Source organism: Neomonachus schauinslandi, chromosome 15, assembly GCF_002201575.2.
Source record: "Neomonachus schauinslandi chromosome 15, ASM220157v2, whole genome shotgun sequence".
Lineage (NCBI taxonomy): Eukaryota > Metazoa > Chordata > Mammalia > Carnivora > Phocidae > Neomonachus > Neomonachus schauinslandi.
In genome coordinates this window covers 37,873,887-37,940,504 of record NC_058417.1, presented here as the reverse complement: position 1 = coordinate 37,940,504, position 66,618 = coordinate 37,873,887, and the positions used below count along the sequence as shown (strand labels likewise).

The window sequence follows — 66,618 nt, the reverse complement described above, 5'->3', positions numbered from 1 at the left end:
CTCTCTCTCTCTCTCTCTCTCTCTCTCTCTCTCTCTCTCTCTCTCTCCCCCCCCACCCCTCCCCACTGCTCATTCTCTCTCTCTCTCTCTCAAATAAATAAATAAAATCTTTAAAAAAAGAATAAAATACTTGGGAATAAATATAACAAAAGACTTATACCCTGGAAATTATGAAACATTGCCAAGAAAAATCAAAGAAGACCTAAAAAATAAACGGACATTGCAAGTTCATGGTTTGGAAGACTCAATATTGTTAAGATGGCAGTTTTCTCTAAATTGATCTATGGAATCAACGCAATCTCTGTCAAAATCCCAGCAGGCTTTTATAATTGTAGAAATTGGCAAGCTGGTTCTAAAATTTGTGTGGAAATGCTCCAAAATGACGAACACAGTAAGAGGAGTTAAACTTCCTGATTTCAAAATAATATAAAGCTATGGTAATCAAGATAGTTATTGGTGTAAAGATAGACCTATAAAGAAATGGAACAGTATTGAGAATCTAAGAATAAATGTTTACACTTGTAATCAGTTGGTTTTCAATAAAGGTTTCAATAAAGGCAATTCAGTGGGAAAAGAATAGTCTTAAATGGTGTTGAATCAATTGAGTATCTGCATGGTAATAGATGAACCTGGGTCTTCACCTCCAACTATATACGAAAAATAACTCAAAATGGATCATACACTTATGTGTAAGAACTAAAACTTTAAAACTTCTAGAATAAAACAGCAGATAATCTTTATGACTTTTGGTTAGGCAGAGTTCATATACAGGTTTCCCCTGCCATCTGAAAGTATATAGCCTTCCTGTGAAAACTTTCGTAAGCTGCAATGGTGCAAAGCGAAGAGGCAGTTACCATTACTCTATATGGAAAAATTTTTGAGCATTCCTAGACCCAAAAAATAATGTCTCCAGCTTTTCTTATACCTGAGGATACGTCTTGCTAATAGATGCTCACAGTAAATCAAGATAAAGCACAGGTACTCACAGACACAGTTCAAAGCTGTGGTAGCTTGATACCGAGATGCTGAGCATAGTTCTTGGGGAAGGAGCTCGGCAGTGCGCCTCTCGCTGTTCTAGGTTGACTCTGCCTCTCGAATGGCTCACTGTAAAAGCCTGAACACTATTTTGGCTTTTCACCTTTTTTCAAAAAAGTGAAAATCCTCTTCAGCTATCTTTGGTTATCAGTTAAAAAGCAGTACCGGTGCATTAGTTAAAAACAGCTACAAATGTAGACCTTTCATAAAAGCAAAGTGGTATAACACAGTCTTTCAAAAAGTGGGGAATACTTGTATGTGACAACAAAAGCATGATCCATTTTTTTTAAAAGGTAAATTGAACGTAATCAAAATTAAAAACATTTGTCCTTCAGAAGATACCATCAAGAAGGAGAAGACACAACCCCCAGAATTTGAGAAAATATTTGCAGATCATATAGTCCATAAAGGACCAGTATATATACAAAGTCCTTAAATATTATAAAGAACCCTTAAATCTCAGTGATAAAAAGACAACCCAAATAAATGGACAAATCATTTGGCTAGCATGAAAAGACGCTCCTTATTAGTAATTACAGAAAAGCAAATTGAAACCATGATATACCAACTGGCTAAAGTTAAAAAGATAGACAACAGCAAGCGATAGTAAAATATGGACACACTGGAACCCTCATACATTGCTGGTGGGAATGTAAAATGGTATAGCTGCTTTGGAAAACAATTTAGTGGTTTCTTTAAAAGTTTAAAATAAACTGTGGCACCTGGCTGGCTCAGTTGGTAGATCATGCAACTCTTGACATCAGGGTTGTGAGTTCGAGCCCTACCTTGGGTATAGAATTTACTTAAAAAATCTTGGGGAGTCTGGGTGGCTCAGTTGGTTAAGTGTCTGACTCTTAGTTTTGGCTCAGGTCATGATCTCGGAGTTGTGAGATTGAGCTCAGAATCTCCACACTCAGCGCAGAGTCTGCTGGAGATTCTCTCTCCCTCTCCCTTCCCCTCTCTTCTTCCCCCCTGCTCACGTGTGCTCTCTCTCAAGTAAATAAATAAAATATTTTTAAAAAATAAAAATTAGGGCGCCTGGGTGGCTCAGTCGGTTAAGCGACTGCCTTCGGCTCAGGTCATGATCCCGGAGTCCTGGGATCGAGTCCCACGTCGGGCTCCCTGCTCGGCAGGGAGTCTGCCTCTCTCTCCGACCCTCCCCCCTCTCATGCTCTCTATCTCATTCTCTCTCTCAAATAAATAAATAAAATCTTTAAAAAAAATAAATAAATAAAAATTAAAAAAATAAAAAAATAAAAATTAAAAAAAGTACAAAATAAACTTAACATACAACTCAGCAATTCTCCATCTTAGATTCTGTACATAAGAAATGAAAACCTATTTCAACCAAGACTTATTTTTGAATAATTATAGCAGCATTGTTCATAATAGTAAAAAAAATTGTAGCAATCGAGATGCTTGTCAGCTGGGAATGAATAAACAATATGGCATTTCATAAACTGGAATACTATTCAACAGTATAAAAGAATGAACTACTGGGACATGCTACAACATGGATGAGCTTCAAAAATATGCAGAATAAAGGAAGCCAGATGCAAAAGATGACATGTTTTAGGTTTCCATCTTTTTAAATGTCCAGAAAAGGAAAATCTGTAGAAACATAAAGCCAGTTAGTGGTTGCTTGAGGTTGGGTATAAGCAAATGGATGGATTGCAAACAGGCATGAGAGATACTTTTGGGGTGATGGGAATTCATCAACAGTATGGTGATGGTTGCACAGCCTTACAGATTTCCTGGAAATTACTGAATGTACACTTAAAACCAGTGAATTTTATGGTACGTGAATTATACCATTTAAAGCTGTTGAGAAATACTAGATACAGGTAAAATTGCATTATGGTGAATAGTAATTACAACTTTTCTTTAACAAGAAATTTAATGTACTCATATCCCTTAGAATAAATGGGTTATATGCTGAGTCTTCAAATTTTCATTTCTTCAGATATTTTAATTGTTAAGTCATTTGTTGTAATGATAATCAGTCTGTTACTGTGTCGATGTCATTTGTATCTTAATTACTAAATTTAGGGTCACATTCAATTTATTAAATATTTTTATTTAAAAAAATTTTTTTAAAGATTTTATTTATTTATTTGACAGAGAAAGCTAGAGAGCACAAGTGGGGGAATGGCAGAGGGAGAGGAAGAAATAGGCTCCCCACTGAGCAGGGAGCCCGAAGTGGGGCTCGATCCCAGGACCCTGGGATCATGACCTCAGCCAAAGGCAGACACTGAACCAGCTGAGCCACCCAGGCGGGCCCTATTTAAAAAAATTTTTGGCAGAGCACTCTACTAAAGAGATACAAAGTGTGAAAATCATGGAAACCTGCTGGGAATTTATAATCAGAGTATTACCAGATCTCTACAGTATAAATAACATTCATTGGTTCACCAATTTCTAGGCACTGTGTTGGTTGCTCACTACACAGTGGTGAATTAAACAGACAAGGTGCTTTCCTCTCAGATCTTATAGTCTGATATAAGGTGCTTTCTCCTCCGATCTTATAGTCTGATACAAGGACTTCTATACCAACTCAGAACTGGTGCTTTGTGGTTTCATTGGGGAAGAAGCAATCCCATCCTGTTAGGGAGATTGGGAAAGCCTTCATGGCCTAGATAGCATGTCCAGTGGACATCAGTCTATTTCTACTGCTAGAATAGGCAAGTTTGGTTGCGTGGGTGCTTTAGAGAAAATAGTAGAGGGGCGCCTGGGTGGCTCAGTTGGTTGGGCAGCTGCCTTCAGCTCGGGTCATGATCCTGGAGTCCCGGGATCGGGTCCCACATCGGGCTCCCTGCTCGGCGGGGAGTCTGCTTCTCCCTCTGACCCTCTTCCCTTTCGTGCTCTCTGTCTCTCATTCTCTCTTTCTCAAATAAATAAAATCTTAAAAAAAAAAAAATAGTATAAACCAAAAGCACATTTGCTTGAAGAGAAGCAAATGGTTTTTAAGTTCTGTTTTATTTGTTTTCCTCCATTGGTTGTACTTTACTATATATAGTTAAACTTGCTTTAAATAATAAAATTTATCATTATAAACTATAAAATGCTTTTGCTTTTAATTGTAAATTAAAAATTAAAATTAATTTTAACTGTCCTAAATTCAGAAGTATTAAAATGTAAAAACAAAAACAAACTTAAATTTTTTTAATTGTGGAAAAATACATATAACGTAAAATTTGCTGTCTTAATCATTTTTAAGTGCACAGTACACTTACAATGTTTGTGTAATCTCCAGGATTCTTCATCTTGCCAAACAAAAGATACCTCTTAAAATCTAAAGTAATGTAAGTGAATCAAGCTGCATGTATCAGAGACCCAAATTAAAAGTGGCTTAAATGTGATAGAAGTTTCTTTTTCTGTCATATGAAGTCCAAAGGCCTTGTGTCTCTGCAGTCATCTACAGGCTTTTTCTAGTTTTCTGCTTATCTTTAAAACTGTGGCCTTCAACTTCATGATAGAAGATGGAGTTTGGTCATCCTAACCACATTTCAAGCAGCAGAAGTAAGGAAGGAGTAACAAGGGGCACACCTTCTCTCTTTAAGGACACTCCTGAAATTGCACATACCACTTTTTCTTCCATCCCATTGGCCAGAACTTAGTGACTTGGCTTTATCTAGCTGCAAGACAAAGTCATCTTTCCATACAGCCATGTGTTAGCTAACAGTTGGGAATTCTATTACTCTAGGAGAATGGATAACTAATATTCTCTGCCGAAGTACTCATTAAATTTTCTGTTTCTTCTATAAAGCTGAATCAGATCTTTTAATTTTTGAGGTCGGAAACTATACTCCAGTTGAACCAGCAGGGGTCACTGTTGAGCGAGTGCTTTCTTTGTTATTTCCTTTGTTAAACCTACCTGCCATTACAATTCTCAGCTATATAATTTATAGAAGAACAATTATAGTTTAATACAAAGCAACAAGACACATCACTTAGATTTTTTAAAACCTGAATATTTAAGAATGTCCTATCCCTAGATAAATGCTGTTGCAGTGTTTGCTTGCTCAGGGGATGGTGTCCTCCCTTGAAACAATTAATAGAGAACAACCTAGTTGCTCTCATGTTCTTCCCATGACCACGTCCTTGTACTTGTTTGTGGATAGATTATAAAAAAATATGTAATAAATATATTCCTTTGTTAATATGAAACCAGATTACCTAAGAATGTCACATGTTTGGAACAGTCACTTCCTCTACAACAATTATACCTAAGATCTTTCACAAATTTGTTGCAGTTCATTATATCCTGGACCTAATTGGTTTTGACAACCTTTATATTTTTCATGAAAAACCAAAGTTTGGATTCAGCTGAAATAGTAAAATACCTAAAACATATATTCTGTTGCTTCTATGAAACGTTTATTTTACCAGCAATGCCATGAACTGGAGAGGAAGCCATATGGGTTTCCTAGAAAACATTTAAAAATATCGTGTCTACCTCTAGGATTATTTTCTAACCTCCAGCGTTATGTCACTTCAAATAAGGAAATATTCTGATTATTTTATACAACTGTAATTCATTCTATCTTTTTTTTTTTTTTAAGATTTTATTTATTTATTTGACAGAGAGACACAGCGAGAGAGGAAACACAGCAGGGGGAGTGGGAGAGGGAGAAGCAGGCTCCCCACTGAGCAAGGAGCCTGATGCGGGGCTCAATCCCAGGACCCTGGGATCATGACCTGAGCCGAAGGCAGACTCTTAACGACTGAGCCACCCAGGCGCCCCTTGTTTTTTTCTTTAAGTAGGCTCCACACCCAGCATGGAGCCCAGCGTAGGGCTCGATCTCATGACACTGAGATCAAGACCAGAGCTGAAATCCCAAGTTGGATGTTTAAGCAACTGAGCCACCCAGGCACCCCCAGAACTGTAATTTCTTAAATCCTGAGATTTGCAGTCTGCTTCATCTGGTCCATTGGTTCTTACACTTTAGAAAGCATGGGTGTCACCTGAAGGGCTTCTTATACTACAGATTGCCCTTCTTTCTCTCCACCTCCTCCTCACCCCATTTTTGGTACTATAGGTCTGGGGTACAGTCCAAGAATTTGCAGTTCTGACGAAGGCCCCACTTGATGCTGATGCTACTGGTCAGGTGACCACGGGTTTTGAACCACTGATCTTACCCTTTCTTGGAACCTTGGAGTAGAATATATATGTGCAGAAGGGAGAGAAGAGATAGGTAAATCTGGACAGATGTCCTATAAGCCTGGTGTTTTCCAAATCCTCCTGGGACACTGTCTATTCCTTTTTCCCTTCGTTTCATGCTCCCATAGAGACAACACCATTCAGTCTTTTTTTTTTTTTTTTTTTTTAAGATTTATCCATTTGAGAGAGAGCATGTGCTCACATGCACAGTGAGGGAGGGGGCAAACAAGCAGACCCTGCAGGGAGCCCGTCCTGGGTTTGATCCCAGGACCTGGGGAGCATGACCTGAGCTGAAGTAAAACCATTCAGTTTATATAGACTGATGCAAGGAAAGAAATTAGTTGTTGGGTGTGATTTTTGTTCCTTTTTATCTCTAGAGTTGTAGAAATCATGTGAATGACGTATAGCAGGTTTATATTTTTTAACAATTTAATTACTGTGTATATTCAAGTGAGCAAAGTGCTTTACGAGGTGAGATGTGTAGCATTTAATAAATATACTTTGAATATACAAGATAAAGAGATTAGCATTTCTAATATATAAATGATTGTCCTTTTGTGAATTTGAGTTGGGCAGAGTCTAGTAGATTGGGTGTTGAGTGAGTCTATTTTGTACATAAAAAAATTTTTTTCCAAAGATCTTAAGCTTAAGACATATGTTGTGTGCTATATAATGCTGAAAAGTCTCCCAAATCTCTATTTTTGATACTTTAGTTTTCTTTGCTAGACATTGTTATTTATGTCATCAACCCTTGATTATTCAGCTTTTTAAATGGGTTATAATTCCCCCATGTGTTCTTTTCTGTAAGTGTACCTGGAGAGGAGTGATCATGGTGTAGCATCTTAGAAACTGTATCATTTGAGAACTTAAACTTGTTTAGGAGGAAATATGATGGCTTCATTTTGAAAGACTGCCTTATAGAAGAAGGATATGTTTTTTTTTAATAGCTTCCACTAATGGGTAGAAATTATAGGGAAGCAGATTATTCTTTGATGTCATAAAATTTCCTGAAACATGTCATTGTCAGTCAACAGCTTTTATTATAAGATTTTCTGTTGCAGTGAAACTTGATAGTCCAACTTTCCATCACCGAGTCCTTTTGCTTCTTCAAAAATCCTTTCTCCAGTTTCTTTTCTTTTTTAATTTTCACCAGCCCTGTAATCTCACAGAGACCTGCGTCATCTTTTACTTGAACTATAATTTCAGTGTATTCTTAGCTTATGTCCTTACTACCAATCCAGAGTTTAATTTCTTTAGGTTTCTCTTCTCTCCAGGATTATTTCAAATTTCTAGCCTGATATACAAATTTCCTTCACGACCAAGCCCCACTATCCACATAACAGTTCAATTTATTTTTTTTTAAGATTTTATTTATTTATTAGCGAGAGAGACAGCGAGAGAGGGAACACAAACGGGGAGTAGGAGAGGGAGGAGCAGGCTTCCTGCTGAGCAGGGAGCCTGATGCAGGACTCGATCCCAGGACCCCTGGATCATGACCTGAGCCGAAGGCAGACGCTTAACGACTGAGCCACCCAGGTGCCCCAGTTCAATTTATTATTCAGTTCCTACCATGTATCGGGCTCCGTGCTCAGTCTTGGAACCATGTTGGCAAATATGAAAGCCATGGTCCCTGCCCTCACAGAGCTTTCCATTTAGCTGGAGGGTAGGTTGTTACAGTTATTAAAAAATATGTTTTGTAATTACCCTTTGAATGTCTGAGATTGAGGGGGAAGTACGCTTTGTCTGCTACTTTCCTATCCCTTCTCTTCCATTATTTTTTCTTCTTTGAATCATGAAATGCTAAGGCCTCATGTATGACTCCATGCTTTTATACATCTTATCTCCCCCCTTTTCTCCTAGTTAATTAACTTCTGGCCTTCCTTTAAGACTCAGATGTCAAGGTATGAGCAGAATTAGTTATTTCTTCCCTTGCTCTCATATACCTCTTGTCCTTTATCTCTAATAATTAATATTTACTTATTTGTGTTCATTGTAGAGCAAGAGCTCCTGAAACACAGAGATAACATCTCCTTTTCTTTGTATCTCATTGCCTGTGAGAGAGCCTGATTTGAGAGGGTGTTCAATGTTCATTGCATGAAGTCAAGAGGCAACTCTGTAACATGTGATAGCAGGGACTGAGCATCTTTCCCTCAGCTTCAGTGACATGTGTGTTTGCTGTTATTACTCTGCTTTTTATTGAGTATAGGTATTTGGTTTTTTATATAGATTACTACACAAGCTTACAGTCTTGATCTCCTTTATGGAAGAAATGGTGACTCTGTTTAAAAGTACCCATTGTGGGTTACTTGATTAATTTGTTAAATGATCACTTGTGTGCATCAAGAATGCATGTAGTGGTGGTTATAAAGCATTACCAGTTTTCTGCATGTTATGTAAAACTCAGAATGTTCCCTATCCTAGGATGGTTTCTGAGCACCTCCTTGAACAAGTAAATGTGACTTAGATTTGGAGAATCACCCTATCCTAATGGCATTTTTAAATGGCCACTGTGCAGTGATGTGATTTTAAGCAAGTAAATCTTTTGCAATTCCGTTTCCTTACAAGAAAATGAAGATTAAGGATAGTATGAAGATTCAGTACATTAGTACATAAAAAACACTTAAAACAATACCTGCCACATAATGTCATCCTTCTGATTGCTATTTTTATTAATTTTTTCTAAAGACAGGGAACAAATTAAATGTCTCAAAAGATGTTTTTCAGCCTAAAGAGTCCCTAAGTATATGACTTCAGCTTATAATATCCACTATACTTATTCACCTCTCTCTTTAGAGGATTGCCTCTAAACTTTGAGTTGAATGTAATAAAATGTTAAGTAACACTAAATGATTTTGTTTTTGCAGATGTTCTCAAATAGTGATGAAGCTGTAATCAATAAAAAACTTCCCAAAGAACTCCTATTACGGTAAGTCTGAATGCTAATTTTAGCTTGGTGTTGTGTGTGTGTGTGTGTATATCATATTTGCCTATTTAAAATTTTTTACTTATTGCTAATTTTCATGTATGTATAGGAACTGGATTATCTGAATTTTAAATTTATTGATTCTTTTGTCATACAGTCTTGACTCTGTACTTTCTAGATATGAATCAAAATTTTAAATGTTTAATTTAAAAACAATTTTCTCCTACCTGATTTGTACCTATATTTGAATTTGTTTACTAGTTTTCCCTTGCTATATGTTTCTATATAATGTGAAAGAGATAATATATTTTATTTTATTATAATGCTGATTTTTTTGAAGTGATTCTAATCCATCCCTTCGCCCCACTTCCCATTCCCAATATCAAATATGTCCATGAAGTGACTTGTATTTGTGACAAAATATCACATATACTGAGGCACTGTAGAGAAGAGTTACAGCCCTTTACTTTAAGGGTAAAAAGGTAGGAGCACATGACTGGCTCAGTTGGTGGAGCATGAGACTCTTGATGTCAGGGTTGTAAGTCCAAACCCCATGTTGGGTGTACTTAAAAATAAAATCTTAAAAAAAAAAAGATAACAAGGTAGAAGTTATTTGAAGTTCTTTCTTGTATTACAGTTACAATGTTATCGTCGTTTTTAATAGGTAAAAATTACATTTGGATCACCCACAACATAAAACTCACAGCCCCCAATTTATATACATCTGACCTAGGTATTGCCTAGGAAAAAAAAAACTAGGGGAGTTATTTCACAGCCCATTTATTTGGCACTTTTTAAAAAGATTTTATTTATTTGAGAGAGAGTGAGCGAACGAGAGAGACAGAGAGAGAACACAAGTGGGGGGAGAGGCAGAGGGACAAGCAGACTCCCACTGAGCACAGAGCCCAATGTGGGGCTCAATCCCAGGGCCCCAAGAACATGACTTGGGTCAAAGTCAGATGCTTAACTGAGCCACCCAGGCACCCCTATTTGGGCACTTAATCATGCTATTCTTTGTTCACTGATGTAGAATACCATGACTGAGAAAGAAAGGTACATTCTCTCTTGCAAATGTTAGAAGTTAACAAGTTGTACTGAGGTGCATCTGCCTCTTGCTCTTAGCTGCTACTGCCCCAGCCCATAACCAGCCCAGTCCCTGCTCAAGGTGCGAAATAATCTCACACTAGTACTGGTGAAGAAGAGTATTCCTGGCATTTCAAAGGATTTGCACATCTGAGTCCTTCACTATATTGGAAATACCTTGCAAGCAGGGACTGTTTTCTTATAAATATTTATGTAATATCTTATACATTGGAGATACTAAGAAAAAATAATGGAATTAAACTTGGAATGGATTTTTTCATAGAACCAATGCTTTTGTACATGCTGGTTAACTATAGTTGAAATAATAGCAATATACCCTCGGTTACCTGGGGCTATTGGAGAATGTTTCCTGGATATATTGAGTATCCCTCAAATGTCAGCAAAATTTTAGCTATCTTAAGGAGAAATGTTTTTATTTATTTATTTATTTTTTATTTTTTTAAAGATTTTATTTATTTATTTGAGAGAGAGAATGAGATAGAGAGAGCATGAGAGTGGGGAGGGTCAGGGGGAGAAGCAGACTCCCTGCCGAGCAGGGAGCCCAATGCGGGACTCGATCCTGGGACTCCAGGATCATGACCTGAGCCGAAGGCAGTCGCTTAACCGACTGAGCCACCCAGGCGCCCAAGGAGAAATGTTTTTAAATGGGTCATGTTTTTTAGTGTTATTATAAACCGAGTACACTAAGACATACTTCAATTTTTTTTTTATAATGGCATTAATTTGTACTATAGTAGTTTACCTAAAGACTCAAGATTCAGGGAAATTATTTGATTCTTTGGTAATTAGCTGCCCCCTGTTATGGTTTACATTTTTATATTTTATTAGAGTTTTTCTCCATGGAAGACAGACATAAAGGCCACATACTGTATAATTCCATTTATATGAAATATCCAGGATAGACAGATCCATGGAGATTGGGTTGCCAAGGGGCTGTGGTGAAGGGTGATAGGGAGTGACTACTAATGGGTATAGGGTTTCTTTTGGGAGTGATGAAATGTTCTGAAATTAGGTAGTGATTATGGCTGCACAACATTGTGGTTATACTAAAAACCACTGAATTGTGTACTTTAAAAGGGTAAATTTCATGGAATGTGAATTCACTCTAATATATGTATAATTTGTATAAATTTTCAATTTATAATTTATAATAAGTTTTTTAATAATACAGTTGTAATAAAATATGCAATTATATAATAAGTGTTTATTATATAATTTAAAAAATGCAGGAGCACCTGGGTGGCTCAGAGGGTTAAGCATCAGGTCATGATCTCAGGGTCCTGGGATTGAGCCCCGTGTTGGGTTCTGTGCTCAGGGGGGAGTCTGCTTGTCCCTCTGCCTCTCCCCCAACTCATGCTCTCTCTCTCTCAAATAAATAAAATCTTTAAAAAAATTCAGCCCATATGATAAACAAATGCAGTCTATTGCTCTATTTTATGTTGTATATGTTCACTAATTCTTCAACCATATCCTACTCTTGGTGATTTATTGTAGCAAAGGTTTTGTAGATATTTTCTTTGATGCTAGTGTTTCTTCCTTTATTTATTTATTTATTTATTATTTGTTTATTTATTTATTTGAGAGAGAGAATGAGATAGAGAGCATGAGAGGGGGGAGGGTCAGAGAGAGAGGCAGACTCCCTGCTGAGCAGGGAACCCTACGTGGGACTCGATCCCGGGACTCCAGGATCATGACCTGAGCTGAAGGCAGTCGCTTAACCAACTGAGCCACCCAGGCGCCCGTGTTTCTTCCTTTAAATGCAGTCAGTCCCAAAGACAGCATTAAGGGTAGACTAATAGGTGACTTCTTAAGTGGATGATTTGTAGTCTTCTGTCTGTTAAGAGTGACCCCACTTTAGGCATTTCTTCATAGCCATTAGGTTACTTGTGGTTATCTCTGATAAAATGGTATTGAAGAAGCAGGTAATTCACTCCATACTTGTTTATTTAACAAAAATGTTTTTTTGCTGAAGACAAGAATAGCAAATAGAAAGTTATTACAGTAATCTTTATTGGGGGAAATGATGGCCTAAACCCCATTGGAAGGATGGGCTCTATCAAGAGGTTTTTAAGAGCTGGTATTGGCAGTATATTGCTGATTGATTTGATGTGATGCTAATGAGGGTATTGGGAAGACAAGGATGGTGCCCCAGTTTTTTGCTTTCTGCCAAGTGAATGGTGGGAACACTTCACTAAGATAAAATAGGTGGAAGAACAGGGTTAATTGAAAGAAAATAATGAAAATGAGTTCAGTTCTGGGACCTGTGGATATCCAGGTGGCAATGCCAAAAGGCAGATGTATATACAGTTCTCAAGCTTAGCAGCATGATTTAAAATTCATATGTATATAAAGACATGAAAGAGTAAGAAATTGTGTATATTTAGCTCTTTTTGGATTTACTAGTACCCATGGCAAATAAAGAAAACAGGAAGAAATACAAGGCCTCTCAGACACAGAAATGAAGAGCTTCGGGGCCAAAACATCATATATAACCATGAAATATATAAAATGTGGCAACATTTCGGTCAGGTTTCCAACCAGGCTCAGTGAGACACTTGGTGTCATCACCTGGTGATTGATTGGTAAGAACTCTAGAAAAGAGCTATGTATGGCAGATATTGAGGTTTGGCCGTATGTCCAGATTAATTGTACTCTTATACATTCACTCTGGGCTTAAATGTTCTATATTAAGGTAGTTGAAGTCTTATGAGTTAGCAATATTTCATGCATATCTTAATCTAATATATATGTAAATCAGTATGTCATCTGTAAACTCTGGAACCCATTTTATTGATACTCATTTATTTGTCTCCAGAGTACTTGAGATGTCTTGGATCAGGAGCAAGTATAATAAATAACAAATAAACTATGAGGACCATGACAAATATTTTTTAAAGTAGAAAACCAAAACCAGAAAGGAAACACATGTACCCTTGTAAGAGTTTACACAGTTGCTATAGATGGGTCTCACATTTAGCTTTAAATTTTCTTGGTAACATAAATGAAATAATATTCTTTTTTTTTTTTTTTTAAGATTTTATTTATATATTTGACAGAGACAGAGAGAGAGGGAACACAAGCAGGGGGAGTGGGAGAGGGAGAAGCAGGCTTCCCGCTGAGCAGGGAGCCTGATGTGGGGCTTGATCCCAGGACCCTGGGATCAGGACCTGAGCTGAAGGCAGACGCTTAACGACTGAGCCACCCAGGTGCCCCAAATAAAATAATATTCTTTTTTTTTTTTTTAAGATTTTATTTATTTATTTGACAGAGAGAGACACAGCGAGAGAGGGAACACAAGAATGGGGAGTGGGAGAGGGAGAAGCAGGCTTCCCGTGGAGCAGGGAGCCCAATGCAGGGCTCAATCCCAGGACCCTGGGATCCATGACCCAAGCCAAAGTCAGACGCCCAAACACTGAGCCACCCAGGCACCCCTAAAATAATATTCTTAGCAGAAAAGATGAAATACATATATTATACCATAAAATCAGAGCTCTTTCTAGAAAGCACTACTTTCTTTTTTTTTTTTTTTAAAGATTTCACCTATTCATTTGAGACAGAGAGAATGAGACACAGAGAGCATGAGAGGGAGGAGGGTCAGAGGGAGAAGCAGACTCCCTGCCGAGCAGGGAGTCCGATGCGGGACTCGATCCTGGCACTCCAGGATCATGACCTGAGCCGAAGGCAGTCGCTTAACCAACTGAGCCACCCAGGTGTCCGAAAGCACTACTTTCTAAGAGAAATTTCTCAAATGAGAGTCTACTTAACATTTTGTGGGTAAAGTTCCATAGCAAATTCAGTCACAGATTTCATATGGTCATGTCTTGTAGCACCTTTGTAGTAGTTAAAAAAAACAAAATAATAACATGTAAAAATAAATGGATGCTTCTGACAGTCCAGTTGATCCAAGGTTGCTTTTGGCTGCAAGTAATAGAAACTCTGAAATGGGCTTACACAGTAAGGGAAGTTATTTCATACAAAAGGAAACACAAAGATCAGGCTGCCTACATCCCAAGGTTCATTGATTTATGGGATCCCCAATGTCATCAGCAATTTTCTGTTTGTTCTGCTAGAAGCCGCATCAGCTTGGTCCTAAAAACTCTTTTCTTTATGGGCACAGGATCGATGCCAGCAAATACTGGATCAACATGTGTCTTTGTTCACTCTGAGGGGAGAGATAGGCAACCATTTATACTCCTATAAAGCCTCTTCTCCGATCTCATTAGCCCAAATTGGCTTAGGCCTGAACCAATCACTGTGACAGGTTTAGACTAATTAACTGGGCTGAAGTGGATGTTGGAGAGTCAATTACAGTGCCTACCGCAGATAGAATATAACATACTTAAAGGAATCATGAATGTCCTTCAAACAGTCTTCTATAAATTTCACTTATCTTAGCTGGAATTTTCATAAGATTAGGGTAGCACAAGGATTATATTTCTTATGAGGTCCTGGAGTCAAAATATCCTTAGCTGTGGATTGATGATTGATTCCTGTACTTCAAACCAGGTGAACAAGTAGATTTGTCATCCTTTGATGGAAAATAAAAGGCCTAACCATGACAATAAAGCACTACCCTACTTTCGCATTGAGTTTTATTTCCTCAAGAAAAAATTATAAACTATTTCCAGCATGTCAATAAATGGTTAATGCAGTGCTCAAAATTCTGTACCACATAGCATAGCCAAGGTGATTTTTGTCTAGAAAGTGTTCATAGGGGCATCTGGGTGGCTCAGTCGTTAAGCGTCTGCCTTCAGCTCAGGTCATGATCCCAGGGTCCTGGGATCTAGCCCTGCATCGGGCTCCCTGTCCGCGGGAAGCCTGCTTCTCCCTCTCCCACTCCCGCTGCTTGTGTTCCCTCTCTCGCTGTGTCTCTCTCTGTCAAATAAATAAATAAAATCTTTAAAAAAAAAAGTGTTCATAGAAGGTGATATTGCCAGTTGCTCAACATAGTCACATAAACATACACAAAACCCTCATTAACATTCCTGTAGAGCTTCTCATTTAGAAAGACAAAACTTCCCTGTCAACTCGGTCTAGTTAATAATTTAAGTAGTTGTTACTTGTACACCTGAAGAACTAAATGATTTAGTGTGCTACATGGGATTACCAGATATGAGTAGATTAGGTTTGCATAATTTCTGATCCGTATAATCTTGGTTGAATAGTTAACTGTAAGTAGCTGGATAGAAGACCAGTTGTCTGATGTGTCCTCTCCAGATTTGTAACAATAAGATCATTTAAAAAACACCTAGGATACTGATTTTTCTATTCTTTATGGCCAGGGGTGTGCATCTGGTTTATTTAGGAGCAGTTTTGCATTGAGATTCAAGTTAAAAAGGAGCCAAAAAGCACAGCCCTAATTTAAGAAGCTAAGATGATCTGATCTCTTGGTGGTTATGTCTGCCAACTCTGATTCACTTCTAATATGGAAGTATGTCCACATTAATAACCAAGTATGTATAGAGAGTATGTCCACATTAATAACCAAGTATGTATAATTTAATCTGTAACAGATTCTTCTCTAAAGAGTCAATGCTCTTGTCCACGATAGCTACAGATAACATACATTGCTTTTAGCAGAATTCTCCACAAGATGATGGATGATAACCATAATACCTGAAGTCCTCTCACTTAAAGCAGAGGCCTAGTAAACCTGCATCTGGTAGGTAGATAATAAAGACACTAGCATACAGTTTTGTTTTTTTTTTTTTTTAAAGATTTTATTTATTTATTTGAGACAGAGAGAATGAGATACAGAGAGCATGAGAGGGAGGAGGGTCAGAGGGAGAAGCAGACTCCCTGCCGAGCAGGGAGCCCGATGCGGGACTCGATCCCGGGACTCCAGGATCATGACCTGAGCCGAAGGCAGTCGCTTAACCAACTGAGCCACCCAGGCGCCCTAGCATACAGTTTTAATGACCAGTTCCTGCAGACTGATTGTCTCTTGTGAGGAATAAGAAGTTTCCAATTTTGAAAATGTGGTGTAGTTTCTGTCAGACAGTAGGCAAGTATCAGAACCCTAAATTCAGGGGCGCCTGGGTGGCTCAGTCTAAGTATCTGCCTTTGGCTCGGGTCATGATCCCTCGGTCCTGGGATTGAGCCCCACATCGGGCTTCCTGCTCAGCGGAGAGTCTGCTTCTGCTGCTCCCCCTGCTTGTGATCTCTCATGTGCTCCCTCTCTCAAATAAATAAAATCTTAAAAAAAAAAAAAAAACCCTAAATTCAGAGCAGGCCTTAACACATCATATGGCCAAAGATCTTCATCCCGTTCCTTTAAAATTTTTTTAACAAATAATATATAAATTACTCATTAGCCCAACACTTTGAAAAATACAAAGAAGTAAACAACTGACTTCCTTAATCCCTGCTTTCAGTATCCACCCACCCCCAAAAAAAGTCTATTCTCCCCTCCAAAGGTAGCAGATGTATCCACTTGTATCTAGATATATTACATGTACAATACTTACATGTCTCCATGTATCATATTTTATATTTTTCAATAATGAAAACATGATATAAATACTCTTCCACAACTTGTTTTTGTTTCTGTCACTTAATAATCATTGACCTCTTTTTAGGTCAGTTCATGTAGCATTACCTCATTCTTTTAAAAGTCAGCTACGTACAATAATAGTTCATTGACCGAATGTACCATATTTATTTAAGTATTGTTATTTATATAAAGATTGTTTCTAACTTTTCATTATTTCAAATAATGCTGCCATGAATATTCTGTAAGCCATTTTTACTCCTACTTTTGCTTCTGCAGGTTGTAATATGTGTATCTTTTATTTTAATAGACACTGTCAAATTATTCTTAAAAAAGTTATACCTATAGATATCCCCATTATGTAAATGGAATTATCCAGTTATAACCTCTCCAGGACCACTGTACGCTTTTTTTTTTTTCTTTTAAAGATTTCATTTATTTATTTGACAGAGATAGCGAGAGCAGGAACACAAGCAGAGGGAGTGGGAGAGGGAGAAGCAGGCTTCCCGCTGAGCAGGGAGCCCAATACAGGGCTCGATCCCAGGAACCTGGGATCATGACCTGAGCCGAAGGCAGACGCTTAATGACTGAGCCACCCAGGCGCCCCTGTTTTTTTCTTTTTTTGTATGGTAGTGAGTTTTATGTAGAATTAGACCCTGTTTTCTTCCACATGATGTTTTAGTGTCTTTTTGCTTCCTGGTATTCTTTATCAAGGGTGGGGAAGGCGAGGTCTACTTTGCTTAAACCTGGGCAGGCTAAAGCCAGTCCAGTCTTTCGATAGTCTGTTGATAAGAGATGGGGAAAGACTTTTATTGAAGCAATCAAGAGGATCCTTAGACAATAGCAGACCCTTCATTCCATCTCAGTTTTCTTATCTCTTTGATCTTAACCATTCTGGTTATCAGGGCAGGGCCCCTGGCTGGCTTAGTTGGTGGGGCATACAAATCTTAATCTCAGAGTCGTGAGTTGGAGCCCCACATTGGACCTGGACCCTACTTTTAAAAAAGAAAAAAGTACAACATAGTGATTTGACAATTGCATACATTATGAAATGCCCACCACCATAAGTGTTGTTATCACCTAACCATTCTGGTTATGGACATAGGTATCTAAGGAGGAATTATGTAAAGGGTTAAAGTGTGGAGAAAAGGACCATTGTCAACACGCTCTAAGGTACTTAGCCTGAAGATAATGAAAAGCAGGAAGGTGCTCAGTATAATGTAGTTTATTACGCTGGCTTATTATATAGATGCTATAGATAAATATTTATACATGTACTGATTTTTTTTTTAAAGATTTTATTTATTTGACAGAGAGAGACACAGCGAGAGAGGGAACACAAGCAGGGGGAGTGGGAGAGGGAGAAGCAGGCTTCCCGCCAATCGGGGAGCCCGATGCGGGGCTGGATCCCAGGACCCTGGGATCATGACCCGAGCCAAAGGCAGACCCTCAACGACTGAGCCACCCAGTCGCCCCTGTACGATTTTTTTTTAATTTACATTAACATTACGATATTTCGAAGAATAAATGCTCATTGTGAGCCCCCCACCCCAACAAAAAAAAAAAACATTGCTCTGGCTAAAACCCTGGCAGCCTATCCCAACAATTCTTATATTCAGGTCTCTAAAGATAATTATCTCCACTGTCAAGTATGTAGAATAAGTAGAAATCAAAGAAAGTTTACAAAATAATAGACATTTAGACAGACTAGTATGGAGTGGTAGAAGGGACTTAAGCACTGAGGCTTATCAGTCATCTTACTGGGGAGCCAAATCAAGACTGGAAAGACCAAGCTCTTTTTACTTGAATACAGGAGCATAGTGGCTATATTTGTCTTCTCTCTTTTTAATGTACTGTAGTGTCAAAATTCAGGTGAAAACCTAACTCATTTGGGATCTTGATATTCAGAACCCCAGTCAGTACATTCTAAGAATGGAATTAGGATTGCTGAGATGTGTGCTTCAGAGAGTCTCCTAGGTGTGCATTTGGCCTCCAGCCTGATGTTTCATGTCTGTCTGTCTATAGTGCTTCCTTTTGTGGAGAAAAGTTTACTGTAGTCTAACTAGGATCATTACCTGTAAAGCTGCTCACCTGTGTCCCTCCAGGTGTAATAATATATTTATACAAATTGCTCAGGAGTTAGTGATGAGTTTGCAGAAACAGGATCTTTAGATTATGAAATTCCACATACAGGTACGATATAGCAGAAGACAGGAAAAGGCAGGGGCGTTTCAGCAATTCAAGAATGTTTGTTGCATAAGAAAAATTTACTGTTTTAGGAATTGAGGTACCTAAGTTGGGGATATCTATATTTATTTGGGAGTGGTTAGTAATCTGTACTGAAGAGGATGGGAGATTTATTCTATAAAAAAATGTCATCAGGGTGGTAACTGGACCACCTCAAGGGAACAAGAAAGGCATCCAACCTTTCCTTCTATGGACAGATGTACAAAGTCGTGATATGCACATACAGTGGAATATTTTTTTTAAAGATTCTATTTATTTATTTATTTTAAAGATTTGTATATTTATTTTAGAGAGAGCATGAGGGGGGCAGAGGTAGAGGGAGAGAATCTCAAGCGGACTCCCCACTGAACATGGAGCCTGAGGTGGGGCTTGATCCCACAACCCGAGATCACCACCTGAGCTGAAACCAGAGTTGGCTGCTTAACCGACTGTGCCACCCACGCGCCCCAAGATATTTATTTATTTATTTATTTATTTATTTATTAAAGATTTTATTTATTTATTTGACAGAGATAGCGAAAGAGGGAACACAAGCAGGGGGAGTGGGAGAGGGAGAAGCAGGCTTCCCACTGAGCAGGGAGCCCGTTTTGGGGCTCGATCCCAGGACCCTGGGATCATGACCTGAGCCGAAGGCAGACGCTTAATGACTGACCACCCAGGCGCCCCAAGATTTTTATTTATTTAGAGATGCCCCAAGGTTTATTTAATTAATTTATTTATTTTATTTTATTTTATTTAAGGAGGGGCAGAGGGAGAGAATCCCAAGCAGACTTGCTCTGAGCATGGAACCGGATGGAGGGCTCAATCCCATGACCCCAAGATCAAGACCTGAGCCAAAACCAAGAGTTGGCTGCTTAACTGACTGAGCCCCCCCCAGGCGCCCCTACAGCAGAGTATTATGTAGCATTAGGGAAGGAAATTCTGAGACATGTTACCTCGATGAACCTTAAAGACATTATGCTCAGTGAAATAAGCCAGTTACAAAAGGACAAATACTGGGGCGCCTGGATGACTCAGTCTATTGAGTGTCTGACTCTTGATTTCGGCTCAGTTCATGATCTTGGGGTCGTGAGATCGAGCCCTGCAGGCTCCTCAGTCAATGTGGAGTCAGCTTAAGAGTCTCTGTCTCCCTCTCCCTCTGCTCTTCCCTCTGCTCTCTCTCTCTCTGAAATAAATAGATCTTTAAAAAAGCACAAAAGGACGAATACCATATGATTCCTCTCATATGAAGTACCTAGAGTAGCCAAATTTATAGACAAAGAAAGTAGAGTGGTAGTTGGCAGGAGCTAGTGGAAAGGGGAAGGAGGAGTTACTGTTTAAGTATGGAGTTTCAGTTTGGAAAGATGAAAAAGTTCTGGAGATGGGTGATGGTAATGGTTGCACAACAGTGTGAATGTACTTAATGCTACTGAATTGTACACTTAAGAATGATTAAAATGGCAAATTTTATGTTATGTATATTTTACCCAAATAACAAAAAAGTTTATTATTATTATTTTTTTTTTAAGATTTTTTAAAGATTTTATTTATTTATTTGACAGAGAGAGACACAACGAGAGAGGAAACACAAGCAGGGGGAGTGGCAGAGGGAGAAGCAGGCGTCCCGCGGAGCAGGGAGCCCGATGTGGGGCTCGATCCCAGGACCCCGGGACCTGAGCCAAAGGCAGATACTTAATGACTGAGCCACCCAGGTGCTCCAACAAAAAGTTTAAAAAAAAAACAACCCACAAATATTTACAAAATGCACATTACTTTTTGTCTGATGTAATTATTTTTTAAAGTTTATTTTTTATTTTTATTTTTTTAGAGACAGAGAGAACATGTGAGTGGGTGAGGAGTGGAGAATCTTAAGTAGGCTCCACGCTCAGCGGGCAGCCCAACGTGGGGCTCGATCTCATGACCCTGAGACCATGACCTGAGTCACCTAGGCGCCCTTGTCTGATGTAATTATTAGCTGAGTTTATTCCTAGTTCCAAAAATGTGACTGATAGGCTCTAATCACTAAGCAACAAAATTTTGTTCTTTTAAGCTAACTCAGAAGGTTTTTATGCTTAAAGTAATTATGGAAGAAAAAAATCTGGCCTTCATTCTTCTCCAAATTAATGCTTCCTGACCTCCATTTTGTAATATCCTAGGTATCTCCGGTTATCTCAAGGAATTTATAAAATCCTTAAGGCAAAATTAATTTACTTAAACCTTTGAAGCACGTGCTATATTACAGTTCTTGTGCACTTGCAGAAGAGTTTAGCTTATTATTCAGATCAAAATGACCTTTAAAGGGCGCTCATGAGTAAAGAGGGCTTTAAACAGATGTGACCCATTCACTTATTACGAGGATGCTCTGACCTGTTTTTACAGGTGGCTTATAGTGTAGAGAGTTATCACACTTTAAGCAAATCAATTATTTCAAATAATAACGCTTCAAAATAAATATTTAACTTCTGTAGGTCTGAGAAGAATTCTAGGCTGTGTTTCCCGACAGTGATGAGTTTTATAACTTCCTAAATTAGAATTACATGTATAGAGATTTAATATAGTTATTCATTTTTTAGGTGTTACTATATTATTTAATCTTTTTTCCTTCATAGCTGTCATATTCTTTGTAAAGTTAACACTCCCCTAGTCTTTTGATAACCAGAAGTGTGAACATTGTTTTTTTTACTTTTTAACAAATTGTATCAGTTAGAAATATTTTATCCCTTGATATAAGTAATCGAACTTATGTGGTACTTATACATATATTCTCAAGTAAAAGATTTCTTTCTCCCCCAATGTTTTATATGGGCAGTGTTATGTTGTAAGTTGCTCCCATTTTTTGCATTTGTTCAAAAGAACTTCTCCCTGGGGTGCCTGGGTGGCTCAGTCGTTAAGCGTCTGCCTTCGGCTCAGGTCATGATCCCAGGGTCCTGGGATGGAGCCCCGCATTGGGCTCCTTGTTCAGCGGGAAGCCTACTTCTCCCTCTCCCGCTCCCCCTGCTTGTGTTCCCTCTCTCGCTGTGTCTGTCTCTGTCAAATAAATAAATAAAATCTTAAAAAAAAAAAAAAAGAACTTCTCCCTTTTCATGCATTTATTAACATAGCATTTATAGGTAAAAATCAAAAGAAACTACTTATCATATAATAAAGTTTGTCTCCCTCTCTTTTAGGATATTTTCTTTTCTGGATGTTGTTACTTTGTGTCGCTGTGCTCAGGTCTCCAGGGTAAGAATTGTTGATGATTATAGGGGTACCCCTTCCTGATGCTGATGATATCAGCCTCTGTATATAGTAGGCAAACCGTTTCCTTCAGATGTTAGTTGGTTATGTGTCAGAGGTTGGTATTTAATGCATGGCATTCCCAAACCCATGTAATTCTGCAGTAGGATTCTACAATATATACTGTCTCTAACTTTAATTTTTTGGAAATCTTAACTATTTATATAATGCAAACAGGAAACATTTTCTTTTTTTTTTTTTTTTAACGAAACATTTTCAAGGAAAAAGTATTAAACATGCTCTACTCAGAATTGTAATAAAATAGTGTTTCATTATGTTTTTCTAGTTCATTTTATATGCACACACACACACACCCACGGAAGGCTCAAGGCTCTAATTCTCATGTTTTTTCCCCATATTGCTTTCCTCAAAATTTAATACTTAGAATATAATTTATTTAAAAATTATAGGGCAAACCAGATTCCATTCTTAAAGTCAGTTTTTAATTTCACTTATCTATTTTTGTCAATTGATATTGTTATGACAAAACTGAAATATCTTATTGGCTGCCACTAATATAAAGAATAGATTCTGTGTTGTGGGAAAATTGCTTTCTCTTTTGTAATACAGATCTGTAATGATTAACTTACGTTGAATGGGCGCATGCAATCATCACTTTTTTAAATAACTAGACAATGGCTTTTTGCTTGTCCATTTAATAAACATTTATTGAGAAACTACTGTGTATGAGATACTGTCCTAAGTGCTGGATATGGAACAGGGTTATCCCATATTGTGTTTATCTTTGTAGGTGTGCACAGGTTTTCAAATAACCAACACTACTCCCCTCAAAAAACCCCACAAAACTTGCCATAGAAAATTTACCATGTCTTGCTAACTTTAATATAATTTCTGCATCCCAAAAGCCATACTAAATCTGTGTATCAGCTACTTTGGAAACAGTCAGTAGTATTTTGATGATTTTTCTTGATGACTTTTTTATCCCTTGTATTTGTGCTATGGAAATGGCTGGTACAAATGAATAGGGTTTCCTTAATATCTTCATATGGAGCTGAGGTCATCATTGAGAAACAATATACCCAGACTCATGTCTAAACCTTTTTGTTAAGTTGCAGTCTCATCTCATGGGTGTTGATTTTAGTGAATTTTAATTGTTTTCATTTGCAGGTTCCTCTTCCCTATTAATGTTTTAACTTTAAAAGAAAGGAAAGCACACCACCAGTTTTTGTTAAACCTGGAGAATTGGTACATCAGTACTTATGCGATGATTGTTTTCTGTACTTGAACTACTTAATGAATTAGTTTTTTCCTTAAAAAAAGACTCTAGAAAGGAACCTGTGATTCCTAATTTTAGTCTCAGTTTGTTATGTTTTCTTCTTATTAGTGAAAGGAAGGAAATGAGAAATATCAAATCAAACCAGAGGTATATTTACCTAAGAATCTAGTAAACTTATGATCTTTTAAAAGTTTTATCTTTTGTCTCCCATGGTTAGCCATTTAAGATGCCATGAGACCACAAAAAGAAAAGCAACACTGAACTCCTGAGTAATAAACCTTAAAGATTTCCAAAGTAATAACTTTATTTACCCTCATACCCCTGACATATTTCTGGCTGATTGTGTGACACTTACCCTGGGGCTTGTAATCTCCTTTTTAGAATCTCAGTATTGACTCCATTTTGATGTGTTATAGTAAGAGATAATATTCTAAGTTTATAACTCAGCGATTTTAAAACTTTTGTTTATACTTTAATAGGAGAAACTTTTAAAAGCTTTCTCATTAAAATATGATACACAATAAATTAAGTCTTATTGGAGTCATTTTTTCTAATCCTAAAAAGTCGAAATTCTTGCCTTTCTTTAGCTTAACTGAAGAAATGTATGAGAAGTGTTAAACGTTCACTGTTTTAAAATTTCCACTGACTCGAGTAAGTTAGAGGGAAAGATGACCAGTTGAAAAACATGCCTCAGTGAGTAAATTGCTAATGAGGAAAGCAATAAGATTCTGTCATGTATATGGAGAAATGAGTGTCCTTTCTAAGTCCCATGTTACTATATCAGTTTCAGGTCTGACCAAGTGATTATGGATAGCAAATACGTATATTGAATATAGCCATATTCAGAGTACTTTACTCTTTCTTTGGTTTCACCTCATCTTGCTCCTAGTGGAAGGATTGGAGTAAGAGACTTGTTTTTCATCAGCAGAAGTATCTCATTTGGAGATTAGAAACTAAATCTTCCGGTTAGAAAAGAGATTCTGGCTAATATACTTACCACAATCTGTCCTCTCCCAACCCCCCTAGCTTCTAGTTTCTATATCCACTCATTTATGGGATAATCTAATTGGATAAAATATCAATCAGAAACAAGGCAGACCTTTTGGGAGTTAATGGTGGTGGGCTGAGAAATTTTTTGGTCAATTTCAATCATTGGTTTGAATTGTGAACTTGAATATTGCTGGTTTTCCCCCTTGAGCTTCTGCTCATTTTGTCTCTTTTTCTTCAAAACAGGCCTGGAATGTTCTGGCTCTGGATGGCAGTAACTGGCAGCGAATTGACCTGTTTGATTTCCAGAGGGATATTGAGGTATAATTATGTGGTGTGTGGCCCCATTTCTCATGTTAGAATGTAATTACAGCATGGAACAGATTAGCCCCAACCATATAAATCTCCTTTCCCTGGAGAGAAAAACTATTAATTTCAGTGCATCTGAACTTCATGGGAACCTGCAATGTTCCCAACAAGCTTGCTCAGATTTTGAGAATAAGCAGAGCTGTTTTACTGATGGAATACTGAATTATTTAGTATTAATAGGACTAAAAATTTTTGTTTTTATTTTCGTGGTGGAAATGTGAACGTGTGCTCATTTTTAAGGAAGTCTTTTTATATTTGCTTATTGAAGAATGAATAGAGTTAACAACTTGGAGGATGATATTTGTTTAAATTCTAATTGAGATGAGCAATTTGGTCTTTGGGGAGCCTAGAGACCGTTTTTGTGGAGAATGAAAAAAGAATGAAGCCAAAGTCCTTTAATGAATTATTTTTGCTGGGGAGAAATTTTTTTTTCCCTTCAGACTTCTTCCTCATAGTTCATCTCTTAGTATATAGCCTATTATCTCTAAAACAGAGAAGGATAATGGCTTAAGCTTAGATTATTTTAACATGAACCTGAATTCTGTGGTCCTTGGTTTTCTTGTCAGTAGAGTGGAAATAATAGTTTCCTCATCATATTATAAGATTAAAATGAGATTTAGATTTAAAAAATTTTTAAGTTCTAGGGGAACTTGTCTTGAGTATCCATATAAGAAGTTTTTCAAAAGCCTCACATGAACTTTCCATTAGAAATGGAACTTTCCGGGGCGCCTGGGTGGCTCAGTTGGTTGAGCGACTGCCTTCGGCTCAGGTCATGATCCTGGAGTCCCTGGATCGAGTCCCGCATCGGGCTCCCTGCTCAGCAGGGAGTCTGCTTCTCCCTCTCCCACTCCCCCTGCTTGTGTTCCCTCTCTCGCTGTGTCTTTCTCTGTCAAATAAATAAATAAAATCTTTTAAAAAAAGAAATGGAACTTTCCATTTCTACAGAAAGTACTTTTAAAATAATACCCACTGACATTATGCTGGACTCTTAGGTTTTTCACAGTTGTCTGATCTTCATGGATATAAATATTTAAAGCAACATGACCCACAAAATCATTCAGCAAGCTTCTGTTAAGTGTTTGTTGAGTCTCCGCTGTATTTAGAGTGCTATAGTAAACACTTTGGAAAGGATTCAGAAGTAGTAAAGATAGCTAATGTCCTTCAGTAGCTGCAGTTTAACCCGGAGGTCAGTCTGCGTTAATATAGTGGCATAAGAAGAACAGAGCACCATTTCCTCAACTGCAGAGTGTCTCACAAACCGAACAAAATAAACAATACAGGGTGTAAACCTGTTTCAGGTAGATGAGTTGATCAGGAAAGATTTCTCAAAGTAAGTTGAAATTTCTTTATTGAATTAAGTTTTGAAAACAAGTAGAGGGGCACCTGGGTGGCTCAGTCGGTTAAGCGGCTGCCTTCGGCTCAGGTTATGATCTCAGGGTCCTGGGATCGAGTCCCATATCAGGCTCCCTGCTCAGTGGGGAGCCTGCTTCTCCCTCTCCCCATGCTCATGAGCTCTCTCTCTCTCTCACTCACTCACTCTTTCTCTCAAATAAATAAAATCTTTTAAAAAATTTTAAAAAAAAAGAAAAGAAAAGAAGTAAAAGTTCTTTTCAAAAACAATGTGGTACCTTATTGTTCTGCTTTGTTTTGTTTCTATCTTTTTTTTACAGGGCCGAGTAGTGGAGAATATTTCAAAAAGATGTGGGGGCTTTTTACGAAAGTTAAGTCTTCGTGGGTGTCTTGGAGTAGGAGACAATGCATTAAGGTAAGAACATAACTATTGATTAATTGATCTTCTTGGCTGAAGTAAAGAACAGCACCATCTCACCCAGAAAAAGCTAAAATAATTTTTATATTCTTAAGCTCTTCAGAACCCAAACACACATACATTGCTTATAACACTGGGATGTATGGTTTTGGGATGTATGGTCTTGAGAATAAAACAAGAATAAGTACTCCCCACCAAAAGCCAGATTCCTCATATCATAAGTGACTCTTTTGGAGCCTTGAGTAAGTTCGGGTAATTGTAACCTTGGTTGGCACAAAGATCAATGTTTAAAAGTTCATAGTTGGGGTGCCTGGGTGGCTCAGTAGGTTGAGCGTCTGCCTTCAGCTCAGGTCATGATCCCAGGGTCCTGGGATCGAGTCCTGCATCGGGCTCTCTGCTCGGTGGGGAGCCTGCTTCTCCCTCTCCCTCTGCCTTCTGCTCCCCCTCCTTGTGCTCGTTCACTTTCTGTCAAATAAATAAATAAAATCTTAAAAAAAATTCGTGGTTGAAAATGAATTTATTTGTAAATGTGAGCTTGTTTTGTACAAACATCCAATATTACCAATAATAATATCTTTTATTATTTTTTTGTAATGCCTAGAATTGTCCCCATTTCTTTTAAAACCTTTAACTTTGTTTCTTTCCTGTAAAGGACCTTTGCACAAAATTGTAGGAACATTGAAGTACTGAATCTAAACGGATGTACAAAGACAACAGATGCGTAAGTATTTCATGTATTAGAAGGGTAAGTCATAGCCCCTTGTGTCCTGCCTATACTAGCTTTAAATGTGGGTTATTAAATATATTTAGCAAATTTCATTGTAGTCTTACAGAGGGAAGAGATTTTATTTTAAGATTTTATTTATTTATTTGACAGAGAGAGACACAGAGAGAGAGGGAACACAAGCAGGGGGAGTGGGAGAGGGAGAAGCAGGCTTCCTGCCGAGCAGGGAGTCCGATGCGGGGCTCGATCCCAGGACCCTGGGATCATGACCTGAGCCGAAGGCAGACACCCAATGACTGAGCCACCCAGGCGCCCCAGGAAAGATATTTTAAAAGGAGAAAACAACATTAAAATAGAAATGGCGTAAGAAACTTATTTTGGAGTCTGGCCCAAATTCTATCTTGATATTTAAAGTGAAACTTAAGGGACACCTGGGTGGCTCAGTCAGTTAAGTGGCTGCCTTCCGCTCAGGTCATGATCCCAGGGTCCTGGGATGGAGTCCCTCATCGGGCTTCCTGCTCAGCAGGGAGCCTGCTTCTCCCTCTGTCTGCCACTCCCCCTGCTTGTGCTCTCTCTCTCTCTGTCAAATAAATAAATTAAATCTTTAAAAAAAAATAAAGTGAAACTTAAAAATTATAGACCATGGGTATGCAGTAGGGTTATTAATAATATAAATTACTAGGACTACTTATATTTCAAGAAGATTCTAGTAGCTTTCATTCAAAAGACATGGTAAATAGGGGCTCCTGGGTGGCTCAGTCATTTGGGCATCAACTTTGCCTCTGGTCTGATCTCAGGGTCCTGGGATCCAGGCGCCACCCCCCACCCCGAGTCGTTGGGCTCTGTGCTCGGTGGGGAGTCTTCTTGTCCCTCTGCCCCTCCTCCCCGACCGTGCTCTCTCTCTCTCTCTGTCTCAAATAAATAAATAAAATCTTTAAAAAAACCCACAGTAAACAGATAATTCTATAAAATCTTAAACACATAACTGAGCAACTTGTAATAATATTGAGAGCATTTATTAAATGACCCTTTAAATGTACTGTCTGTCAGTTACAGTATAAATGAAATAAAGCACTCCTTCATCCTTGAGAGCTTACTATCACAGACATAATAGACATGGAAGGTAGACATAAAAAACAGCACGCCCCCAAAAAATTAGTTCCAGGGTATCTATTGGTAATAATTAATAATACGTATCAAATAACATTTACAATCACATAGGGAAATTGTTGCCTGTTGTGAGGTGAAGTGAAGCCGATGAGGAAGCATGTTTATACAGGGTGGGGCCAGGATTATTCAGTGAATGTTCCTGTTCAAAAAGGCCTCATGAAGGAGGTGGGATCTTTAGAATTGTTTTAATGAAGGAAAGTGAAATACACTCCAGACACAGGGTACAGTTTATTTCATTCCTTTCTTTGAGGTCACAATATTGTTAACTTTTAATATAAGACAGTGTCTGAAAAACAAGAACTACGGTTATTAATTCTACTCTGGTAGAATTACAAGAGTATTTGTAATAATAAACAAGTATTATTTCTGTGAATTGATTTGACCCTTTAACATGAGAAATAAATATAACCCCTCCTCTAATCATGAGTTTATACCGGTAGCCTACATTTACTTTAGATAAGTAACCTGTTTATTTTTTTCTTTTGAATACTTAATGTTACAGAGATTAAGAATTTTACCAATTTGGTATCTAGAAGAGTGACATACAATTTACACTTTTTTCTAGGAATCTATCCTACGTACCAAAGATAAACTGACAAAAATAGAGTAAAATTTATGTACAAGGCTATTCATTTTTACTGTTTGTAATAACAAATACTGCCATATTTTTAATAGCAAAAGACGGGAAACAATCCAAATGTCATTCCGTAGAGGACTATTAAATAAATGGAATGAGGAAATATATAGTATTCTGGAGTGATCTCCAGGACATACAGTTAAGAAAGCAAACTGCAAAAAAGTTTGTATAAGATACTTTTTTGTAGGGATTCCAGGGTGGCTCAGTAGGTTAAATATAAGTAAATAAAATCTTTTTATTTTTTTTTAAGATTTTATTTATTTGGCAGAGAGATAACGAGAGAACACAAGCAGGGGGAGTGGGAGAGGGACAAGCAGGCTTCCCACCAAGCAGGGAGCCCGATGTGGGGCTCAATCCCAGGAACCTGAGATCATGACCTGAGTCGAAGGCAGACGCTTAACAACTGAGCCACCCAGGTGCCCCTGTAAATAAAATCTTAAAAAAAAAAAAAAAGATACTTTTTGTAGGGCCCTTTTAACATAAGCATGTTAACTTTATCACTCCTATAAAAAAAAAATCTTAAAATCATCAAATAACCACTGGTTAGTTCAGATTTTTGCCTGTTCTAGTGACTTTAGAAACATAATATTTTAGGGGCGCCTGGGAGGCTCAGTCAATTAAGCATCTACCTTCAGCTCAGGTCATGATCCCAGGGTCCTGGGATCGAGTCCCGCATTGGGCTCTCTGCTTGGCAGGGAGCCTGCTTCTACCTCTGCTTGTGCATTCTCTCTCTCTCTCTTTTCTTGGACAAATAAATAAATAAAATCTTAAAAAAAAAACAAAAACATAGTATTTTAAGCGCAATATCAAAGAAAAAAGACGCAAACTTTAAAAAAGCAAAGATGGAGGGGTGCTTGGGTGGCTCAGTTGGTTGGGCGACTGCCTTCAGCCCAGTTTGTGATCCTGGAGTCCTGGGATCGGGCCCCGCATCGGGCTCCCGGCTCAGCTTCTCCCTCTGACCCTCTCCCCTTTCATGCTCTCTCTCTCTCTCTCAAATAAATAAAATCTTTAAAAAAATAAAAAATAAAAACAAAAAAGCGAAGATGGAGACTTCTGTTTCTGCCATGACAGTAACTGCCCTCCTGCCATCAACAACTATAAAACTATACAAAACATAGCAAAGAACCAGTTTGAGATGTTGGACAATATGCAGCACAGGATGGAGAAACAAATCAGGTGAACCCTATGACTACCCTGGCTTTCTGCATGGTGGTATTTTCCAGATGATGGTATAAGGAGAAAGAACTCGAGCAGAGAACAAAGTTCTGGCTGATTTGAAGAGTAAGAAATCAGAGCTCAGGGAGATGAAAGTGGAATTTTTGTCTCGAGATGGCGGATCTACTCAAAAAGAGCTATAGAAATCTACATTGATTTGGCCGAATAGTAAAGTGTAAATGCACATATTGAGACCTTACAAAGCCAGGCAAAGAGCATCTAATAAGGAAAGAACAATTACTGGGAAACTGTAAACTGAAAAATTGCCGGAGCTTAAATAAGGCTGAGAAAAGTTCTGACTACCTCAAATGGAGAATACCTCGGGGCATTTAATAACAGACTTCAGAAAGGTCACATCTTGGTAGTAAAGCTAGACTAGACCTGTCCCAGTAAAGGTTAAAAGAAGAAAATTTAGAATCAAATTGATCCATAACTATTTTAGCTATCTGCTAAGTTGAAATTCAACATTCTTTTTATTTTTTATTTTTTTTAAGATTTTGTTTATTTATTTGACAGAGACACAGCAAGAGCGGGAACGCAAGCAGGGGGAGTGGGAGAGGGAGAAGTAGACTTCCCACGGAGCAGGGGCTCGATCCCAGGACCCTGGGATCACGACCTGAGCTGAAGGCAAACGCTTAACAACTGAGCCACCCAGGCGCCACCTAACATTCTTTTTAAAGAAGGTGACAAAACCTAGACACTCAGCATACAGAATTTCCAGCATTCAGTGAAAATTACAAGACATGCAAAAAAGCATGAAATGATACCAGATTAGAAACAGACCCAGAAATGATAGAGATTAGAAAATGGACCAATAAAAAGTTTAAGAAAAAAAAAGCAAGTACAAACATGCTCAAGAATTTACAAGAAAACTTAATATGGATGTGAAAGTAAAAGGATGAGAAAGGCTATACTATCACAATCACTAATCACAGGAAACTTGGAGTGGTTATTAATATGAGATGATGTAAACTTCAGGAAAAAGTGTAGATGGAAGATAATAAATAGTAAAGATAAATCAAGTAGACCAAACACCGGTAAAGCTCTAGAAGACTTGAGCAACACTGTCAATGAACGTGTCCTAATATCATCCTTCAGAATAACATGGGTGAAAAAATAGATTACAAAGAAAACTAAAAAATGTTTTGCTGTGTGATAATGAAAACACAACATTTGAAACTTGTGGACTGTACCAAAGGCAATACTTTAGAGAAAAATGTAGTTTCAAATGCTTATGTTAGAAAAGAAAAGTTTAAAATCAAGGATCTAGGGGCACCTGACTAGCTCAGTCGGTAGAGCATGTGACTCTTGACCTCCCGGTGGTGAGTTGGAGTCCCATGTTGGGTGTGGAGATTACTTAAAAAAGATTAGGTTGAATATCAATAAAATAGGAAACAGAAAAACAGTAATGAAACCAAAAGCTGGTTTTGGGGGGGAAAAAATCAAAATTGACAAGCCCAGACTAAGAAAATAAAAGACATAAATTATCAAAAGCAGGAATGAAGAAGACTAAATACTTTACCCAAAAGATAGAGATTAAAGGGATTATCAGGGAATATCATAAATGACTTTATTTTTATTTTTTTGAAGATTTTATTTATTTGACAGAGAGAGAGATAGCTAGAGAAAGAACACAAGCAGGGGGAGAGGGAGAAGCAGGCTTCATACCAAGCAGGGAGCCTGATGTGGGGCTCAATCCCAGGACCCTGGGATCATAACCTGAGCCAAAGGCAGACACTTAAGAATTGAGCCACCCAGGTGCCCCCATAAATGACTTTATGCTAACAAATTAGACAGTCTAGATGAAATGGACAAAGTCTAATTCAAATAACCAAATTAGACTTAAAAAAAAAAAAAAAGACAATCTGAATAGATCTGTAACAAGTAAGTTCAGTGAATAATTCAAAAGCATCCCATAAAGAAAACCCCAGGCCCAGATGAGTTCACTGGTGAATCCCATCAAATATTTAAAGAAGAGATAATACCAATCTTCAAACTGATTCATAAAATGTAGTATGTTATAACTCATTCTATGAGGCCAGTGTTTTTCTGCTACCAGAGACATCACAATAAAAGGTAATCTACTGATTGTGATCCTTCAGAAACAGAGCCACAAAAATACTTTGACAAAGTGTTAGCAAACTGAATCCAGCAACGTATGAAAGGATTTGGGATCATAACCAAGTGGGATTTATCCCAGAAATACAAGTATGGCTTAATATATGAAAATTAATTAATATAATATCTCATAATAATTAGTAGAATAAAGTAGAAGTCAGCAGACTTTCTGTATGGGGCCAGATTAAGTAAATATTTTTAGGGCTTCATTGGCCATACAGTTAGCTGTCACAACTCCTCAACCCTGCCAGTGTTTTCCAAAGGCAGCCATAGCCTATACGTGAACAAATAGACATAACTGTGCTCCAATAAAACTTTATTTCTGGGCAATGAGATTTGAATTTCATATGATTTTCACATGTTGCATGATGTATCTTTAAAAAAAATTTCAACCATTTAAAAACATCAAAATCATTCTTGACTTGTGAGCCATATAAAAATAGGCAGCTGGTGAGATTTATTGCCTCCTGGAATAAAGGACAAAAACCACATGATCATCTCAGTGGGATTGGTGGCCTCTAAAATGGCCCCCAAGTAACCCCTGCCTCCTAGTACTCACACCCTTGTGTAATTTTTTCCCTTGAACGTCGACTGGAACTAGTGACTCATTTCTAACAATAGAATACTGCCAAAGAGATTGGATGTCACTTTGGAGATTAGGTTACCAAAAGACTGTGATTCTGTCTTGCTCTGCTTTCCCTCAGGGCTCCAGCTCTGGGGGGAGCAAGCTGTCCTATTGTGAGTAGCTCTGTGAAGAGGTCCATGTCACAAGGAACTGAGGGCTGGCCAACAGCCAGCAAGGACCTGAAACCTACCAAAAACCAAATGAGTGAGCTTGGAATTGGATCTTCTGAGGTCTGCCAACAGCCACCTAAATAAGCTTGGAAGGGAGTTTGCCCCCAGTTAACCTTTGAGGTGAATGCAGCTGTGACCAGTACCTTGATTACAGCCTTGCGACGAATCCTGAGTCAGAGGCACCCTGCTAAAGCCACCTGGGCCTGTATTCCTGTCCCACAAAAACCTGTGTGATAGTAAATATTTGTTGTTTTAAGCTGCTTAGTTTTGGGGTAATTTGTTAAGTAACAGTAGATCCTCAGTACATCATCCAATACAGAAAAAACACATGACAAAATCCAACACCCATTCATAATAAAAAAAAAAATTCTCAACAAACTAGAAATAGAAAGGAGTTCTCGCAATCTGATCAGAAGCATCTACGAAAAACCTACTGCTAACCTCATACTTATTGTTGAAGGACTGAATCCTTTACCCTAAGATCAGGAGCAAGGTGAGGATGCTAAATGTCACCATTTCTACCAACATTCTGTTGGAGATTCTAGCCAAATGCAATAAGCAGGAAAAAAAAGGGGGGGGGGGGGGCATACCGACAGGAAAGAAGTAAAACTGTCTATATTCTCAGATGACATAGTTCTAAAAGAAGTATCTGAAAATGACAAAACATTACTGAAAGAAATTAAAGACATGTATTAAGAGTATATAGAGAACTCTTGGGCGCGCCTGGGTGGCTCAGATGGTTGGGCATCTGCCTTCGGCTCAGGTCATGATCCCAGGGTCCTGGGATCGAGTCCCGCATCGGGCTCCCTGCTCAGCGGGGAGCCTGCTTCTCCCTCTGCCTCTCTCTGTCTCTGTCTCTTATGAATAAATAAAATCTTAAAAAAATAAGAGTATATAGAGAACTCTTTTTTTTTTTTTTTAAAGATTTTATTTATTTATCTGAGAGAGAGCACATGAGAGGGGGGAGGGTCAGAGGGAGAAGCAGACTCCCTGCCGAGCAGGGAGCCCGATGCGGGACTCGATCCCGGGACTCCAGGATCATGACCCGAGCCAAAGGCAGTCGCTTAACCAACTGAGCCACCCAGGTGCCCCTATAGAGAACTCTTGTAATCAATAATAAGTCCAATTAAAAATTGGGCCAAACACTTAGATATTTCACCAGGGAAAGAGATGAATGGCTAATAAGTACAAGAAAGGGTATTCATTACAGAACTGCAGCATAAAATCACAGTAGGATTACAATCCATACCCACTAACAATGGCTATAATCAAAAAGAGAGTGCCAAGTATTGGCAAGGATGTAGAGAAACAGACCTTCATGCATTGCTGGTGGGAATGTGAAATAGTGCAGCCACTTTGGAAAGCAGTTCGGTAGTTTCTTAAAAAGTCCAACATAAACATAGTGTAGGACCTAACAGTGCTCACCCTAGGCATCTACCCAGAAGAAATGGAAACATAGGTCCACACAAAGACCTAAGACACATATCAGCCAAATAGAATGTATGGCTCCTATTTGGATCCTATTTGAACAAATCAACTTGACAAAGGCATTTATAAGACAATTGAGGAAACTTGAACACAGACGGGTTATCAGATATTAAGGAATTAAAGTCCTTATCTATTAGAAATATGTCCTGAAATATTTATAGGTGAAATAATAGGTCTGGGATTTGCTTTAAAATACTGGAACAAAAAAGCAGAGGGAAATAGATGAAATAGAAATAGTAGAAATTAACAAATGTCAGAGCTTAATGTTGGTACATGTGCATTCTCTATTATTCACTCTTGTATATATTTGAAATTTTCCATTGTAAGTTAAAAAAATTAAACTCAGAACATGATCACTGTAGAAAAAGAGCCTTTAGGGGATCCTGGATGGCTCAGTCGGTTAAGCATCTGCCTTTGGCTCGGGTCATGATCTCAGGGTTCTGGGATTGAGCCCCACATCGGGCTCCCTGCTCAGCGGACAGTCTGCTTCTCCCTCTTGCTCTGCCTGTCCCCCCAACTTGTGCTCTGTCTGAAATCTTAAAAAAAAAAAAAAAAGCCTTTAAGAAATTCATAAAGGAGTACCTGGCTGGTCAGTTGGTGGAGCATGCGACTCTTGATCTGGGAATCATGAGTTTAAGCCCCATGTTGGGGGTAGAGATTACTTTTTTTAAAAAAGAAAAAAAAGGGCACATGAGAGGCTTAGTTGGCTAAGTGGCCGACTCTTGATTTCAGCTCAAGTCATGATCTCAGGGTCCTGGGATAGAGCCCCATGTCGGGCTCGCACTTAGTGGAGTCTGCTTGAGGATTCTCTCTCTCCCTCTCCTTCTGCCCCTCTCCCTACACACGCTTGCTCACTCTCTCAGAAATAAAATAAATAAATAAATATTTTATTTATTTATTTATTTTTAATATTTTATTTATTTATTTGACAGAGAGAGAGACAGCGAGAGCAGGAACACAAGCAGGGGGAGTGGGAGAGGGAGAAGCAGGCTTCCCGCCGAGCAGGGAGCCCGATGCGGGGTTCGATCCCAGGACCCTGGGACCATGACCCGAGCCGAAGGCAGACGCCCAACGACTGAGCCACCCAGGTGCCCCAATAAATCTTTTCAAAAAAAGTCATAAGGACAAATAGGTAGTAATATTCCATAACTTAGCTTGTTCAAGCCCGATACCGGTCTGTCCTCAGTACACCTTGCAAAAATCCACCCATTTCATTACTGCCATGCAAAAGGTTATCTTGAGCAGAGATTTAAATGAAAGAGCAGAGGGGCGCCTGGGTGGCTCAGTCGTTAAGTGTCTGCCTTTGGTTCAGGTCATGATCCCAGTGTCCTGGGATCGAGCCCCACATCAGGCTCCCTGCTCAGCAGGAAGCCCGCTTCTCCCTCTCCCACTCCCCCTGCTTGTGTTCCTACTCTCCCTGTCTCTCTGTCAAATAAATAAAATCTTTAAAAAAAACAATAAATAAATGAAAGCACAGAGACAGAGCTTTCAGTCTTCATGTTTCACCACTTGCTCGCAAGTTTTAAGCTAGCTTTCTGGTATTTCTGTATTTGCAAAAAGCATATAGGTCTCCTATGAGCACAGAGGTAGTTTGCTGTTAAACATTTCCAAATGAGAATGAAGCCTCATCATCCCCTCGTGCTAATTCTCATACACAGCACAGCCTTTCTTCTTTGTGAATGGCACCTGCCTCTTCCTCAATGTGAAAGGTCCCAGGATTTATAACTGCTTTTATTTGGGGTATGGAAGTTTTACAGTTCATATGTATACACGTGTGCTTAATGAGAATTGTGTATGATTTACTAAAGATGTGTTCCTGTGTGTTTATTCATTACTTTCTCCTTTTTCCATTTTTCAGTACATGTACTAGCCTTAGCAAGTTCTGTTCCAAACTCAGGCACCTTGACTTGGCTTCCTGTACATCAATAACAAACATGTCTCTTAAAGCTCTGAGGTAAATGTCTTATAACAAGAGTATCCAATAATCAGAACAAATACTGATTTTTTTTTTTATTTCAAATGACTGAAATAAAGTTGGAATTGAAGGAAACTGTGTTTTATGGATATGTACTAAAGTTCAGAATAGATCTTTTGTTTTATCAGTTACCCAAATTACAGAACACATTCAGGTGAAATGACTAGAGGTAATTAGGATTTCTGAATAGACTGGTATAGCGTATACACGAATGATTAGATTTCTATGAAGGCTTGGTTGCCCCCACTCCCCAGAACGCCACATATCATTATAGCTTAGTGATCAGAACAGCACTCTGGAATCAGGTGATTAACCAGGTACCTTGAACAAATATAACCCTTGTGAGCTTTTCCTTATCATCTCATAGTCCTGTTGTTAAACAGTATTATTGTTTGATAATATTAGGCCAAACCATACAAAATTGCCAGTATTTGACAACTTTTGGCTTCATGTGGTTCAACCTAATATATATAAAGTGCTTAGGAGAGTTTCTGGCATATAGTAAGCACTCAGTAAGTTTCGTTTTAATATTAATGTATTTTTTTAAAGTACGTTACAGAAGGTGTACCTTAAATGGAGGGGGAAATGCCCATTCTCTTTGTATCTTTACTTTTTTATCAGTCTTTTACAGGTAATTATGGTCCCATGTATTGGTTATGCTCATAAATAATAAAAATTAAGCTATTAAAAGAAGAAATATAGATTTAGTTGAGTATAAGTAATCTAGAAAGGGCTTCTAGACCTTCCTTATGAATACTGAGTACATATGTTTCTAAGGCCATTTGCCATGTGGGCTAATAAATAGGATAATACAACAGCATTTATGGTTTATAAAATATTTTCACATAAATGATTTCATTTATTTGAAAACCATGTGAGGCAGATAGGACAGACACTTACAGATAAGAACATCTAAAACACTTTTGAATGCCAGGTACTGTGATTGAACCTTACTGAATAAGGTATTTTTGCTGCCCTTTAGCTGCTCAGAGTGTAGTGGGAGAAAAAAATAATAATAAACATGTTGTCATACTACAGTGTTATAAGAAGTGAGTGCTTCCATTTGGGAAGAACATAGGCTATGGCTGATCTTAGATTAAGAGAAGTTCAGGCAGGTTTCCTAAAGTGACTTGTCTGAAGTCACACTATTAATGTTGAAGAAGGGACTTGAACCAGGATCCCCTGCCTTCATTTTATAAAACAATTAAAGCAATATTTTCCAAAGAATGTCATAGAGCTTGGGATTCCTGCATAGTTCAAATGTGAAATCAAAGATGATACTGATATTTGATAGAAGGCAGAGATCAAACACAGTATAGCCTAAATTTAGCCTATGGAGACCGTACTCTAGAGACTTCACAGATAAGGAAAATTTATAGATCCTTTGTAACTTTTTAAATAAGAATTTAAACGTCTTCATTATTACTTTGATAAGTAATAGAATTACTTGATAAAGAATCTGAATCTAAACTCTTCACAAATTACTCTGTTAACTTGAACAGGTCACTTAGTTCCCATTTCCTTTCCCGAGACCATTTAAACATGTGATAAGTGCATAAAGAATATATTTGAAAAGGATAAACCTCCATAACAGTCTAATATATCTGAAAAACAATATTGTGCTTTGTGTCGAACCATGAGAGACTATGGACTCTGAGAAACAAACTGAGGGTTCTAGAGGGGAGGGAGGTGGGGGGATGGGTTATCCTGGTGATGGGTATTAAAGAGGGCACGTTCTGCATGGAGCACTGGGTGTTACATGCAAACAATGAATCATGGAACACTACATCAAAAACTAATGATGTGATGTATGGTGATTAACATAACATAATAAAAAAAAAATTTTGTGCTCTGTGCTTGTTAGCTTAGCTGGATTTGAGATAGCCCTCCTAGTGATACAGTCCCACCTGAACTCAACCAACATTGATAAATATGCATTGTTGTTGTGAGATTGCCTGTATTCTAAATCTGTGTTAAGTAAATGAGTATATCCTTGTGGGAAAGCATGGGGCTGTAGCCATTTCCTGACTAAATAGCCAGTAAAGTGAGACTTTGGTGCCTTTGGAAATGGATTTAGTCATATATTTGTTTCATTTTGTTTTGTCCTAAGTGAGGGATGTCCACTGTTGGAGCAATTAAACATTTCCTGGTGTGACCAAGTAACCAAGGATGGCATCCAAGCACTAGTGAGAGGCTGTGGGGGTCTCAAGGCCTTATTCTTAAAAGGCTGCACACAGGTAATACTCCATGTAGTGCTTGTGAATTTTAGAAGAACCGTGAACTTTGAAGGCAGCCCAAAGATGTTGGCTGGAGGAATATGTAGCTGTATATTAATGACCAAAGATACATGCTTACCAAAAATTAAAGTGTCTTCCTTAGAGTAAAAAAAATATGAAAAGAATTAACATCTGACCAAAGATAAAATTTTTGAGGGGAGGCAAGATGGGGAGACAAAATCACACTGAACATGCAGCATAGGCAGGAAGCATCTTACGCAATTTAATCTGAGAAGAAAAGTTGCCATGTTGTCACTGCCTGAGACCTTGAACTGGAGACACAAGGAAAGCAGTCTTAGCAATTTTCACTAGTTGTTTAACTACCAGGTTAAATGTGCCAAGTATACAGAGCCTGCATTTTATAGTGTTGGTGTTTACTTCCTGCCAGTCACATTACAAATCCCAATATGTTTGGTCATTAAAGATTTTACTATCTTCGTATTTTACTGTTATTTAAAAAAGGAATTGACATGGCAGCATCTCGAAGGAAATAATCAAAAGTGAGTTTAGAAGTGACTGACAGGGGCGCCTGGGTGGCTCAGATGGTTAAGCGTCTGCCTTCGGCTCAGGTCATGATCTCAGGGTCCTGGGATCGAGTCCCGCATCGGGCTCCCTGCTCCGCGGGAAGCCTGCTTCTCCCTCTGCCTCTCTCTCTCTGTCTCTAATGAATAAAAAAATAAAATCTTTAAAAAAAAAAAAAAAAGAAGTGACTGACAAAGGAGGGCTAAGCTCTTGTGACATTATTTTATTAATGGTTACTGGAACCATGCCTTGGATTTTGTTAAAAGTGCTCTTATTCCATTATTACTGTGTTATGATTGTTTAAAAAAAAAAAATTCCTGTAAGGTACACACTACATACTAAGATCGGCTATCATTCCTGTTAAAAAAAGTTTTTTTACCAAGCTTAAGATGAAGCTTTGTGTTTGAAAGTTAGAAGATGGTGGTTGTACATTATTTCATTTAGAAAATATAAAAATTCATTTTGTTTTGAAGCTAGGTGTTAAACTGGAATAGCTCTTATACCCCAGAGAATGGGGCAGTTGTGCCCTTCCCTTGACATTCCTTTGTTGTTTAATTCTTTAGAATCTTAATAATTGTTTTTTTTAATCCCGAGAGATTAAATAGTAGACATGTTAAGAAAACAAAAATGAAACTGTAACCAAAATTTTAAAATAAAGTTTAAAAAAAAAAAAAGTACCCTTATTCCTTCACCATGATGGGAGGAGTTCCATTGTTTGAAACAGAGCTTTGAAAGTAAGACTGCCTTAAAACAACAGCTTGAGCTTCTGGTTATTTATGGAATCCTGAAAAATATTGATTGGAATGCACCATTATAATCAATTACTTGCCATCTGTTCTCAACACTATACGTATGGCACTGATCTTCCAGCAGCAGATAAACCGGATTCCTTTCTCAGCTTCTGCTCCCCAAAGTTTGTTTTTAAAAAAAAACTTTTTATATAGGAAGTATAGAAGTGTGAAAATTATTTTAGCTTCATAATCCCTGAGCAAAATGCTGTGAGGCATACTTAATTTTTATCAGAAGAAACATCCATAAACATTAAGCAGTGTTTATTTTATCTTTTCCTTGATTTGATGGTCATGTGAATTTGATGTGGTTGAAACTGATGAAAAATACTGATAACCATACTAATGACATGAATTACACCTTTATGTGACTAAGGGTCATTGTTTCTGGTTCACTGTTCTTTGAAACCTGGTTGGCTGTATTTAGAATATATTGATGAAAGTGTATACTCCTAAATCTTTGTCCCTTGAAACAATGTTAGTAATCATTTTTTTCTGTCTTTTTAATTTTTCTAGCTAGAAGATGAAGCTCTCAAGTACATAGGTGCACACTGTCCTGAACTGGTGACTTTGAACTTGCAGACTTGCTTAGTAAGCAGTCCTTCCCACAACTCTTTTGTATTTGTAATTCATTGCAGTAATATTGTACAAGCTTCAGTCATCAAGACCAGTGGTTTTTTCCACTTCAGCCCTGGGGACACAGGAAACGCACAGATGATTCTTTGCATGCTTAATGATACTCACTCCTAAGGTCTTTGACATAAGTCATATAGAAGATAGCTCATGCAGAATTCCAAATAAGCTAACTGTAACTCCACCCCTTTTCTTTTCTGCTTTTTAGAAGTGAATTATTCACAGACTTTAGTACTTAGAATATTTTTGGTTAATTAATTGCAGTCATGCCAATGAAGATCTATCAGTGAGTCATTAACGATTGGGAACCACTGATCTAAACAGATGACAAGCAAAATGTACTCTCTAAATTATTTCCAGGTAGTATTTGTAGTTCACATTGGGCTTGTTTAGACTGTCAGCGTTTTTGTGTCTATGCCCAAACCCCTGCATTTTGCTCAGAGAATTTGCTAAAACTATTCAGGGTCCTAGAACACTGACAGTACACTTTTAGCTTTTCTCTCTTGCCTTGAAGATTACAATTATGTGTTGCCTTGCAGTGAGAGCCTCTCATGGCAGTGAAAAAGAGTTGATGAAGGTTTGCCTTGTTTTTGCTAAAACTTCTGCTCATTATCCCCTCCCTTTCTTGTATGATCACCTGAAACTTGAGACCATAATGGTTGTTTAGTGACACATAAGGGAGTGGGGGGATGGGTTAGCCTGGTGATGGGTATTAAAGAGGGCACATACTGAATCGAGCACTGGGTGTTATACGCAAACAATGAATCATGGAACACTACATCAAAAACTAATGATGTAGGGCGCCTGGGTGGCTCAGTTGGTTAAGCAACTGCCTTCGGCTCAGGTCATGATCCTGGAGTCCCGGGATCGAGTCCCGCATCGGGCTCCCTGCTCGGCAGGGAGTCTGCTTCTCCCTCAGACCCTCCCCCCTCTCATGTGCTCTCTTTCTCATTCTCTCTTTCAAATAAATAAAATCTTTAAAAAAAAAAAAAACTAATGATGTAATGTATGGTGATTAACATAATAAAAAAAAGTGACACATAAAGGGCCACATTTTGTGCAATTGAAGCAACCTCCCCTTCCAGCCCTTAAGGGATGGTGCTGATAATGATCTACTTGGGAGGCTCCTGAAGACTGAATTAAAGGAATGACATTCCTTTTAAGTCTGATCACCGCTTCCTTTTAATTCTGATTGCCATAGTTGCTAACTCTCAGAATTTGCCTACCATTTATGAAACCGAAATATTTGGCCTGACAGGAAGAGCTTACACAACTGCTGTAAACATGAAACCATCATCTTACAATGATAGGAAAAAACTATTCTCGGGGATCTTTGGATCTTACGTGTATGTACCTACACACAGATACACTCTGTATGTATTTGTGTGGATATATGTTACATACACATATATGCCATACCTACTGTTTGCTGTTTTAGTTTCATTTCCTTGACCCTTCCAGCAGACAGAAATCACAGTCGGTAAGCACAAAACCAGTTCTATCATCTGTTTATTTTACTCTTTCCCTTCACCCAGATCTTAGGATATAAGGCATTCCTTCTGTAGAATGTGATGCAATGATCCTCATTCCTAAGACTTCACGTTTCTGCCCCAAAACTGTTGACGTGACCAAAGTACATTCTCAGTCCATTCTATTTTTCTTGACTAAGTTGAAAACATAAAAGTTTAGTAAATTTTATTCTTTTTAAACTTTGAAGAATTGTTACGTATGACTTTCCTCCTCTTTCTTCTTCAGTAATCCCTTATGGACTTGAAAACACTAAGGAACAGGCAGCACAGCTCTACAGTACTTTCCTAATATGTGACACAAATTCTCATTGGCCTGATAAAGGAATTTAATTGAATCTACCCCATGATGCACCTCATGCTGTTCCCAGCCCCTTACGTTAAAAGAATCACATTATAGCTGCTTCCCTTTACACCAAAAATGAGCACAGGGATGCTTGGCTGGCTCAGTCATGTGACTCTGATCTCAGGGTTGTGAGTTCAAGCCCCATGTTGGGCGTGGAGCCTACTTAAAAAAAGAAAAGAAATGAGCGCAGATTCTCTCACAAGTAAATCAAAAGGAACTGAAAAGGAGAAACTGTGTGTTCATTTTCTTTTAGGTCTGCTACCTGATTAATATTAAATCGGTTTTATTTCTTTTTGGTGCTTATTTTCCCAGGTAACATTTTTTCCTTCTTTTTCTTCTGCTACATTACTAATACCTGTGGGGGTTTTTTGCTCTTATTTTTTAGCAAATCACAGATGAAGGTCTCATTACTATATGCAGAGGGTGCCATAAGTTACAGTCCCTCTGTGCCTCCGGCTGCGCCAACATCACTGATGCCATCCTGAATGCTCTAGGTCAGAACTGCCCTCGGCTTAGGTAAACATTTCTTGTTTAGCTCAAAAAACCAGGGAAAAGGAACAAACGCCTTCTTCACCCAAATTTATTCCTTGGAACTTTGAGATTTTTAAGGGAGACGCTACAAGGCTACTACCCTTTTAGATGCTAACCTGTTTGCTCTGTACCTCATTTGATTACATGGAATTGGCTTAAACCAAGGGGTGATAGTTTCCTACTTCTTGCTCTGCATACTAGAAAAAAAAAAATTTAAACATTTTATTTCATTACTTGAGAAATGAAATAAAGGCATTTTCTCTTATTAATACTTCCATATAATTCCTTTCTGAAGAAAGTTTTTAAAGTCCTACCCTGTGGTTATTTACCTTGTGGTAACGATGCCAGGTACTTAGCAATCAGTATTTAAAAAGAAAAACCAGCCCTGCAGGAAAACTCCTTTGTGCTCGTGGTCTTTTAGAGCAAGCCTGATTTCTCTATGGTTCCTCCTCTTTGCCTAAATATAGGATTGGCTTAATATTTACTAAGAATGGTGTTAGCATACACATGTTTTCGAAACCCACGTTGGTTCTGTAAAAGCACACAGCGTGCTATTTTGTAATAAATAGGGATGATCCCCATACATCTTTTTTGTTTTTAAAATAGAACTTTTATTGTAATTATGTTAGATATGTTAACCATTGTTTTAAGTGATTTGCAAATATTAATTCATTCAGTCCTCATAATAGCATATAAACACTGTTATCTCCATATTACAGATGAGAAAACTGAAGCACAGAGAGGTCAGGTAACCTGTTCAAGGTCTCACAGCTAGTGAGTTCAGGAGCAAGGATTCAAACTCAGGCAGTCTGGCTCTAGAGCCCAGGAAACCACATATAATAATCACTATAAACCCATATAACTTTATTAAAGCTTTTTGTTATCACCTGGCCAGGGGCCTAACCATAGTTATTAAAAGTTGACTGGATTATCAGAATTCCTTGATAGATCATAAACTTGGTCAAAATTAATAATATCAGAGGCTTGGGGCTAAGGAGGTAGCCAGACTCCTCCCTAAAAATATTATGCGTTACCTTTTTCTCTTTTAAAGCGAGTGTTCGGCTCCTTACTCCTTCATGGTTTATCTTATTGTTCGAACAGAAAGGCTCTCAAATATGATAATCAAAAGTTAGGTTCAGTCAGATCATGCTTTTCCATTAGAAATTTTTCTAATTGATTGGTAGTTGATAATGATTTATTTTACTGTAGCTTTATTTGTTTCAACTCATGTAGTAAGTAATTTGTAAGCAAACATAAAGATGTTATTTGGTACTGTTGTGCAGATGCCGCCAAACTTTTCACAGAAAAGAGCTACTTTTGAGTCCCCTGTCCTGTGGTTTTAGTATTTCGGTTAGTGTTTAGCAGTTCCTGAGTAGGAGAGTGGCTGCCAGCTCAGCCCCGCTCTGCACTGGGCCTCCCTGGGAGCCTGTGGGAGGAGGCAGGAAGCTTAAGGGCATTTTTTCGTAAGTATGGAATTTCATACTTGGGACAGGCCTGTAATTAATCAGTCCCTTCATAGCATTTTTAAAAGCTATTTAAATCTGAGTGAACCTTCATGTAAAATAGGGAAAGAGAATAATTTTCTTGAGCAACAGATTAATTGAAACAGAGTATTTAGCGCCATTTCCTTTGTTTTCTAGGAGCAGGCTGCCCTCTGGGGGTAAGCAGTATGCCATCAAGGCTTTTTAAATGCATTTTTCATGCATTTTGGCATTAACTACAAGCTTCTATTACATTCTTCTGATTGCATCACCCTGAAATGTGGTGGTATTTACAGGACCGCTTTATGATGACTCCATGAAAAAGAATGGCAAGATCTGTATACAGACTTGCTTAGCTGTTTATGTCACTATGTGATGCAGTGCTTAGGGAATGGGAGGTTTTTTTCTTAAATTCTTGCTGTTCTAATAAACCCAGTTTTCAGGGAACAAGGGGCTTGACTTTCACTTTGCTTTTTTTTGAACAGAATATTAGAAGTGGCAAGATGTTCTCAATTAACAGATGTAGGCTTTACCACTCTGGCCAGGGTAAGTATTTTCTCCAGGTTCTGTAGGTTTGGTTTGGATTTTTTTTTTTTTCCAGAAGAGTGAGCACTGAGGGAAAAGTGGAATGGCAGCAGAATGGAGGGTGTGGGGTGTGAGGGCACTTCTTGTGGCTGGTGGGCCTGAACATTCTCATGCTGCAGCTGCAGGGCCATAGAACATAGACTGCTCTGGAAACACAGACGTGCATTGGAGAACATGATGCTCCTTCTTTAGACTTGATTTGCCACGTTTTCACTGATGGTAAACTAGGGAGGGCCTTCCTAGTGCTTTGTGAAAAAACTTTCTTGGTTGTTCGGTATGTGACTGGTGGGTGAGAGTAACATTGAAGGAAACATATGGGCCTGATTTTAAATGGAGACGGTTTAAGAGATTTTTTTGTGTTCTCCAGAATAAATACTTGGAATGGTTTATAAATCACTGTATAATAGTAGTATTTAAAATTATACTGTCTTTAACTAGTATGTAATGGAATATGGGGAGGAACATTTGCTTTCAGGCAGATTGATGGAAGACTAATGGGTTGGGGGGGGCAGTGCATGGCATAACTCAGTGAGGACACAGAGCTTACCTTCCATTCCTCCAAAGAAATCATTTTCATGGGGCGCCTGGGTGGCTCAGATGGTTAAGCGTCTGCCTTCGGCTCAGGTCATGATCCCAGGGTCCTGGGATCGAGCCCCGCATCGGGCTCCCAATGCTTCTTCCTCTGCCTCTCTCTCTCTCTCTCTCTCTCTCTCTCTCATGAATAAATAAATAAAATCTTAAAAAAAAAAAAAAAGAAATCATTTTCATTAAATTATTTATGGTTGGAATGATCTGTATTATCTTGGTATTAGTGTTCAGAACATTTATTCCCTTGGACTTACAAGATATTAGATACTTCAAATGTAGAATAATTGAGAAATTTCCACTGTGATCAAGATTTTTTAAAATGTGTGATTAATGAAGGCAGAAAGTGACATTAGAATGACAGAAGATTTTGTCAGTGTATTTAATACCACTTCTTAGTTTTCTGGCTTTAAATTTTCCCATGTTTTAAATGTTCGTGTTATAATGTTTGGTTTTGTATTCTGTAGAATTGCCATGAGCTTGAAAAAATGGACTTAGAAGAGTGTGTTCAGGTAAGAGTGTGGATCTTTACTCAGAAATACAGAATCATAGGGGCACCTGGGGTGGCTCAGTTGGTTGGGCTTGGTTTCAGCTTGCAGTCAAATGCTCTACCACTGAGCTATACCCCCCGGTTTCAGCTTGCAGAGTCGTGGGATCAAGCTCAGCGGGAAGTCTGCTTGAGATTCTCTCCCTCACCCACACCCTTTGCCCCTCCCCCCTAAAATAAATAAATCTTAAAAAAAAAAAAGAAATACAGTATGATAGAAACTTACAAAAAAGAAAAAGAAACTTACATAATACATGCACATCAAAACATTCAGTTCCCTACTCTAATGTCATGTAGTGCCTGGCAGCACTGCTGATTCTTCCTTTATTGAGGTGTCCTCCAGGCATCCCAGGCAGAAGTGCACGGTATACGTGGTAAGGAACTAGGAAAATACATGCCATCAATAAGGTTACCAGTGGAAAGAAAGAAGGCCCAAGCATTCAGGCCATAAAGATGTTAAAATGTTTCCTTAAACCTACAGGGTTATAATACTAGTAAATAATTAAAGCCCCATCACATGGACAATATAGCACTGCCTTTTTTTTTTTTTTTAAGTTTAATGAGACCGTGGACTCCTTACATCATTAGCCCTGGAGATCCAACTCTGCCTTTTGGACAGACAGACAGACTGACCAAATACTGCCTTAACAGCAATTCTTTTATTACCAGTTATAAGAGCTTTAAGATTACTAGTTGATCAGAGAGAAATTTTGAAGGGGGACTCCTAAAAAGAAGATAGATTAATAAAAATTTTTTAATGGTAAAAATAAAGATAACTTCTAGTAACTGTAGGGGTCAGTTTTTTCTGAATTACTTGTTATCCAGACACTCTTTAGCAACTATTCTTACTAAACTAAAACTTGGGGCACCTGGTTGGTTCAGATGGTTGAGCTTCTGCCTTCGGCTCAGGTCTTGATCCGGGGATCCTGGGATCAAGTCCCGCATCGGGCTCCCTGCTCCTTGGGGAGCCTGCTTCTCCCTCTGCCTCTGCACCTCTCTCTCTGTCTCTCATGAATAAATAAATAAAACCTTTAAAAAATAATAATAAACTAAAACTGTTCACATCCATCTACCTCTTGCATATGCCTGAGTGTCCTGTGTGTCCTCTCCAATGTTACTCCCTCTCAGTGATGTGCACACACCTTCCCTCCCCAACCTTCCATCCCCCACCATTTCTTAGCTCCTGTGAAGCTATGTATGTTATAGGCATCATCATCATTTCAGAGTTGGAGGAGCATTTGAAAAGAAGCACTGATTTACTTTCCAGCCTAAGATAACTATAAAAGACTGTTCTTCCTTCAAGAGTTCCTCCTTCTTTAATGTTCATAGTTAACCCAGATTCCAGCAGTGCCTTTTCTGTCACCTTCGGGAAAATACCTGCCACCCAAGATACCAAATCAGAGTTGTGGCATGGCTTATAAAATATAGGCCAAATATACTTAAAATTTGAGGGTATTTTCACATTAATTTTTTTTTCACATTTGAGCAGCATTTTTCACATGGAGCAGCATCTTCTGATTCTTTTCTCTGGTGGTTCTAGGGAGCTAAAGTCCAGTGGGTAGAAGTTACAAAGGGACAGATTTTCATTCATTTCAAAAACAAAAGAGAACTTTCAACAGACCTGTTCAAAGATGAAGACTACAGATGACTAGATGTGTTCAAAGAACAGGTTCAAGTAGCCAATGGGATTTCAGTCTTAAGATTCTGTTATTTTATGATTAATATCAGGATATCAGTTTAGAATACAAGTGTACTCAAGAATGAGGTACAGCCGGGGCGCCTGGGTGGCTCAGTCGTTAAGCGTCTGCCTTCAGCTCAGGTCATGATCCCAGGGTCCTGGGATCGAGCCCTGCATCGGGCTCCCTGCTCGGTGGGAGGCCTGCTTCTCCCTCTCCCACTTCCCCTGCTTGTGTTCCCTCTCTCACTGTGTCTCTCTCTGTCAAATAAATAAATAAAATCTTTAAAAAAAAAAATGAGGTACAGCCATGAAGCTTTTTTGGAATTATACCTATAATAAATTTATGTGTTTCTTTCAGATAACAGATAGCACGTTAATCCAACTTTCTATACACTGTCCTCGACTTCAAGTATTGGTAAGTTTGACTTTTTAAAAGTTTTATGTGTTCATTGGATTTAATCAAAACCCAGCTCTTACTTTCTTCTTGGTGTCTGGCTACCATTTGGGAAAAGCATATTTCTATAAATTACCAATTTATAGAGGACCAAGGGATTATGTATCAATACTTGGAGGTAGAAAAGTGACATGGAGCGTATGAGTTCTCCCTCCCACATGAATTACACTTCAGCCTGAATGATGTTTAAATTTCGGAGATCCAGGAGACAAGATGGCCCCAAATAAAATTTGCTTCACCTTGCTGCGACTAAATGATCCTGTAAAACAGAACTAATCAAGGCTTTACTAGGGGTGTTCTCTGCTACTGTTTCCAGTAACACTGTGGGAAAGCATTCTGCTTAACTATTTTGTGTCCAGGCTCATTTTTTGTGTGTATTTGGTATGTTACTGTCCAGAATTGGGATAAGGGGTTCTGAGTTTCACGTGGAGGAACCAGGGATTTATGGAAAATTGATAAAGGGATTTGTGTGAAGAGATGACCACACCTGACAAGTGTATGAATCATCTTCAGTTAGTTAACTGTATTGACATTCTCCTATACCAGGTATTCAGTATTTAGTCCAAATTCCAGAAAGTTTTGTTCAAGAAAACCTTGAGCCCCTCTTGTCCCAGTAGAAAAGTGCTAATTTGTATGTGGGGGTGGGTATCATGTTTTGTTCATGAACTAAAAGTCATTGCATGAATTCACAAGGTATATTTAGAATCATACACAGAAGGACACCTGGGTGGCTCAGTCGGTTAAGCGTCCAACTCTTAATTTTGGCTCAGGTCATGATCTCAGAGTTGTGAGATTGAGCCCCATGCTGGGCATGGAGCCTGCTTAAGATACTCTCTCTCCCTCTGCCCCTCCTCCCCTCCCCAAAAAAGAATCACACACAGAAACGTCAGTCATTGATATTCAAAAGCAGAACCCCAGGAACTCTAGTTTGCTCTTCTTCGTTTTACCACATGGATCTGGTGATGGCTCCATATACATCACAATCTAATCCAGAAGATGTCCTTTCTGGCTGTGCACAGGCCAGGGGCTAGAAGAATGCCGTGAGATGTCTCAGTGTCCTCCTTGCTCTACTTGGCTGCAGAGTCTGTCTCACTGTGAGCTGATCACAGATGATGGAATTCGTCACCTGGGGAATGGGGCCTGCGCCCATGACCAGCTGGAGGTGATTGAACTGGACAACTGCCCACTAATCACAGATGCTTCCCTGGAGCACTTGAAGAGTTGTCACAGCCTCGAGCGGATAGAACTCTATGACTGCCAGCAAATCACACGGGCTGGGATCAAGAGACTCAGGGTAAAGACGGCTGCGCACTTCCCAGCTCTGGTGCTCTCGGCACCTTTTCTTCTTTCTTTTTTTTCCCTCCTCCATTTCCTTTTTGTTTGTTTGTGTTTGTTTTTGTTTCAGATTTAGATTTCTGTGATTTTTATATTTACTTGGACATTCAGCAAAGAGGAAAAAAAATGGAGAGCAAACCTAAGGGTAGTTTTTACCTGTTGTTCCAGATGGGAATTTAGTGGGAAAATACCCACTGCGGGAAAGAAAGTAGGTCTCCTCCCAGCAGAGTCTCTCCTGTAATGTCCAGGGCTTAATAACATGCCCAGAGTCAAAAACACATGCCAGATTCAGGAAAGAAAGAAAGAACATAAAGAAAATACTTAGTTAAGTGGGATTTAAGAATTTAATTTGTATTTCCTTTCACATCAAACCCTTTTGCTGGGGTTCTTATTTTTTAAGACAGCAAATGGATTAAGTAGGGGTTTTTTTTGTTTGGGTTTTTTTGTTTTGTTTTGTTTTTACCTTTTAGCCCCATTCTCCATACTAAAGAGACCCATGCGTAGTCAAATGACTGGAAGACAGGTTGCCAGCAAGGAGGTTATAAAAGGATGGATGAATCTATGTTAGGTTATTCAGCTCAACAGACATTTATTGGAACATCTGCTTCACACCTGCTGTGGGAAAGGCACTGTGCTTAGTTAGGCCCTTACAACCAGTGTCTGAAAACATCCATGTTGGCCATATGGCATCTGAGTGCATAAAGGGGCACCAAACCTCATCTTGAATTCCAGTGGCCTTAGTTCCTCCTCTCCCTTCTGACCTAGAGGACTGAGAGCATAACTGCAGTGGGGAAGCCTTGCAGCCATATTCCTTCTACACCAAAAGAGAGCCACAGGCCAACCAGAGCCTCTTCTATGGCCTCCTTGCAGTAGGGGTCCTAGACCTCCTTGGTTGTCCAGAATCTCTTCCATCTCTGAGTCCTCAAGACTTTTTATCTGTTCTCAAATCATCACTTAACATTTTTTCATTTTAATTCAGCTATTTAGGTCTAGACTGTTAAATTCCCTAAGAGCAGGGTTTCTGTGTTGACCATCTTTGTACCCCCTATGTAACTAGCACAGTGCCTTGAGTGTGGTAGGAATTCAGAAACCATTTATGTACTAAAAACTAGCAGTATGTTTTAAAAGTGGATAATGAGGTTTTTAAGAAAATATCAGAAGAAACGTTGTCCACAGTGACTTGGAAAAAATTATTTTAAGCTTGTATAGTTTCTTTCAACTTTGGGAATCCAACTAGCAATCCCTTTGGGACAGGTTAAGAGATTAGTATGACGTTTTCCCCCAGTTTTATTATTAAAAAGCAGATACCAAAGTTATGTGAGCTATTTAGTCATTTAGAATAACCTGGAATACTACAAAGCAGAACCCAGGTCTCTCAACATCCTGACCGGTACTCAGCCTCTGCCTTGCTTTCATGTTCACTCAGCCCCTGTGTTTTTTCTGAAAAGCAATGTTGCTCTTTCTGTTTTAGCCCTCTCTCTTAGTAATGTTTCTGTCTTGTTTCAGACCCATTTGCCCAATATTAAAGTCCACGCCTACTTCGCACCTGTCACTCCACCCCCATCAGTAGGGGGCAGCAGACAGCGATTCTGCAGATGCTGCATCATCCTATGACAATGGAGGTGGTCAACCTTGGTGAACTGAGTATTTAATGACACTTCTAGAGTTACAGTGGAGTCTCCAATGGAAGCAACCCCAGTGTTCTGGGCAAGGGTTACAAAGTGAGGGCAGCGTCCAGATCCCCAGAGCCACACATAACATGCAAACCCACCCTCACCCCCACCCACTCTAGTTCTGTGACCAGGGGACTGAAGCCCACGCTGGCTTTATCAAGTGGATTGGTAAAACTTAACCATTCCTGTTGGACATGCCAAGAAGAAAATCATAGGCAAGGTGGAGGGAAGGGGGCATTCCAGCAAATGCAGTGTTACTGCTCCTGCCGTTTCTTCATTTTTTGAAGGGGTTTCTTTGGTGATTTTGGAACAGCAACTACAGTCCTCCAGGGTCAAGGAAAGCATAGAAAAACAATATATGTTGTATCCAGGGACCAGAAAGAAAAATTCTTTGCATCCTATAAATGGTAGCCATCCCTCATGAGATGACTACAGAGCTTCTGTGCTTCCTTGTTCCCATGCCAACATGCTGAGCATGCTCCCAAAGAAGGCTCATCCATTCCTCCTCCTCTGTTTTTTAGTATTTGGCCCAGAGGTTTCCTAAAAGGTTGCACTGAAATCGCTGTGGTCCAAATGTGATTACTTACTCACTCAAAATGTCACTCTCTGTAGCACACTTGTGCACCTGTCTTTCGTTCTCTGTTGCTTCTTCCCGCACTCTTGCTCAGTCTGTCACCTGTTCATTGTCTGCTTACTCACACTCAGTTGTTACTCTTTTGCCATTGTGTTTACAGTGTGCATTTTGGATGATTAGTTGGGGTTACCAAACATTTTTAAAAGAGACATTATCAATAAATATTTTTTTAATTCTAAATTTTACCATTAGGGGACCCTGCCTGAATCTTTGCCAGTCTGAAGGGAAACTATCACAAAACCAAGAAATGGTATGAGAAGAAATTGAGTTAAAATTATTTTGACGAAAACAAACTTTGCCTTTTGGTTTCTGTTATACCTTGTGATATATAATAATACGCATGATATGCGCAATGTTCTCCCTGCACATTTTTCTTCCCGTCAGACTCCACTAACTTAATAAGGAGAGAGAAATGCATTATTAGTAAAGAGTGGAGTGGCGAATCCCAAAACTGAGCCCAGAAGCACCCCCCCACCCAAGCTCAGACATGTCGGATGTTCACTGAAATCTAGGTGTGAGCAGTAGCATCCCTGATTTGTGTCTGTGAGGTTGTTTTGTTTTAGTAGGAGTGCTGCTAGAGTTGCTATGCCATCTAGCTGGTCAGTTTCTCTCCCACTCCCCACCCCCGTTCCAGCCTATCAGGGATATCAGAATGATCCTAGAACAGGTGGTCAGCTGTATGTCAGTGTTGATGATGTATCTCGAATGTTGGCACCTCAAAGGACCAGAACCATTTCAAAACCTATCAACCCTACCTTTCTTATGCTCCGGACTTCCCATGAATGAAATACAGGGGTAACCAGGTGAAGACTTTGAGAGGAAGCAGGGGGTTCACTGTCTCTGCCCAGCATGGTCAGCAGAACTGAAGGCAGGTATTCAGTGCCCATGACTCAGAGGCAAAGAAGAGGCTTCCTTCCTTCCCCCCAAAAGTCATAAAGGATGAGGGAACTAAAATGAGCTTCTAAAGTATAAGAAGTAGATTTCTAAACCCCAAAGTTAGAAACCTTATGTGGTTTTTAATAGGACACCTTTTTTTTTTCCTTTTGGTCTTTTAGGACATTATCGTGCAGTCTGCCGTGATCTTAGATCATCTTCTGCATGATCCAGGCTGTTAAAAGGCTTGTTGTAATGCTGCAGGTGCTGGCTCTTCATAAAGCATGACTTAGTTCTCCACAAGCAGTTCGAGGAAAGGACACTAGAAATCTGTACTGTCCACCTTTATTTTGCATGTTAAATTTATTTTAAACGCCCAAATTACTTTTAGTTTTCATTCCCCCTTCCCCTTAACCTCTTTTCAAATTATCATGTGAAGAATATACTTAAATTTCATTTTTATTTGAGTATAGTTGGCATAAGGATATACCTTTTAAAGTGAGACTCACTCTCCTGGTTATACCCCACACGTACAAATATACACACTTGCACACTCTTCCAGATGTGGTTAATATTCAGATCCCCAGGTCACTCATTCAAACAAAAGTAAAAAGAGGAATATTTAGGGGCCATCTGCTCTAACATATTAAGGCTTTTTTAGTATTGCCTGAACAAATTGACCATAAAACCCTGATTGATTAGTGAGTATGGGTTTAAACTGCCCACCAGTTGAGGACATTAAGGTACTTCTTTACTTAAAAAGTGCATAAATGTAAAAGACCCTATTCACCAGGACATGAACATCTTGGAAATGCCGTTTCTCAACTCAAAGAGTGGACCCACGTGCAGGTCCCTGTGGACTTGCTCAGGCGATCCCTACCTGTCTGGGCCAAGAGCACAGTCCAGTGAGAGAAAAAAGGAGTGTGAGCCCTGTGCTTGTATGTGGTCAGGCCTTGCTCCTTTCGCAAGAAAGCTTCAGGCAGGCCCATCAAGCTTGGAAGGAAATAGATTTTTTATGCCAATCTGCAACCTACACCAGCTGATGAAATGTACCGGGAATTTAAGAACCCAGAACATGGTAAGTTTTGGTCAGGTGGAAAGGGCCCCGCCATCCTGTCTTAATATCAGGGATACTTTGGAAAATTCAGTAAGGCTTCAGAGTTTAGGAAAGGCTTCTTGGCCCATTTGTCTGACTCCAGAGCCCCGGCCCTCTACGCCTTCTGTGATGAAGAAATACAAAGTGAATGGAGAGATTCGGGATAAGTCAGAAGGTACCCTCAGAGCTATTGCCTAGACCTGCAGGTAGCCAGGAGGGGTTATTGCTATGTCTGTGGAGAACATTATTAAACATCCAGATCACCTCTTTTCCAAGCAGCCTTTCCCCCTACATTTTCCAGCATCATTTGCTACATCAGTATCTTTTCTGGCCTCTATACTGGCTCCATCAAGGTGATCCCAGCTTTTTTTTTTTTTTTTGGACTGCTCCCATTTTCTTCCTGTACTCATTCTTGTCTTCTATTTAAAGCCTCCGTCTCACTCCCAATGATGCTGCTGATTTATTCTCTTGGACCAGTCTAGCTTCCTTTTTGGGTCCTTGTCCTGATCTAAGCAAAGTCTCTGGGCAGCCTTGAATACAGTAACTGTTGTGTGGTTCAGGCCATTTTTCACTGGGTGGTCTTGGACGTTTGCTTACCAAATTTGAAATCACGCTGTTGGATATGTAAGAATATTTCTTAAATGGTTTTTGTAAATTTCCACATCCATTAAGTTGATGTAGCAGACCTATAAGTCAGAAATTTTACATTTTCTTTACAGCACATATTTTAGAGGGACACCTGGCAAATATTTTTATGATGCTTTATTTTGGGCTTTCCAAACCATTTGAACTGTTGAGTACAGCTCTAATGCTACAGCAGTCGGGTTCTTTATTTCTCCTAATTGCCTTGTAAAATGCTTTGTTACCGGTTTGATGGCCCACTCATGCCGTGGGGGGTAAACAGGGTACGCGGGAACTTGTCCTGGTCTGAAGTTGTAGGGAAGTGTGAGAGTGGCACCGGAAGGAAGACGGGGCTGCCTGCCTGCCTGTGTGGACAGCGTATGTTCAGGGAACTGTGGTTTTGAAGAAGAGGAACACTTGTGGATCATGGTTGACCCTTGGCCGTTTAATGTTTATTGTGCTGAAAGTCACAGGCTCCTTATGAGAGGTGCTACCAGTGTGAGAGGAGGAGCTTAAAGGAAATGGGTCTGTTCTGCCTTTCCCTCCTTGTGTGCATGGTCTAAGATTAGGTTTCCATCCCCATTGTGCATCCTGGCTGAGGGACTTTCAGTGGTATTCTTTGAGCTTCCGGAACTTTTTTTTTTTTTTTTTTAAGATTGCCTTCTTATGTGTCCACCAGTTCTAGGATCTTTAACCACCTCAAACCCAGGCAGTGTGAATGAGCTGAGACTTGTTTGAGACGAGGGGGAGGACGTTTGGTTGGAGGTCTTGAGGCAAACCCTCCCCTTTAAAATGATCTTGGACCAAAGAACCCTAAAGCAGTAGGAGGGTGAGGGGAAATATGGAGTCTAAGCTTCTCGTCACCTTTATTTCTATCATAAACTTTAATTGTAATATTGGAAGATACAGAAAACTATATAATACCATGTCGGTTGGCTATAATTAACCCAGGTAATTTGGGAATAACATTTGGCTCTATTTGCTATATCCAGGTGCCCTAACTGAACAGCTTGGTTCTCCAGCAAAGAACATGCTGCTCTAAGCTTGCCCTCTCACTTGAGACAAACTCTACTTGCCAGAAACTACCATTTGAGGCAAGTGCTTTTTCTGCATGAAGGGCTTCTGCAGCTCCCCCTCACAAGGCAAGTCTCTCTCTTTGTCCATTTTTATTCTTAGGAACATCAGATCTGCATCTCTGAAGGCTTTGACCCTTAGGAAAGTCCATAAGAACCTCTCAGCTGAGTCTGAGTGAATCTTTGGAGCCCAACAGAATTACACTTAATTTTCAGCAGGAAAAAAAAAATGTCTTGGGTAAGCTCACATGTGGGATATTAAGAGAAATTCCATAATGTGCTTCTTCCATCTCTGCCTCATGCGTTTTTTGAGTAAGCCCCCGGTGGAGTCTGGTTCGCAGGTGTTGAGTACCTCCTCAGCCAAGGTGTCTCACTGCCCTTTTAGGAAAAAGAAACATGAGCAACCAGAACTGTGTCAATGGACTCTTATTTTCTGTGTTTTTCAGTGTCTTGTTTTGAAGAATTGGGGTGGGGAAATGGTAATGAGATTGAAAGTAAAGGAGAGAATCGGCTCTGGAACTGGGGCACTTTGCTTCAGGTACAAGCATCTGTCCCGAATATATAGAAACACCTGCCTCACGCATGTGAGTAGATTTGCTTTCCTCTGCATCCCGTGAACTCCATGCCCTTCTCACCGGCACGGAGGGCTTCTGCCTACCATGCACCCGACCAGTCACCCAGATGGGGATTGGCACCCCCCAAAGAACCCCCAGTGCTTCTGGGTGTGGCTCCCCCCACCCAGGGCAGGAGCAGGTAGGCAGTGAATGAGAATCCCCACCCCAAGAAGAGATGGGAGAGGAGAGGTGTCCAGACACATACCTTTTCTCTTCTGCCACACCCCAAGAACCCAGGGAAATCTTTGAAGTGATGTCTTATTTATTGAAGTGGAAGAAGAAATCTTTGCCCCATGACGAAGTTCCGCTTGTCACTGTTACTTACTGCTTATTTTCACTAATTCAAATCTGTGTCTCACTGCTGCTCACACACGTGTTTCTTACCTTAGCCTAACCCTTCTCAGCCCCTGAAGTCATTATTTCTGTGTTGTTTTTCTTTCTTTCTTTCTTCCTTTTTTTTTTCTTATGGCACTAGTGAACGACAACCGAAGGTCTTAGAAAATCCTAACTTGAAAAAGGAGTCTCTAACTGGCGTGGTTTGATTAATTACTTTACCCCCCCACACACACACCCCCAAAGACTTGAATGATTTTCTTTCCTAGTGCTATATTATAGACCTGTAAAAAGTGAAACCTTTGCTGCTGCTTTTCTGGGTTTACATGTTTTTTCCTGCCCTTAAGAATCTTACCTGTGCTTCTCTGATGACTGTTACTTTCTAATAAGTGCAGGAAGGAGGTGAGCCTGAGATTTCTTCTCTTACTCCCCTCCTCACCCTACCCCCAAACTCCATGCTAACCTCTAACACACGCAAGCTCCGTGGGGCGGGGCTCAGGAGCTGCGTGGGGGGTCTTTTCTCCCCCTGCCGTGGCTCTGCTCTCGCAGCCGGCCCCTGAGGATCTGTGACTGCCCAGTCTGAAGGCTTGGAAGGGTTACGGCCGGGTGATCGGCGGGGGGGGAGAAAGTACTTTTCTGCCTTTTGCCTTCTTCCATTCCTGTTTAATGACTCAGCCTTCAGCTGCCTCCCACCCTGGCTGCCTCCTTTTTCCTACCAGGAATTGCTTCCAGGTAACTTGCCTCAGGCAGTTTCCGGCTGCTCTCCTCAGCCTTGCCCACCTTCCCGTGACCCTGAGAGCACAGATCTGTGCGGAGCTCAGCTGGGAGGACCATCCCTGCCTGTCAGATTCTGCCCGAGGATGGAGATGGGTGGGCAAATGGTGCTGCAGGAGAAATTTTTACCTTCAAACCAGGCTGTTCCATCCCTGCACTAACCCCCTCGGACCCCTCTCCCCCTGAGGGAACAGAAGGCAGAGGATGGTTGACTGGCAGGGTCTGATCCCAAACCTTGCTGTGGCCTCAGCCTCCTGCAGCCATTCGGCCTGCCCCGGAGTGCTTCAGCGTGCGGGAGCTGCTGCTGACTTGTTTCTCCACCAGGCCTGCCCCCCCGCCCCCGTGCTCAGCTGCTCCCTGGGCTGACCCGGTCCCCGACTCGGTGACTGAACACCAGGCTCCATTAGCTGTCCAAGTGACTGCTTCCACCCAATACTTTTGGCGCTTGAGGATGGGGGGAGGGAGGGTTATTTAAAATAAAATCCAAGGTGGCAGTAGAGGATTCCTTTTGCTTTAAAATCTTTGGACTAAAAGAAAAATGTTTTTTATATATAAATATATAAAGTAAATTGTTATGTAACTATTACTGTTTCCTGTATGTTCTAATTTTGTTTTATGATGTAATTAAAGGAAATAAGCTGTGAAGACTTCTCATTTTGCCGGGGAAATAGCCTGACTCAGAGCTGTGATTCTTAACTTCCTTGAACTCTAGAACTGCAAAGGCTCCCGAGGCTGAATGAAGGGGCTTCTTTTTGGCATCCTTGTATTTGTTTAGTATTCTTTAATTAATACCCTTTATTTATTAATAGGGTTAATACCTTTTTAAGAGCCTTTAATACCCTGAACTCCACCTGTCTCTGAAGACGTAATATAAGTCAGAGTTTCTAAAAAACCTTTGTTTTAATTCATTTGACAGCAGCAATTCAACCTGAGTCCCCTATCTGTGCAGAGCATTGCCCTCACCTTGACTAGGAAGGAATGATGATGGAGTAGTATAATAGTTAAACAAGCTCCAAGCCGGAGTGCCTGACTTCCACCCGAATGACCTCAGCCAGTTGACCCTTCCATCTCCGTTCTTCATTGGTAGAGCGGGGATAACAGTACCTGCTTTAGAGTGTGAAGATTAAAAAAGATAATAATGACACATGGTAGATACTTGTTACCTGCTTTTATTCCCTTCATGTCAACAAATATTTCAGGATCTAGTCTGTGCTAGAGGCTCCTAGGTTGAGAGATACACAAAAGTTAATGCAATGGGGTCCCTGTCCTTTTGATGGAAATGAGCAGTGGAGCCAAGTCAGCAAGCTGAATTTCAATCTCAAGTTATCTACCCTGTTGTGAAACACCCTTGGGGAGCCCTGTGGAATTATAGGCCCCCTCAGTAATAACTGAGGTAAATGATCAATAAGGATTTAAGCAGATATTTTTAAGAGGGCACATTGGCCTGTCTTCCGCTCCATGCATATGGGTTTTCTCTTTTCAGTGTTTGAAATTTCTTAAAGATTTATTTTAGTTATTAATTATTATTTTTTTTTTAGAGCAGGGAGAGAGAAGATCTCCAACAGACTCCTGATTGAGTGCTGAGTGCAGAGCACCAACATGGGGCTCAGTCTCTCACAACCCTGAAATCATGACCCGAGTCAAAATCAAGAGTTGGAGGCTCATTCAGTTAGTTGAGCGTCGTTTGAGCGTCAGGCTCTTGGTTTCGGCTCAGGTCGTGATTTCACGGACATGAGATGGAACCCTGAGCTGGGGTCAGTGAGGAGTCTGCTTAGGACTCTCTCCCTGCCCCCCACCCCCACTCTCACGCATGTGCACACGTACGCTCTCTCAAATCTTTTTTAAAAATGAGCAGAATAAGATACAGCTCATTGCCATTTTTTTTTAATTAAAGACTTTATTTATTTATTTGACAGAGGCACAGCGAGAGAGGGAACACAGCAGGGGGAGTGGGAGAGGGAGAAGCAGGCCTCCCACTGAGCAGGGAGCCCGATGTGGGGCCCGATCCCAGGACCCTGGGATCAAGCCCCACGTCAGACTCCCTGCTCATAAATAAAATTCCCTACCCTGAAGAGTTTTCTATTCCCTTCATGCCTTTAAAAAAACAAAAAGGATTTTTTTTTAAAGATTTTATTAATTTATTTGACAGAGACACAGCGAGAGAGGGAACACAAGCAGAGGGAGTGGGTGAAGGAGAAGCAGGCTCCCCGCAGAGCAGGGAGCCCGATGTGGGGCTGGATCCCAGGACCCTGGGATCATGACCTGAGCCGAAGGCAGACGCTTAATGACTGAGCCACCCAGGTGCCCCAGGATTTTTTTTAAGATTTTATTTATTTATTTGAGAGAGTTAGCGAGAAAGAGAGAGAGAGAGCCGGGGGAGGGGCAGAGGGAAAAAGAGAAGCAGACTCCCTGCTGAGCAGGAAGCCCAACATGGGCTCCATCCAGGGACCCCAGGATCATGACCTGAGCAGAAGGCAGACCCTTAACTGACTGAACCACCCAGGTACCCTACATCTCTAGAAGTTTTAAATAAGCACAGTGATTTGATAGTTGAATGGTCTTTTAGAGGCTTTAGTGATTAGTTTTTGCCCAAACTAGTTGGGGAAAAAAAAATCCATCCAGATTTATTTATTCCTCTGTCTCAGACTCCATCCTTGGCCCTAGTCTATAGTTAAGTAAGGAGAGAACATTTCCCCAAGAGGACCAAAACACCAAGGAAATTGAACAAGCATTGAACAACATATTAAATATATATGCCTTTTAGAATTAACTATTAATATTAAGGAAAGGAAAGGGTGAATACAATTTTAAATAAACGTGAATCAATGCACCCAGTGTTCAGGCAGCACTGCTTGGGGCAAAGGCGCCTTATCCATATTGGCAGGTTCCATGCCTCTCAGGCTTGGCCAGCTGAGCTGAGCTTGGGAGGCTGTGCCCAGGTTCCACCAACTGAGCAGAGAGATGGGAGCCTGGGGGCTGCTCCCCTCCTCTCTAGGGGTAGGACATCCCGCTTCACCCAGAGCCGGATGAAGCAGCTGAGGATTTAAGCAAGGCTTCTGGTGAACGTGGGGCCCCCGAGAACCAGGCTGGCATCAGTCTCCTACTCTTGCAGCGGGATGTCCCTGGGCCTAGGTGAGAACCAGGTAGTAGCCATCTGGATTCTGCACTGGAAGCAATGAAAAGGGCACCACTGGGATGAGACAAGCCAAGCACCACTTCTGTGCTGCTCCCAAACCAAGCAGCTGGGAGTGCGCCTGCCACCCCCCAGTGTTCCTCCTGCCCCAACTCAAGGAAGCCTCCCTCTGTCCTGTAGGAGGGATAGAGGGCACGCATCTGAATAACCAGCACCATAAGCCAAGTGGCCAGAGGTGCTCTGTGCCAGGGGATGTCCAGCAAGCATCTTCTGCATTGTAGGATGGTGGGAGTGGGGCAGAAGAGAGAGGGGGCCTTACTTTCCCCTCTATTAAATTCCCTGACCCAGACAATGGGACGTTTATCCCTGAGCGGTAAATAGCTGCCTTGCAGCCACGTGAATCTGTCCCTTTGACACCAACAAAGCTGGCATTCAGATGTTTCCAGTTGACTGGAACGCAGCACTGGCCCCGCCCCACCCCCAGCATACACACACCTTCAAGGAACCTTTTAATCTCATTTTAGGAGACAATATAAACACAATCTTGCCCTTTCTAGGGCCTGCCAGATACACTTCTCTCCCCTCTAAAACCCCTACCTTTTTTCACCACAGCCACAAAGTATGATTCATCCTTAAGATTCTGAACCACCTGCAGGGGAGAAGGGGTCACTGAGACAGTGCAGAAGAAGCCAGGGCAGGGAGAGGGGCCTGAGGTGGGAGAGTGATCAAGGCCCTTGTGGGGCCTGGCAAGAGCCAGGGCTCACCTACCTGGTCACTGAGGAGAATTAGGACGCCCCCGGGGCCTTGGTGAAAGAGGTAGTGGATCTGATTGGCCGGGAGGGCCAAGAGCTCAGCCAGTTTCCCCATCAGCTCAACAGCACTGAGTTCATCTAGAAAGATCTCTTGATAAAAGCCTGGGGGTGTGGGCAGCACAGGGCAGGGATCAGTATATGTGTGCGGGGGGGGAGCTGAGGGAGCCCCAGAGACCAGGAAGAAGGAGAGGGCAAGGTGACAGCCTCTTGGGGAGTGGGGGCAGGAAGGAGTAAAGAAGCAAAAAGGTTTATAAATCCACTTAATCCTCACCTATTCCTCAGCTTTGGGGAGGCCTCAGACCGAGGGGAGCCCCCAACTTAAAAAGGGGGGACACCTACATACAAATGACTGAAACCCAAATACAATGATTATAATGTTCTAATCCCACGTATCAACAATGACAACGTCAGATGGGTTTGGGGAGTAGAACATGGAGGAGTAAGCCCAGGGGACATCTTGGAAGGAGAGGACTGATCTGGTCATGGAAGACAGGGGAATGCCAAGGAAGGCATGCTGGGTCCCAGGAATGATGGAGGATCACCCTCTCCCCAGGCCCGAAGAGGTTTCGCACAGCCACACCTGAATCTCGCCTGGAGAGAGAGGCCAGAACCTCACCTGAGTCAGGGTTCTTAGGAACCTCGTTCTCTTGCCTAGAGGCCTCCTGAGCCACATACAAAGTCCGCTGGTGACGAATGGGCCTGGGCCAGGAAAACAGTTTACCTATCAACACTTCATACCTAAATTAACAGCCCCCTCCCTGGGAGGGATCCCGCCTCCTCCCAGGTCTCCAGGGAGGGAGGTCACCACTCATTTCTTAGAAATTTAATGAATGCTGGACCCTGCAGGGAGAGATGAGAAAAATCCATCTCTGTCCTCAGAAATGGAGTGATGCGGGTGGGATGGCTACAAAAAAAGATCACAGGAGCCTCACTTTCTAGCCCATCCCTGCCATCTTTGCTCTGTGATCCCAGGGAGGTCACTGTCCATGGGCCTCAGTTTCTTCCTCTGTAAAAAGAGGGTATGGGACTAAGTGGTCTTTAAGGTACCTTCCAGCTTGAACATGCCATGAGACACAACCATTAGCCAAGTTGGTAAACGCCACTACAGAGGGAAAGGGGGGATTCTGGTTGGCAGTGCGCGGCACCTGGCTCTAAGAGCGTTGAAAAGGCAGATCCCATCGGCAGCCCCGCAGATCTGGATAAGGTCCTGGCGGGTAAGCTTCAGCCAGATCAGTGCCTGCAGAGTCAGACAGGGCCCGATTGGGGGAAGAGGCCTGGGGTCAAGGGTGGCAAGGGATACAACCCAACATTAGTCTACAAATCGCCCTAGCATGTCCAGACATGGGGATCAAACTTGGATTCAAATCCCAGTTCTGCCCCTTGCTTGTTAGCTGTGTGTCTTTGGGCAAGTTATTTAACCTCTCTGAGCCCCATCCGCATGGGTAGTATATAAATTATATGGGGTGATACAGGAGAAGAGAGCCAAGCAGGCATAGTGCCTGGCAACTCTCAGTCCTAGAGAGAAGTTAGCTGAAGAACACACAGCAAGCCAGGCCACAGGCAGGCGTCCTGCCCTCAGCCCCCTACAGGTAAGGTCCCTGCCGGACCCCAGCCTCACCAGTGAAGTTGGCCAGCACCCGGCAGTAGCTGGAGAACTGGTGCCGATGCAACCACTGCTGCGTCTCTAGGATGGAGGCTCCAGGGTTCAGATCCTGCGGCACGAAGAGGGCAGTCCAGGTTGTCACCATGGGCGCACGGACTGAGAACAAGGGGTTAGGAGAGACACGGCCCCCTGCCCTTGGCGGGCCCGCGTCTGAGAGCCCGCAGGCTCATCGCCCAGTCCTCTCAGCAGTTTGGCCATCTGCGGCCATACAAGCTCTGTCCAGCAGGGGGCAGCGCCACCCCATTCCGGAGAGGCCGCTGAAGCCCCGAGGAGGCTTTGAGACACAGGTGGGGGGATTGGAAAGGCAAGACGCACCTCAGCGGGGCTGCCCCCCAAGGTGTTCAAGGCGAACGGCGGGGAGGAGCAGAGCCTGCGGGGGAGCAGAGAGTCGGCAGTGCAGCCAGCCCCCAGCGCCACCCCCCCTTCCCTGGGAGGCAGAGCTTGCTGGGGTCCCCCCCGCCCCACGGGTTACCCAAAGGCCACAGAGCTGAGCCTCTTGCCCTCAGCCGCACTCTCGACCCTGCCCCTCCCCGGATGCCTGGGCTGTGGGGCTCTTCTCTTCGCGCTCAGCCCGGAGGCCCGAGCGGGGCCCACCGCGCCTCACCTCTCCGGGGACAGGGGCTTGCAGCCGTGGGGAGAGGTCAGAGCAAGAGGGCTGAGCGGCCAGGAGGGCCCTGCACTGGGGTCCGGCCACGGCGAACACTGTGGGGCAAACAAGCCGCAAGGTTCCGCCTACACGTTCCGAGGCCAGGGGCGGCTCTTCCCTCACCTCGGTCCGGCGGGGGCTGACGGCGGGGGGGCGGGGGGGGGGCCGCCCGGGGCCACACTTGGCCCCCGCCCTAGGAGGCCCGGACGAGTGGACCAAACGCCACTCAAGGGAAGAGAGTAAACCAGCCCGCCGGGCTGGCGGGGGGAGCTGGGGAAGCTTCCAGGAGCCGCTAGCCAGAAGCGGCAGCAGGAAGGGCAACGCTCCAGGCAGAGGGCGCCGCGGCGAGGCGGGCGATGGCGGGAGCGGGCGAGGCCGCCCGGGAGGCTGCAAGGCGTTCGCGCCTGAGCCTTGAACACACGGTGCGGCTTTGTCCTTGCAGGGAACAGGCGGAATCAGTGGGGATTGTGATGGTCCTGCAGCAGCCACGGCCCTCAGGCCTCAGTTTCCCGGCACGCGCAATGAGGATCCTTCCTCCAAACCCGCTCTGCGGCGCGCGGCGCCCCGCCACACACCTCGGCGAACACCGTGCCTGGTACTGGTGTCTCTCCCGCAGGGGCTGTTTCTCCAGCTTCTCCCGGTCTGTTTTCAGCTTGCGGTCAGCTCCTTTGGGCTACAGGCGAGGGACAAGGGCAGCTCAGAGCGCCCCCCCCCTTACCTGCCCCCTTCTCACTACAGAAGGGGCTCCAAGCAAGAGATCAAGCCCCATCCCTCTGTGCATAGACAAGGGGCTGCCGGCCGAGCAGGGTGACAGTCCTGAGGGGGAGGGGGAGGGGCCTGCCTGTACCTTGAACACCTTGATGAGGCACCCCGCTGAGTGCAGGTGCTCAGGTGGAAGGTCCTTGTCGCTGGGCTTGAAAGTGTCAATCTGGAGGCGGAAGGGGACACCTTTCTCCCCACCTTTCTTCCGAGGAGTGAACTCGGTGCTGATGCAGTGAACCTCAGGTGAAGAAGAAGCAAAGAGAAAGCAGGGTGACTCCAGGTCCCACCTACATTCAAGCAAGTCCACCTTCAAACCTGTCACCTGCCTGTCACCTGTCAGCCTTTTACCACGGCAACTTTCCATCCCCAACTGCAGTTTATTTCTTAATGCGTACCTTTATTAGGTTCTTTCCCTTGTTCAAAATCCTTCAGTAGCTCCCCATGGTTATGGGATGAGAAGCAAAGTTCCTGACCCTCATGTTTGAGCCCCTTAAAGAGTCATGTCAAGCCTCTCTGCATGGCTGCTCTCTCTCCCCCATCAGAGAACACACTGACCCACCGAGCCAGCCTAATCGTGGCCCCCAATACACTTGCATAGTTCTCCCTAGAATCTTCTACCTGAAAAGCAATGCCTGCTCCTATCTAAGCCAAAATGCCCCATTCCAGGGTAGAGTTGCCAGTTAAAATGCAGGCATGCCCTGTTAAATTTGAATTTCAGGTAAACAACAATTTTTTAGTATAAATATATCCCAAATATTTCGTGGGACATTCTTCCCCTCACCCCATGGGACATTCTTTTTTTTAATTATTTAAAGATTTTTATTTATTTATTTGACAGAGAGAGAGACACAGCGAGAGAGGGAACACAAGCCGGGGGAGTGGGAGAGGGAGAAGCAGGCTTCCCACTGAGCAGGGAGCCCGATGCAGGGCTCCATCCCCGGACCCTGGGATCAGGACCTGAGCTGATGCTTCAGGTCCTGACCTGAAGGCAGATGCTTAACGACTGAGCTACCCAGGCGCCCCTAGACCTCACTCTAATGGCTACATAATTTCTAGTGTACGTCTGCACTCAAACTTATGTAAAAGTCAATTGTCTTCCAACGTGCATTTTGAATGTTTAAAGTCTTTGAATATGAGAAAGAGCGCTGCTATGAAGGGCTGGTCACTGTATCTTCATGTAGGGAGCGCCTGGGTGGCTCAGTCGTTAAGCATCTGCCTTTGCCTCAGGTCATGATTCCAGGGTTCCGGGATCAAGTCCCGCATCGGGCTCTCTGCTCAGAGGGGAGTCTGCTTCTCCCTCTCCCTCTGCCTGCCACTCTGTCTACTTGTGCTCTCTCTTTCTCTGTCAAATAAATAAATAAAATCTTTAAATATATATATATATCTTCATGTACTTATTGAACACTGCTGTAGGATGAATTTCTTGAGATGGAACCACTGGGGGGCTGGCACCTGGGTGGCTCAGTCAGTTAGGTGCCTGACTCTTGGTTTCAGCTCAGGTCATGATCTTGGGGTCTTGAGATCAAGTCCTGCTTTGGGCTCTGTGCTGGACATGGAGTCTGCTTGGGACTCTTTTCCTCTGCCGCCCCCCCCCAAATAAATAAATAAATCTTAAAAAAAAAAAAAAAGGAATGACAGGGTAGAATGCTAGGAACATAAAATTCAATAAATTTTGCCCAAGTGCCATTCTACCCACAGAATGAGAGCACAATTTCTTCTAATTTTTTTTTTAAGGAGCTAGAAGTTTATTGAATACACCGCAAGGGGGCAGCAGGCAGACAGCAGAGAGGCCATCTGCCTCCTTCTACTTCTTCAAACTACTTCTTCACCAATAAGTCTTTTTTTAAGTCTTTGCCATATATATATATATGCATTTAATTAACATTTTATGAGGTTGAGTTTGAACTGTCTACATTTATTGGTAAT

At 40.9% G+C, this 66,618-nt stretch overlaps 2 protein-coding genes across 2 annotated transcripts in view; one reads left to right on the top strand and one right to left on the bottom strand.

Moving 5' to 3' along the window:
- Window positions 1-9,060: 9,060 nt before the first annotated feature.
- On the top strand, window positions 9,061-51,785 carry FBXL20 (F-box and leucine rich repeat protein 20). Its single transcript, XM_021703987.1, has 14 exons — window positions 9,061-9,122; window positions 22,107-22,161; window positions 24,686-24,760; window positions 26,479-26,573; window positions 27,229-27,297; window positions 36,582-36,677; window positions 38,809-38,935; window positions 40,801-40,875; window positions 43,175-43,305; window positions 45,287-45,347; window positions 46,439-46,483; window positions 48,555-48,611; window positions 49,732-49,944; window positions 51,492-51,785. Exons 1-14 carry the CDS (start codon window positions 9,061-9,063, stop codon window positions 51,597-51,599), a joined length of 1,269 nt encoding a protein of 422 aa, XP_021559662.1. The 3' UTR covers window positions 51,600-51,785.
- A 9,019-nt stretch (window positions 51,786-60,804) lies between these two features.
- Window positions 60,805-66,618, bottom strand: part of LOC110593121 (transcription factor CP2-like protein 1) — a 7,525-nt gene continuing 1,711 nt past the window's right edge. The window contains exons 5-11 of the mRNA XM_021704373.1: window positions 64,778-64,930; window positions 64,506-64,603; window positions 63,600-63,654; window positions 63,240-63,333; window positions 61,578-61,723; window positions 61,407-61,458; window positions 60,805-60,842 (exon numbers count right to left, since the gene is read on the bottom strand). Coding sequence (XP_021560048.1) covers window positions 60,805-60,842; window positions 61,407-61,458; window positions 61,578-61,723; window positions 63,240-63,333; window positions 63,600-63,654; window positions 64,506-64,603; window positions 64,778-64,930 — 636 coding nt within the window. The remainder of the gene's footprint in view (window positions 60,843-61,406; window positions 61,459-61,577; window positions 61,724-63,239; window positions 63,334-63,599; window positions 63,655-64,505; window positions 64,604-64,777; window positions 64,931-66,618) is intronic.

Excerpts from the sequence above, each read along its gene's own strand:
- FBXL20 (XM_021703987.1), top strand. The coding sequence starts at position 9,061 with ATGTTCTCAAATAGTGATGAAGCTGTAATCAATAAAAAACTTCCCAAA. Across the intron at positions 26,574-27,228 it reads GTAGGAGACAATGCATTAAG|GACCTTTGCACAAAATTGTA; the intron begins GTAAGAACATAA and ends TTTCCTGTAAAG. Across the intron at positions 48,612-49,731 it reads GTCCTCGACTTCAAGTATTG|AGTCTGTCTCACTGTGAGCT; the intron begins GTAAGTTTGACT and ends ACTTGGCTGCAG.